Here is a 55,030-nt window from a genome sequence, read left to right on the forward strand (position 1 = left end):
GGCCAGGTCGCAGTTGTAAATGAGAACTTGTTCTCAACTAGCCTACCTGGTTAAATAAAGGTGAAATAAAAATAAAAAGTCTGATATTGCACATACAGCACAGAGCAGGTTTGGTCCTGCATGTGACCACAAGTAGTCTCTCATTGGCAGCCTTACCTGGCCGGGAGTTGCTCAAGGAGATTAGGTTCTGGGTGCTACACACAACTCATGTTGACTAAACATCTCCTTTGTTTCTAAGGTTTCTAACTGGTTGGTTGTTCAGTGTTGGTTGTTTAACCCTATCCAAAAGGGCAAACACATGCAGGCATGCAAGTTGTCTGAACACTGTGTCTGAAATGATTTTTCAAACAATAAAATAAAAAAAGGCATCACTGTTTTCCTAAACTTTACTGTTTTACTACTTAAACATGTGCCCATGAATTCCAAATTAATAGTTTTTGTCATAGAATTCCAGTTCATTTGGGTGTTCGTTTGATGATGAGAAAAGTCTACCCTAACCAGAAACCGTGGATCGATGGTTGCATTCACGCAAAACTGAAAGTGTGAACCACCGCATTTAACCATGGTAAGGTGACTGGTAATATGGCAGAAAATAAACAGTATAGTTATTCACTCTGCAAGGCAATCAAACAAGCTAAACGTCAGTATAGAGATAAAGTGGAGTCGCAATTCCACGGCTCAGACACGAGACGTATGTGGCAGGGACTACAGACAATCACAGACTACAAAAGGAAAACCAGCCATGTCGCCGAGACCGACGTCTTGCTTCCCGAACAGGCTAAACAAATTCTTCGCACGCTTTGAGGATAACACAGTGCCACCGACGCGGCCCACTACCAAGGACTGTGGGCTCTCGCTCTCCTTCTCCGGGGATAACGTGAGTAAAACATTTAAACGTGTTAACCCTCGCAAGACTGCCAGGCCCAGACGGCATCCCTAGTAATGTCCTCAGAGCATGTTTACGGGCATATTCAATCTCTCCCTATCCCAGTCTGCTGTCCCCACATGCTTCAAGATGGCCACCATTGTTCCTGTACCCAAGAAGGCAAAGGTAACTGAACTTAATGACTATGGCCCCATAGCACTCACCTCTGTCATCATGAAGTGCTTTGAGAGACTAGTCAAGGATCATATCACCTCTACCTTACCTGCCACCCTAGACCCACTTCAATTTGCTTACCGCCCCAATAGATCCACAGACGATGCAATCTCCATCACTCTCCACAATGGCCTATCCCATCTGGACAAGAGGAATACCTGCGTAAGAATGCTGTTCATTGACTACAGCTCAGCATTCAACACCATAGTACCCTCCAAGTTCATCATTAAGCTCGAGGCCCTGGGCTCCTCTGCAACTGGGTCCTGGACTTCCTGATGGGCCGTCCCCAGGTGGTGAAGGTAGGAAACATCTCCTCCACTCCACAGATCCTCAACACTGGGGCCCCACAAGGGTGCGTGCTCAGCCCCCCGTACCCCCTGTTCACCCATGCCTGCATGGCCAAGCACGCCTCCAACTCAATCATCAAGTTTGCAGACAACACAACAGTAGTATGCTTGATTACCAACAATGACGAGACAGCCTACAGGGAGGAGGTGAGGGCTCTGGGAGTGTGGTGCCTGGAAAACAACCTCTCACTCAACGTCAACAAAACAAAGGAGATGATCGTGGACTTCAGGAAACAGCACAGGGTGCACCCCCCTATACACATCAATGGGACCGCAGTGGAGAAAGTGGAATGCTTCAAGTTCCTTGGTGTACACATCACTGACAAACTGAAATAGACCACCAACACGGACAGTGTTGTGAAGAAGGCGCAACAGAGCCTTTTCCACCTCAGGAAGCTAAAGAAATCTGGCTTGTCACCTAAAACCCTCACAAATTTTTACAGATGCCCAATTGAAAGCATCCTGTTGGGCTGTATCACCGCCTGGTACAGCAACTGCACCACCCGCAACGGCAAGGTCTCTAGAGGGTGGTGCATTCTTCCCAACGCATTACTGGGGGAAAACTACCCGCCCTCCAGGACACCTACAGCACCCGATGTCACAGGAAGGCCAAAAAGATCATCAAGGACATCAACTACCCGAGCCACTGCCTGTTCACCACGCTATCATCCAGAAGGCGAGGTCAGTACAGGTGCATCAAAGCTGGGACCGAGAGACTGAAAAACAGCTTCTATCTCAAGGCCATCAGACTGTTAAACAACCATCACTAGCACATTAGAGGCTGCTGCCTATAGGCATAGACTAGGAATCACTGGCCACTTTAAGGAATGGAATACTAGTCACTTTAATAATGTTTACATATCTGGCATTACTCACCTCATATGTATATACTGTATTCTATGCTATCTTAGTCACTTAATGTTTACATATCTGGCATTACTCATCTCATGTGTATATACTGTTTTCTATACTATTCTACAGTATCTTAGTCCATTCCGCTCTGACATCGCTAGTCCATATGTATATAGTCTTAATTCATTCCTACTTAGATGTGTATGTTCGGGTATATGTTGTGTAATTTGTTAGATATTACTTGTTAGATATTACTGTACTATCAGAGCTAGAAGCACAAGCATTTCGCTACACGTGCAATAACATCTGCTAATCACGTGTGTAACATATAAAATGTGATTTGATTTGATTCGAGAAGGCATCTGTTTGTTTACTGTCAGTGAAGAGAGACATCTAGTGGCATATTGTATCTCTGCAGGCTGTTGTGAACCTCTATGAATGTACTTCTGCTTTCTAACCAGCAAGGGGAGCTCAAACCAAAGAAAAAGACTCCAAAGTTAGACAAGAAAACCTGAGAGTTGCTTATCGTTTGATACGAAAACAGCATGATTTCGCAGGGGGGAAAAAACAACAGAACAACACTAAAACAGCACCCCCAAATAAGTAAAATTTTCTGTGTCAGATTTTTTTTAAAGGAGGGGGACAAAGATTGGCTTGTAACACCATAGTGCTCTCAAAGCTCATCACTAAGCTAAGGACCCTGGGACTAAACACCTCCCTCTGCAACTAGATCCAGGACTTCCTGACGGGCCGCCCCCAGGTGGTAAGGGTAGGTAACAACACATCCGCCACGCTGATCCTCAACACGGGGGCCCCTCAGGGGTGCGTGCTCAGTCCCCTCCTGTACTTCCTGTTCACTCAAACATTAAGTTTGCCGATGACACAACAGTGGTAGGCCTGATCACCGACAATGACGAGACCGCCTATAGGGAGGTGGTGCCAGGATAACAACCTCTCCCTCAACGTGATCAAGACAAAGGAGATCATTGTGGACTACAGGAAAAGGAGGACTGAGCACGCCCCCATTCTCATCAACGGGGCTGTAGTCGAGCAGGTTGAGAGCTTCAAGTTCCTTGGCGTCTACATCACCAACAAACTAACATGATCCAAGCACACCAAGACAGTCGTGAAGAGGGCACGACAAAACCTTTCCCCCTCAGAAGACTGAAAAGATTTGGCATGGGTTCTCAGATCCTCAAAAGGTTCTACAGCTGCACCATCGAGAGCATCCTGACGGGTTGCATCACTGCCTGGTATGGCAACTGCTCGGCCTCTGACCGCAAGGCACTACAGAGGGTAGTGCGTACGGCCCAGTACATCACCGGGTCCAAGCTTCTTGCAATCCAGGACCTCTATACCAGGCAGTGTCAGGCAGTGTCAGAGGAAGGCCCTAAAAATTGTCAAAGACTCCAGCTACTGCTACCACACAGCAATCGGTACCAGAGCGCCAAGTCTAGGTCCAAGAGGCTTTTAAACAGCTTTTACCCCTAAACCATAAAACTTCTGAACATCTAATCAAATGGCTACCCAGATTATTTGCATTGCCCCCCCCCACCCCCACCCCTTTTACACTGCTGCTACTCTCTGTTATGATCTATGCATAGTCACTTTAATAACTCAACCTACATGTACATATTACCTCAATTATCTCGACTAACCGGTGCCCCCACATATTGACTCTGTACCGGTACCCCCTGTATATAGCCTCTCTATTGTTATTTTATTGCTGCTCTTTAATTATTTGTTACTTTTATTTGTTACTTTTTTCGGTATTTTTCTTAAAACTGCATTGTTGGTTAAGGGCTTGTAAGTAAGCATTTCACTGTAAGGTCTACACCTGTTGTATTCGGCGCATGTGACAAATAAAATTTGATTTGAACTTATTCAGACTAGCCTACTCAATGGACGATTGCTCCATTCTACCTAGTTACTCAAGCCTCAGTGTAAAATACAGGTTATGTCTTATCTTATTGTCTTCAGGTTATAACTGAGACAGACTGACTCTTTCTAGAACCAGCTTCCTGCAATCATGTAACACCGCATGAAAAGGCACACTTATGTGTCGAACACTCCAGTGCGCGAGTCCGAAAATGTACAATTTCTGAAAATGTCTAGCAGTGTTCGGCAATGCACACGTCCCGTAAATTTCAGACAATGGACCACTTTAGTGCACGGACGTGTATATGGCCGGCAATAGTCCAGTAAATCCCCAGTAAATGACCACACCATGTCCACCCACTTACCAGGACACAATACAATACTGCAATACATCTCTGTCCGCATCTGCCAACGACTCTCCAATAAATGTCAGTGTGAATGAATTACAGTGAGTTCTGAATTAATGGATGAATACATGTGTTAACGTTATTAATATCACACATTGGGGTTCCTACACCTTTTCAGAAATAAAATTCAAGCACCACTATCAAGGTTTTTCCAGCACCTCATGACATCGCTATACTTAAACAATTCTTAGTTCCTTGAATAAAACACAGAAATTCACTTCTTGAAGGATGACAATTCATGTCAGTAGAGCAGGAGAAAGTAAGTAATAGTATCTGCAATTAGGCTAAGCGGGGTCTGAAACTGAAGTAAGCCCGATGGAGGCCAGCCCTGGGCCAAACTGGATGACTACTGCCTGTACTCTGCTTTATTCTTCTGAAAACCCTTTCATTAACCTTCGAATTTCAAATGTGGTGTTTACCTGCTTACATGGGTTAAAGGGGGGAGGGGGGGTATACCTCAATATGAATGAGCCTATTCAAAATTCAAAGATCAACAAAAGTGTTAAAAATAATCAAGCACAGTACTGACAGGAGTCATCCAGCTTGGCTTAGGGCTAGCCTCCATTGGGTTACTGTGGTGAGGGTTGAGGGGTCCATGGATCTAGGTTTGCAGGCCACCCTCCTCATCACTCATCAGGTCCGCATTAACTCTTGTGCAAATGTCTCTCTCATCCTCTGCACGCACGCTCGACCGTTCATCTAGATGTAGAAAAACAAAGAAAACATCAGAACCCAGTAAACAAATGCAGTCATGCATATTCATATAATTAATATAAAGTCTGAACTTTACTTTAAAGCGGCAATCAGCAATAGAAACAACAAAGTGCACTCCCCGACCATTTCAGTAAAAAGCTGATGGTGCTGGAGAAATGTAACCACTCTCAAATTCATAGACAGAGCTATGGATACAAGGACTGACCATCCATGATAATAGAAGTATAGTTTTAACCATGTTGTGTGGCTATATAATGTGCATTGTTTACAAACATTGGAGTAAAACAAGCTTATATTTAGGGTTCTGATGGGGTACGACAGTTGAACTAAGCTCATGAGGCATTTATAAGTTATATTTTTAAAGAACCAGTGGATACATATAATTCATTTAGAAGTCTAAAATGGATGTAGCAACTGCTGATTGCCCCTTTAAAGCCATATAAAATACAGATTGAGAGATATTAAACTGCTGATTCCCCCTTCAAAGCCATATAAAATACAGATTGAGAGATATTAAACTGCTAATTCCCCCTTCAAAGCCATATAAAATACAGATTGAGAGATATTAAACTGCTGATTCTCCCTTCAAAGCCATATAAAATACAGATTGAGAGATGTCAAACTGCTGATTCCCCCTTCAAAGCCATATAAAATACAGATTGAGAGATATTAAACTGCTAATTCCCCCTTCAAAGCCATATAAAATACAGATTGAGAGATATTAAACTGCTAATTCCCCCTTCAAAGCCATATAAAATACAGATTGAGAGATATTAAACTGCTGATTCTCCCTTCAAAGCCATATAAAATACAGATTGAGAGATATCAAACTGCTGATTCCCCCTTCAAAGCCATATAAAATACAGATTGAGAGATATCAAACTGCTGATTCCCCCTTCAAAGCCATATAAAATACAGATTGAGAGATATTAAACTGCTGATTCCCCCTTCAAAGCCATATAAAATACAGATTGAGAGATATTAAACTGCTGATTCCCCCTTCAAAGCCATATAAAATACAGATTGAGAGATATTAAACTGCTGATTCTCCCTTCAAAGCCATATAAAATACAGATTGAGAGATATTAAACTGCTAATTCCCCCTTCAAAGCCATATAAAATACAGATTGAGAGATATTAAACTGCTGATTCTCCCTTCAAAGCCATATAAAATACAGATTGAGAGATATCAAACTGCTGATTCCCCCTTCAAAGCCATATAAAATACAGATTGAGAGATATTAAACTGCTGATTCCCCCTTCAAAGCCATATAAAATACAGATTGAGAGATATTAAAGGAGAATTCCAACCTTTGACAGTTATCACTCTTAACGTGATTTTAGTTCCCCCAAACAGTTTTTGATATCTTGTGAAATTACTCAGATCATCAGTATCATTGGACTATTGTTAAAAGAATTATTGCATTCCATCCACCTAAAAACAATAAAACGTTTAATTATTGTTTTTTTATCAGGAGGCGCTGCAACACCCTCAGCATCTCTACTTCCCGTGGCTATGACCAAAGATCATTATAATCAAACGAGATATACTACAAGTTTTGAATGTGATACTGTCAGTGCACAGAGCTACAGGCATGTGGACTAGAGTAGGAAACATACATTTTGCCAAAACGTGAACCTAGCTCATGATTACTGTTATTTTCAGTAAAACAGTCAATGGAGTTCTGATACAGAGGCAATTAGTATTGCAACAAAGTATAGCAATCAGTGATTAATGGAACAAATGGGGCTATAGCAGACACTCTAGACCAGGTGATTAATGGAACTAATGGGGCTATAGCAGACACTCTAGACCAGGTGATTAATGGAACTAAGGGGGCTATAGCAGACACTCTAGACCAGGTGATTAATGGAACTAATGGGGCTATAGCAGCCACTCTAGACCAGGTGATTAATGGAACTAATGGGGCTATAGCAGCCACTCTAGACCAGGTGATTAATGGAACTAATGCGGCTATAGCAGACACTCTAGACCAGGTGATTAATGGAACTAATGGGGCTATAGCAGACACTCTAGACCAGGTGATTAATGGAACTAAGGGGGCTATAGCAGACACTCTAGACCAGGTGATTAATGGAACTAATGGGGCTATAGCAGACACTCTAGACCAGGTGATTAATGGAACTAATGGGGCTATAGCAGACACTCTAGACCAGGTGATGAATGGAACTAATGCGGCTATAGCAGCCACTCTAGACCAGGTGATGAATGGAACTAATGGGGCTATAGCAGCCACTCTAGACCAGGTGATTAATGGAACTAATGGGGCTATAGCAGCCACTCTAGACCAGGTGATTAATGGAACTAATGGGGCTATAGCAGACACTCTAGACCAGGTGATTAATGGAACTAATGGGGCTATAGCAGACACTCTAGACCAGGTGATTAATGGAACTAATGGGGCTATAGCAGCCACTCTAGACCAGGTGATTAATGGAACTAATGGGGCTATAGCAGACACTCTAGACCAGGTGATTAATGGAACTAATGGGGCTATAGCAGACACTCTAGACCAGGTGATTAATGGAACTAATGGGGCTATAGCAGCCACTCTAGACCAGGTGATTAATGGAACTAATGGGGCTATAGCAGCCACTCTAGACCAGGTGATTAATGGAACTAATGGGGCTATAGCAGACACTCTAGACCAGGTGATTAATGGAACTAATGGGGCTATAGCAGACACTCTAGACCAGGTGATTAATGGAACTAATGGGGCTATAGCAGACACTCTAGACCAGGTGATTAATGGAACTAATGGGGCTATAGCAGACACTCTAGACCAGGTGATTAATGGAACTAATGGGGCTATAGCAGACACTCTAGACCAGGTGATGAATGGAACTAATGGGGCTATAGCAGCCACTCTAGACCAGGTGATGAATGGAACTAATGGGGCTATAGCAGACACTCTAGACCAGGTGATTAATGGAACTAATGGGGCTATAGCAGCCACTCTAGACCAGGTGATTAATGGAACTAATGGGGCTATAGCAGCCACTCTAGACCAGGTGATTAATGGAACTAATGGGGCTATAGCAGCCACTCTAGACCAGGTGATTAATGGAACTAATGGGGCTATAGCAGCCACTCTAGACCAGGTGATTAATGGAACTAAGGGGGCTATAGCAGACACTCTAGACCAGGTGATTAATGGAACTAATGGGGCTATAGCAGACACTCTAGACCAGGTGATTAATGGAACTAATGGGGCTATAGCAGCCACTCTAGACCAGGTGATTAATGGAACTAATGGGGCTATAGCAGACACTCTAGACCAGGTGATTAATGGAACTAATGGGGCTATAGCAGACACTCTAGACCAGGTGATTAATGGAACTAATGGGGCTATAGCAGCCACTCTAGACCAGGTGATTAATGGAACTAATGGGGCTATAGCAGACACTCTAGACCAGGTGATTAATGGAACTAATGGGGCTATAGCAGCCACTCTAGACCAGGTGATTAATGGAACTAATGGGGCTATAGCAGACACTCTAGACCAGGTGATTAATGGAACTAATGGGGCTATAGCAGACACTCTAGACCAGGTGATTAATGGAACTAATGGGGCTATAGCAGACACTCTAGACCAGGTGATTAATGGAACTAATGCGGCTATAGCAGACACTCTAGACCAGGTGATTAATGGAACTAATGGGGCTATAGCAGCCACTCTAGACCAGGTGATTAATGGATCTAATGGGGCTATAGCAGCCACTCTAGACCAGGTGATTAATGGAACTAATGGGGCTATAGCAGCCACTCTAGACCAGGTGATTAATGGATCTAATGGGGCTATAGCAGCCACTCTAGACCAGGTGGGTGGAATTCAATGTCTGTTTTATTCTACTCTTCTAGACTCAAATATATAACTTCAAACATGTAATAGAGCCATGCATGCACTTTGTATTCCAAGGACCAGAACTAATACAGGAGTAATTAACCTATTGTTACACAGAAACAACTTTTACAAAAAGGCTTAACCGCTTTCTCATCTGGCGACCCTTCTTCGCATGTTGCTCCAAGATTGTGTCCACTATGTTCTCAGGTAACCCTGAGAGATATGCCCGCCTTCAGTGGCGTGTATTCATGGTTGCCAAGGGAGAAAGACTTCCCCCAAAAAATTTAACAAGAACAAAATATTCATATTTAGTCTCTCTGTGTTTCAGAATTTTCCTTCAATTCGCAAGAGGCTGAATATATCTCACCAGAGAAAGAATTTGCGCCAGCGAAACAGCGCCCCTCTGTCTGTATGTGTAGGCCATTAATCTGATGCTGTCTGTTCCAAAAGAGTATGACATTGTTGCCACCCATAGAATTGAATGCAAGGGAAGCCAGAGAGCATTTGGCCTCCATTGATTAAAAAAAAGTATAAAATAATAGCCAATCAGCGTTGAGCTAAACTGAGTGAGCAGAAGCCAGTTTGGATTTGGCATCACTCCTATCAAATCGCATTGAAAGCATATGTCATTGACAGAAACAACTTGAATTGTTGCTTCTCCTTGTGTTGTTGTCCTCCGGTGGCTAGCTAGCTAGCTAGCTAAAATTGTCCCTTTCCTAAATTATCCATGGATGGAGATGGGATTTGGGTTTTACTTAATTCTCCATACTGGCCAATGATTATAATAGTGATTCTGATGCAACCATTAATTCATACATTGTGCCCCTGGCCTGAGAGGATAGATGCTCAATATTTAGATTGATGTAGCAGGCGATTATTAACTAGCTAACGTTGCCCATGAAAGGAAGTTTGGCTAGCGAGCAAGCATTGTAGCCAGGTAGCCTAGGACAACAAAAAATAAAAGTGTGTACTGTATGACAGAGAGTTAGACTGTTTCGATAACATGAGAGAGAGGAGGATGGCATTATCTACAAGTAGGGTGAGTCAACATGTTTTTTCTGCACACACACACACACGCACACAGAAATCAGAACCATGGACATCCACATCATATTTAGCTTAAATTGATTCTACTAAATTGCTGTTGGTATCTTTAGTTGTCACTGTATTAGGCTAAGCAGAGGTGATTGATGATGTTGAAATGTTGAAGTTGAAATGGTGCTGAAATAGTGGAGGTAGCTCCTGCTTTCTTTGCGACCTGCGGTAACCCTCTGTGGTTCTAAATCAATAGCTGTTTAGTAGTCTGAAAATGTCAGAGTCATTAACTTGCTTGAGCCTGCTGTAGGTCATGTAACTGTTTGTTACATGCAATATGTTTTGTGGACAGAGGTTGCTCTCCAGTTTTGTGATGAAACAAAGGCATGGTTGAATTTATTCTGCCACTGTGTTTTCTTATAGTCTTGGCCTTTAGGCCTATATATATATCACAGTCGCAAGGCATATGAACTAACAGGTTATAAAGAAAACAACGCAATTATATCACAACACATAGGTTGTAATATTGTTTTTTTTCTGGCTTGCCCAGTGATTTTACCCACACACCGCTACTTCCCACCTCACAGTCTCGTAATAGGTGGCACAGGAACCTGCAATGGATATAAGCACATTTTACATTTTATGTTGTTTTGGTGGCCAGGCCACCATTACAGCACATTGCTATGGCTTGATCCCGTTAGCGGGATCGATATGACGACAGCCAGTGAAAGTGCAGGGCGGCAAATTCAAAACAATAAAAATCTCATAATTAAAATTTCTCAAACATACAAGTATTATAGACCATTTTAAAGATAAGATTCTCCTTAATCCAACCACAGTGTCCGATTTCAAAAAGGCTTTACGGCGAAAGCATAACATTAGATTATGTTAGGACAGCGCCTAAACAAGAAAAAACACACAGCCATTTTCCAAGCAAGGAGAGGTGTCACAAAAAACAGAAATACAGCTAAAATTAATCACTAATCTTTGATGATCTTCATCAGATGACACTCCCAGGACTCAATGTTACAAAATACATGTATGTTTTGTTCGATAAAGTTCATATTTATATCCATAAACCCCATTTTACATTGGCGCATGATGTTCAGAAAATGTATTCCCTCCAAAACTTCCGGTGAATGAGCACATGAATTTACAAAAATACTCATCATAAACGTTGATGAAATTTACAACAGTTATTAAAAGAATTATAGATACACTTCTCCTTAATGCAACCGCTGTGTCAGATTTTAAAATAGCTTTACGGCGAAAGCACATTTTTCAATATTCTGAGTACAGAGCTCAGCCATCAAAGCAAGCTATACAGTTACCCGCCAAGTTCTGGAGTCAACTAAACTCAGAATTAGTATTAAAATCTTTACTTATCTTTGCTGATCTTCGTCGGAATGCACTCCCAGGACTCCCACTTCCACAAGAAATGTTCTTTTTGTTCGAAAAACTCCATATTTATGTCCAAATACCTCCGTTTTGTTTGCGCGTTCAGATCACCAATCCAAAAGCATAACGCGCGAGCGTAAAACCAGAGACAAAAAGTCAAATAGTTCCATTACCGTTCGTAGAAACATGTCAAACAATGTTTACAATCAATCCTTAGGGTCTTTTTAACATAAATCTTCGATAATATTCCAACCGGACAATAGCGTATTCATTACAGAGGAAAAAGGTGGAGCGGGGCGCCTTCGTGAGCGCGCAGTAAACAACTCACTGGTCTACCGGTTTAGACAGCTCCTATTCTCTGCCCAGCAACAGTAGAAGCATAAAACAAGGTTCTAAAGACTGTTGACATCTAGTGGAAGCCTTAGGAAGTGCAATATGACCCCACAGAAAAACGAAAACAAGCTTTTCTTATTGGACCAATTCAAGTAGGTTCCTAGTGAATATGTAAAGTTGATCAAAATGCCTAAATCTGCACATTTATATTCAGCTGACATCTGGTTGGTGTTTCGCCTAAAGCAGACAATTTAAGGTCCACTTCTGCTACAAGAATCTACTATTACTCTGAGCATGAAGGACTGAACAAAATGTGGACCCTTACCTGAGTTTTTCCTCGTCAGGTCACGTGGTCAGGAAAAACTCAGGGCCAAACCTATCAACCATAAATTGTATATATTGTTTTAGACATGGCTGTAAATGATTTCTTGTAAAAACACTTGAAATGAAAGACATATTTGATCATGCCGTAGGAGAACAAGAACCCTTAGGTAACTGTCTCCAGCTGATGTCATCATGGGTTAATGATAGTGACGGATATACAGTAAGGAGTTTGTGAGATATGAAATGATACCCCACACTACTATACTTAAACTGCCAGTAAATATTTAGTTAGCCATTTGGTATGCCTTCCAAATATTCAGGAAATCGAATCAAGCTAACCATAATATTATCTTTATTTCACGTCTTAATGAAAGATCCTAGTATGGAATTTTCAATCAAGCATGATATGCTCTGACACCCGTCTCCATTCAAAATATGAGGGACAAGGTCAAAATTGGATGCTGACAACTGTTGCAGGTTACATATGAAAAATGTGAGAGCCTGGTTTCTTGCCAAATGTTGCATTCAACTAAATAGAAAGTGTTACAATCATTATCACATTTCCATTTGATGCCAAATCTGATAGACGAAAACAAAGAGGGAATAGAGAGCCAAACATTATATGGTCAAACATCACTTAAAAATACACATTTTTCCACATGTCTTGGAGGAAGAGACACTTCCAATGGAATAGGGTCAGAACTGTTTTCTCTAATGCTTGGCCTCAGGAGAGCTCATACAAAATGTTGTATCCTATCTGAGTGGCCTGTGTTAGGATCATTTAGGCAGCAGCTCATTCCCCCTGCTGGCCCTCTGGGCTCTCAGCCACTGACTGGAGCATGTGTTATCTGTTCCTTATGAGACACAATGAGGACTTGGATTTTCTCTTATGCCAACACAATGCTGAAATCTTATATTGAATTCAACCTGAACTGAGATGAAAAGAGGTCACATCACTGGCTGTATTCCAAACGGAACCCTATTTTCTACATAGTGCACTATATAGGAATAGGGTGCCATTTGGGACGGGAACCATGTTTCATCTAACCCTATCCCTCCGTTTCCATCCCAAAGTCGAGATTTATCCTTATATCCTAAAGTTATTCCAAATGACACGGAGTGACAGAGGCATGAGTATAGTCAATGCTAAACCCAGTGGGGTTTTCTCCCACCCTTGAGGATTATTTTAGCTGTAGCCTATATCTGAGTTCTAAATGAGACCCTATTCTCTATAGGCACTGGTCAAAAGTAGTGCAGGAAATAGGGATTCCAATTGGGATACAGGTCATAGCTCAAGCATGTGCATGCCTCTAGATATTGCCAAGAGAAAACATTTGAAAAAGGGCTGCATGAGATGGTTCTCAAGATCACATTAGGAGTTAAGGTTCTGTGAGTGGTAAACAGATGTTTACAAAATGGAGGGATGCACAAACATAACAGCAGGTTGATCCACTGAATGGTAACAGTTACATTGCTGGAATTTCCATTTTTTTTCTTCATTTTGAATCAAAACAGTTTATGTGTTCAAGTGTTGTAATCGGCATTGGAATCGTAGATAAAGGAGGAGGTTACAGTATCAAACTGATCCCCCCCGAGGAGGCTTATAGTTGAAATCAACCCCACCTTAGAAATACAAGGACCCAAACAACCTGAACCTGCATCTCTCCTCTCCATACAGCTGGAACTGAAACAAATATGACAGCCACAATTAGCAAGATATTGATATGGTATTGTTACATCCCTGTGTACAACGTGTGCCATAATTTGGAATCATAATTGGAATATTATTTATGATAATGATCATTCTGAGGACAATACTGGTATGTGACTGGCAGGGATTAAACACCTGTTAATTAAAAGTAAAGTTGAAATGGTATTTATTGGGAGGATTATGCAAAATAGGTATTATGATACAAATAACCTGAGTTTGTGGATTGCGTGAACTGCCTTCTAACATGCGTCCACTGAAAAGCCATTGCTTCAGCAACCTTCATGGATGTGGGTTTCAAAGCTGCGGATAATGATAGCAGGTAAATGTTCTACCATTAGGATAATGACTGTTTGGAATGCATGATCATTCAGGCAGAAAAGCAAATATGATTGCCATATGAGTTTCCATATAAAGGAGGGGCTATAAACGCTGAAACACTAGGCTACTACTAATGAAAACAGTTGCCTTCTTACATTTCATGAGTTAATTGAATAGATGGATGGTCACTTGATTGTAGTGAGAGAAATAAATCAGTCTTGACTCTTTTGACATTTCAGGCAAATAAAGACAATAGGCTACATTTGCGCTCCCCGGAAGACATGCACAATTGCGCACATTCCATTCCCAAAGACAGCATACACGTGTTGCCTTCTTGTGCGTAAAAGTATTTGTTGTCTGTTGGTGTCTTTGCATGTTGTTGGTTTTCAATCGGGGAAGAAAGCATGCATCACTTTGCAGAAGAGCAACATACAGCGGTTAGCCCCCGTGGGGCGTGTGGTGGTTCTCCTGTCCAGTCTAAATGATGTCACTTTCTAAAAAGGCTGTCAGCAAGAATGTAGGTGGCACCCAGACACAGCAGCAGGGAGATTCCCGCAGTAAACCTCACACACGGTCACCAAGGCGCTCCAGTGAAATAGTCCTGCACTTTACTTGGATAGTCTCTGCTTCTCAGTTCACCAGTTATCAACCAGGGGAAGGCATTCCAGGAAGACTGTAGGAGTCTCTTCGTGTGCCTCATGGCTGCGGTACTTGGAAACAGCACCCGAACTATGGGAACTTCAGATTGTGAGCTGAGAAGCCACTTCAAAAGAAGAAAGAGGAGGAGGTCGACAAGAAAAGGTCAGTAGACAACTTGTTGTGGTCAAATGACGAGTTGTCGCAGTGTGTTAAATGTGGACAGAAGATCACAGAATGTACCCTTCATTGAGATGATAAAGTTTCCCTTGAGGGTTCCTTTGTAAGATAAAATCACAAAGCCTGAAATAAACGCAGGAATACTTTGTCACTGCATCGTTATTGGAAAATATCTTTACTTTATGCTGGAGGTGTAAGGTTTGCCAGTGGTCATAAAATGTAGCCTACATTATTATAAATAGGATCACACCACACTGTAAAACCAAGTACCTGTGCAGCACATGCTCAACTCATTTCTACAAGGAGTGAAGTGATAGAATTGTTTATTAATTGATCTCATATTGGAGGCAACAGAGAAAATGCACTGTGTGTTGAATTTTGATTATCATATTATTGATCTGTAAGTGCCTTTGGTCCTGAATTGATTAGTAAGGACATTATAAAATAGGCTTACTCCAATCAATGGAATGCTTTGACCAATAATTTAAATGGGTTTTGATTGTTCTCCCCCTCTATCTCCTGTTATTTAAATTCACTCTCATTATCATGAAAGCCCTGACAATAATTTCTATTGTCCTCTTGGCAACAGGTCAACATTTTAGGATTACACTGCACTGCCATTGTTCTTGACACACTAATCCTCAGAAAATGCTGCAGATTATTTCATGAGGGGCTTTGTATTAAAACCTATGCTTATTCAAAGTGCCTAAACCTTTTCCATTCTATGTATGACCTATTGGCCTTTTGCTGCTCAATGTGAGTGTATAACGATACCTGGAGTGAATGCATTGCATGCACCCCAAATGCTAGCCGATTCCGATTAGTGCACTACGTTTAGTGCAGACTTGGTTTCAAAATAATCAGTGGCCTTCTATTGAGGAAGTTTGTTGTAATGATTTAACTAAAAGGTTATTTTGAATTGATATAATGACAGAAGAGTTGTATAATTCTCTTCTGAATGTGGGATGTGGTAAACATTTGAGTAGGCTATATAAACATTCAAATGATGAGACAAATAAATGACCTGGAACAAGTCTTGGATATCATGAAAGTTTTCTTTAAAGACAATAATGTTTGGTAAATTACTGAACATTTTCATGGGAAATGTGTTATTTTCTCATATACAGTACCAGTCAAAGGTTCAAGGTTTTTTCTTTATTTTTACTATTTTTTACATTGTAGAATAATAGTTAAGACCTCAAAACTATGAAATAACACATATGGAATCATGTAGTAACCAAAAAAGTGTTAAACAAATATATTTTAGATTTGAGATTCTTCAAAGTAGCCACCCTTTGCCTCGATGACATCTTTGCACACTCTTGGCATTCTTCAACCAGCTTCATGAGGAATGCTTTTCCAACAGTCTTGAAGAAGTTCCCACATATGCTGAGAAATTGTTGGCTGCTTTTCCTTCACTCTGCGGTCCAACTCATCCCAAACCATCACAATTGGGTTGATTGTGGCGGCCAGGTCATCTGATGCAGCACTCCATCACTATCCTTCTTGGTCAAATAGCCCTTACACAGCCTGGAGGTGCGTTTTGGGTCATTGTCCTGTTGAAAAACAAATGATAGTTCCACTAAATGTAAACCAGATGGGATGGCATATTGGTGCAGAATGCTGTGGTAGCCATGCTGGTTAAGTGTGCCTTGAATTCTAAATAAATCACAGACAGTGTCACCAGCAAAGCACCGCCACACCATCACACCCCCTCCTCCATGCTTAACGGTGGGAACCACACATGCAGAGATTATCTCAAATCAAATCAAACTTTATTTGTCACATGCGCCGAATACAAGTGTAGACCTTAACCAACAGCCCTTAACCAACAGTGCAGTTAAAGAAGAGTTAAGAATATATTTACCAAATAAACCAAAGTAAAAAAAAAGTAAAAAGTAACACAATAACATAACAATAACGAGGCTATATACAGGGGGTACCGGTACCGAGTCAGTGTGCGGGGGTACAGGTTAGAGGTAATTTGTACATGTAGGTAGGGGTGAAGTGACTATGGATAGATAATAAACAGCGAGTAACAGCAGTGTACAAAACACATGGGGGGGGTAATGTAATATTCAGGTGGCCATTTGATGAATTGTTCAGCAGTCTTATGGCTTGGGGGTAGAAGCTGTTAAAGGGCCTTTTGGACCTAGACTTGTCGTTCCGGTACCTCTTGCCGTGCGGTAGCAGAGAAAACAGTCTATGACTTGGGTGACTGGAGTCTCTGACAATTTTATGGGCTTTCCTCTGACACTGCCTATTATATAGGTCCTGGATTACAGGAAGGTTGGCCCCAGTGATGTACTGGGCCGTACGCACTACCCTCTGTAGCGCCTTACGGTCAGATGCCGAGCAGTTGCCAAACCAGGTGGTGATGCAACCCGTCAGGATGCTCTCGATGGTGCAGCTGTATAACTTTTTGAGGATCTGGGGACCCATGCCAAATCTTTTCAGTCTCCTGACGGGGAAAGGTTTTGTCATGCCCTCCTCACGACTGTCTTGGTGTGTTTGGACCATGATAGATCGTTGGTGATGTGGACACCAAGGAACTTGAAACTCTCGGCCCGCTCCACTACAGCCCCATTGATGTTAATGGGGGGGCCTGTTTGGCTGCCTTTTCCTGTAGTCCACGATCAGCTCCTTTGTCTTGCTCACATTGAGAGAAAGGTTGTTGTCCTGGCACCACACTGCCAGTTCTCTCCCTATAGGCTGTCTCATCGTTGTCGGTGATCAGTCCTACCACTGTTGTGTCATCAGCAAACTTAATAATGGTGTTGGAGTCGTGTTTGGCCACGCAGTCGTGGGTGAACAGGGAGTACAGGAGGGGACTAAGTACACACCCCTGGGGGGCCCCAGTGTTGAGGATCAGCGTGGCAGACGTGTTGTTGCCTACCCTTACCACCTGGGGGCGGCCCGTCAGGAAGTCCAGGATCCAGTTGCAGAGGGAGATGTTTAGTCCCAGGGTCCTTAGCTCAATGATGAGCTTCGTGGGCACTATGGTGTTGAACGCTGAGCTGTAGTCAGTGAACAGCATACTCACATAGGTGTTCCTTTTGTCCAAGTGGGAAAGGGCAGTGTGGAGGGCGATTGAGATTGCATCATCTGTGGATCTGTTGGGGTGGTATGCGAATTGGAGTGGGTATCCGGGAGGATGCAGTTGATGTGAGCCATGACCACCTTTTCAAAGCACTTCATGGCTACCGACGTGAGTGTTACAGGGCGGTAATCATTTAAGCAGGTTACCTTCGCTTCCTTGGGCACAGGGACTATGATGGTCTGCTTGAAACATGTAGGTATTACAGACTCAGTCAGGGAGAGGTTGAAAATGTTGGTGAAGACACTTGTCAATGGTCCACGCATGCTTTGAGTACACATCCTGGTAATCCATCTGGCCCCGCGGTTTTGTGAATATTGACCTGTTTAAAGGTCTTGCTCATGCTTCAGTGTTGCTTGCCTTGAAGCGAGCATAAAAGGCATTTAGCACGTTGGTAGGCTCACGTCACTGGGCAGCTCGCGTCTGGGTTTCCCTTTGTAGTCCGTAATAGTTTTCAAGGCCTGCCACATCCGATGAGTGTCAGAGCCGGTGTAGCAGGATTCAATCTTAATCCTGTATTGACGCTTTGCTTGTTTGATGGTTCGTCTGAGGGCATAGCGGGATTTCTTATAGGCATCCGGATTAGTGTCCCGCTCCTTGAAAGCGGCAGCTCTAGGCTTTAGCTTGATACGGATGTTGCCTGTAATCCATGGCTTCTGGTTGGGATATGTACATACGGTCCCTGTAGGGATGACGTTGTTGATGCACTTATTAATGAAGCCGGTGACTGAGGTGGTACACTCATCAATGCCATTGGATGAATCCTGGAACATATTCCAGTCTGTGCTAGCAAAACAGTCCTGTAGCGTATCATCCGCGCCATCTGACCACTTCCGTATTGAGCGAGTCACTGGTACTTCCTGCTTTAGTTTTGCTTGTAAGCAGAATTCAGGTACTACTCTGTGTTTCACAAAGACACGGCCGTTGGAACCAAAAATCTCATCAGACCAAAGTACAGATTTCCACAAGTCATACAGTTGAAGTCGGAAGTTTACATACAGTTAGGTTGGAGTCATTAAACTCGTTTTTCAACCACTCCACAAATTTCTTGTTAACAAACTATAGTTTTGGCAAGTCGATTAGGACATCTACTTTGTGCATGATACAAGTAATTTTTCCAACAATTGTTTACAGACATATTATTTCACAATTCCAGTGGGTCAGAAGTTTACATACACTAAGTTGACTGTGCCTTTAAACAGCTTGGAAAATTCCAGAAAATGACGACATGGCATTAGAAGCTTCTGAAATGGCTAATTGACATAATTTGAGTCAATTGGAGGTGTACCTGTGGATGTATTTCAAGGCCTACCTTCAAACTCAGTGCCTCTTGCTTGACATCATGGGAAAATCAAAAGAAAATCAGCAAAGACCTCAGAAAAAGAATTGTAGACCCCCACAAGTCTGGTTCATCCTTGGGAGCAATTTCCAAACGCCTGAAGGTACCACGTTCATCTGTACAAACAATAGTACGCAAGTATAAATACCATGGGACCACACAGCCATCATACCACTCAAGAAGGAGACGCGTTCTGTCTCCTAGAGTTGAACATACTTTGGTGCGAAAAGTGCAAATCCCAGAACAACAGCAAAGGACCTTGTGAAGATTCTGGAGGAAACAGGTACAAAAGTATCTATATCCACAGTAAAATGAGTCCTATATCAACATAACCTGAAAGGCCACTCAGCAAGGAAGAAGCCACTGCTCCAAAACTGCCATAAAAAAAGACAGACTACGGTTTGCAACTGCACATGGGGCAAAGATCATACTTTTTGGAGAAATGTCCTCTGGTCTGATGAAACAAAAATAGAACTGTTTGTCCATAATGACCATCGTTATGTTTGGAGGAAAAAGGGGGAGGCTTGCAAGCCGAAGAACACCATCCCAACCGTGAAGCACAGGGGTGGCAGCATCATGTTGTGGGGGTGCTTTTCTGCAGGAGGGACTGGTGCACTTCACAAAATAGATGGCATTATGAGGGAGGGAAATGATGTGGATATATTGAAGCAGCATCGTCAGACATCAGTCAGGAAGTTAAAGCTTGGTCGCAAATGGGTCTTCCAAATGGACAATGACCCCAAGCATAGTTCCAAAGTTGTGGCAAAATGGCTTAAGGACAAAAAGCCCTGACCTCAGTCCCATTTAAAATTTGTGGGCAGAACTGAAAAAGCGTGTGCGAGCAAGGTGGCCTACCAACCTGACGCAGTTCCACCAGCTCTGTCAGGAGGAATGGGCCAAAATTCACCCATCTTATTGTGGGAAGCTTGTGGAAGGCTACCCGAAACGTTTGACCCAAGTTAAACAATTTAAAGGCAATGCTACCAAATACTAATTGAGTGTATGTAAACTTCTGACCCACTGGGAATGTTATGAAAGAAATAAAAGCTGAAATAAATAATTCTCTCTACTATTATTCTGACATTTCACATTCTTAAAATAAAGTGGTGATCCTATCTGACCTAGATAGGGAATTTATACTAGGATTAAATGTCAGGAATTGTGAAAAACTGACTTTAAATGTATTTGGCTAAGGTGTATGTAAACTTCTGACTTCAACTGTATGTCCATTGCTCGTGTTTCTTGGCCCAAGCAAGTATCTTATTTTTATTGGTGTCCTTTAGTAGTGGTTTCTTTGCAGGAATTCAACCATGAAGGCCTGATTCACGCAGTCTCCTCTGAACAGTTGATGTTTAGATGTGGCTGTTACTTGAAATCTGTGAAACATTTATTTGGGCTGCAATCTGAGGCTGGTAACTCTAATGAACTTATCCTCTGCAGCAGAGGTAACTCTGGGTCTTCCTTTCCTGTGGCAGTCCTCATGAGAGCCAGTTTCATCATAGCGCTTGATGGTTTTTGCGACTGCACTTGAAGAAACTTTCAAAGTTCTTAAAATGTTCCACGTTGACTGACCTTGATGTCTTAAAGTAATGATGGACTGTCGTTTCTCTTAACTTATTTGAGCTGTTCTTGCCATAATATGGACTTGGTCTTTTACCAAATAGGGCTCTTCTGTATACCTCCCCTATCTTGTCACAACTGATTTACCAACTGATTTACCAAACACAACTGATTGGCTCAAATGCATTAAGAAGGATAGAAATTCCAAAAATGAAGCTGGTTGAGAGAATGCCAAGAATGTGCAAAGCTGTCATCAAGGCAAAAAGTGGTTTCGTTGAAGAATCTCAAATATAAATTATATTTTTATTTGTTTTAACATCTTTGTGGTTGCTACATGATTCCATATGTGTTTTTCCATAGTTGTGATGTCTTCACTACTATTCTACAATGTAGAAAATAGTAAAAATAAAGAATAACCCTGGAATGAGTAGGTGTGTCCAAACTTTTGACTGGTACTTTACCTTGTGCAGAGACTAGGGGACTTTTCAGTACTGTATACTGTAATTGGTTATTTGGGAAAGTTGTGTAATATTGTCCTTTATTCAGGACAGATTAACATGATGAAACAACATGGAACAACAGCTGTTGTTGACTATTTCTGTCATCTGTTGTTTTCAACAAAACGTATTATGATGATTTGTATCCATATTTGTTGATTTGATTGCTATTTTGATATAAAGTTACATTACAGATGTAGGATCTTAATTTGACCTATAATGCAAAATAATCATGCAGCAACAGGATTTGAACGTTTAGTCCATATTGTTGCTCGATCAGTGGTTAGGCTATTAGCTGGCCAAAATGTAGGATATATGGAAAGGGCAATACTGTTAATATAACAATGTGTTAGTGTGGGTTTTCAGTAAGTGTATGTAAATTACAAAGCTCATCTGCATTTCCAACAGTGCAGGAGAATTCTCAGCAGCAAAAGAGTGATCATAATAAAGACCCTACAAGTGTATAATAAACATATAACCATTGCTAGAGCAAGTCAACGTGCAATTTTACTTCGGCATTATTCACAGATTTGTAGCATGTATAGTGAGTGCCTCATATTAATGCAGTGTAGAAACGTCAGGTCTGCATTTAGCTTTGTTGGTTGTTAAGTTGCATTGAAACCAGACATAACAGCAGTCAACTAGACTGCATTTTTTAAAAGACTGATGGCCAGACAGACAGACTGCCTGATCTGTCTATGAATCAGCATTAGGGAATGTTTTAATCTCATTTAATGCATCAGGGAAACTAGTCAACTTTAAATCCACATTGACACCAATATAATAAAGCTGCAATTATTATAGTCTACTGCACAGCAACACTGTCAAGAGACGATAACTGAAACTAACTATGACTCTTATTGTATTTAATGTTGTAGTATTCATGAACCATAAGCTGTAGTAAAGAAACCCAGAACAATATCTTCAATATGTTCAGTGAGTAGATCATTTGACAGAGTGCTATTGTTTTGCAAAAAGAAAAACGGTTCATTGATTCCACTGAAAAGCTGCCATTTGTCAGAAGACTCACTCTGCTACAAGGCAACATAGATTATAGGAAATATAGTATTTGGTTTGATGAAGAGGCAGACAAGCAGTCAATGGTGTTACTATTTGAAATGGGGACATTTTCACAGCTGTTGTATCATCGGAGAGCCACAGATTTGTGCCACAGTATGCCATTGTTATTATCCTCAATTGCAATTTATTTCACATCACCATATGTTTTAGGAAATATTTTCATCATTCAGTTCCAAGTATTTATTGTCAGCTTTGGGTTTAGTTTTTCAACAGCTTTAGTCTGTGTTTATTTGATTTGATGTACTGTATGAGTAATTTGATTAGATGTCTCTGCTAAAGGCTATCACCCAAGCTAAAGGGAGTTAAGTGGAAGGCTTCCACTTTCCTCCACAGTGGACAGGATGCGTGTGATCACAGTGGACAGGATGCGTGTGATCACAGTGGACAGGATGCGTGTGATCACAGTGGACAGGATGCGTGTGATCACAGTGGACAGGATGCGTGTGCTCAGATATCAGATATCTCACTGCTTGACTGGCTCTGAGCCTCTGGTTGAGTGGAGTTTATGAGATATTGTCATCTATAGTTCAAAGATATGACTGCAGATTAGATGGGTGGGCTGTTTTTAAGAAGATCCAGGGCCTTATGTATGAAGTGTCTCAGAGTAGGACTGCTGATTTGGGATCAGTTTAGCCTTTTAATAAGATTCATGGACAAGGAGGTACCTGATCCTAGATCAGCACTCCTACTCTGAGATACTTAATACATACAGCCCCTGATTTTTCTCTTAAGTACCCACTAAACTGGAAAGACATTTTTTTCTCTCTGAGGTTTTCAAGGTTCATTATGTTCATTGTGTAATGTCTGTTGCATAACAACCTGTTCAAACTGATTTAATAGAGTCCTTTGTTGATGTGTGTGGTAATATGGCTCCTCCTCTCTGAGAATATAATTATGAAGTTCTCTTCCTGTTTATCTGATCACTGCTGATGGGAACAACCTGCTTGTGAACTCCAAACATCACAACTACATGAATAGTTTGTAGTATATTATGTATTAGATATAAAATGAGTTTGGGAAAAGTGGCATCAAATGAAGCCCACAGACCTCCCTTTGGCTCCTAACCATGACAGGCTGTTTCCCCCCTGCTATCTTAATTTGATGTCACTCTCTCAGTAGAGATGCAGACTTTTGGCAGACAGAAGCCTAGCCAATTGTGTCCGTTTCATAGTTTCATCCTCGTTACATGGGTGTGCTGGTTTCCTCAGAGAGGCGGTTCACAGGTAAATTAAAAGATGATTGTTCCATCACCTCTCTCTGGTTCGATAGAGATAAAAATCTCAAACCCTCACTACAATGGGAAAAGACCAACTGGATTGAGAAAAACGTTCAAAATTGGTCCAAGTTGTTTTGAAGTTTGGTCGGGTACACCGGGCTCTATTTTTCTCAGCTGGCGATAAGCCAGTGCAATGATCACATGCTCGTTTGCAATTTTGTTTGCAGGGTTCTTAAGGATTGGACCCTTTTTTTCAATTTTCGCCTAAAATCACAAATCGAAATCTAACTGCCTGTAGATCAGGCCCTGAAGCAAGGATATGCATATTCTTGGTACCATTTGAAAGGAAACACTTTGAACTTTGTGGAAATGTGAAAATAATGTAGGAGAATATAACACATTAGATCTGGTAAAAGATAATACAAATCCAAAAACATTTTCATTTTTCTTTCATCATCTTTGAAATGCAAGAGAAAGGCCATACATTAACATAGGATTCTAGGTGCAATTTAGATTTTGTCCACAAGATGACAGCAGTGTGTGTGCAAAGTTTCAGACTGATCCAAAGAATTACCTCACTACACAATATTTTGAGCCAGACAGCAGTGGGGTCAAACTGTAGAACCCAGTTCCTACATTTGAATATAAAAATGTATTTTATCAAACAAAACTATGCTACATTTTATCTCTGGGAACCTCAGGATGACAAATCAGAGCAAGATTACTGAATGTAATTACTGAATGAATCAAACCAGTTGCTGTGATAAAAGTGTTTTGTTGTTGTGCACTATCCTCAAACAATAGCATGATATATTTTTTCTTCTGTATTAGCTACTGTAAATTGGATACTGCCGTTAGATTAACAAGAATGTAAGCTTTCTGCCCATATAAAACATGGCTATGTCCCAGAAAGTTGACTGTTGTATACAACATTTTCTAGTCACATTATCGTATATTGAGCAACAACCATTCCGGTTTAGGGACACCGATCCAGTAAAGGTTAGCGTGTTAAAGTCGGCACTCTCCTATTTTCAAACCCTAGCACCTGGATTTGTCATTTACCTGTCTTATATGAGCTCGCTTGCGCTGAGGTGGAAGGGGTGGCAATATCGGAGGTGTGTTCTTCCTTAAAAACGTTCGCCAAAGTGCCAATTTCAGGCAGCGTTGGTGCGGATATTTAAGACCATGGTAGCGAGGTTGGTTATGGAATTGATTTTGACAGGGGAAGGGCCGCCTATACAGCCTTGATGCACAAAAATATCAGGTTTGGGAGAATCCCCTTTTTATTTATGTAGGCTATTGTACATTATTTTAGCCAGCTCCTGTTATTATTTTGGAAGTGCGTAAAATGCCCGTCATGGAATAAGAGATGAGATGATCCAGTGACACTCGTATTTAAGAACATTTACATAATTGTTTGCTTTTTTCTCTGTTTAGTTTGATTAAAAAACAAGCCCTTATAGGCTACCCTTACCCTACTATAATGAAAGCTGGTTCAACAGCAATGTGTCTGTTTTGTCTTTCTTATCCTGACCATCCATTAGCCAAGTAGCCTATCCATTACAGGTTTCTAAATGGTCGCTCTTGCTTTTGCATTATTCAGAATTCACGTCGGCCTACCTGCAGTGCATAGGCTACTCCATTCAGCTGGTATCGTGCACCTCCAAACATATACAAATGATTCAGTCCTATAACGCCATATCAACGATATGTGTCTCACACAAGCAGCACAGGGACAGGAGCCTAGTTTATTATTTCAGGATAAGAGCCATGCATAAACGGGCCTTTACTCCTTGAAGCTGTGTCCAATTTTGACTTCAACACTCTAAACATATTGAGCACTGGATGTGTTTTTTTTTTTTAACGGCTGCTATTACTCATTACTGTAGCCTATGCTATTTAATAAACTGTATCAATCCACAATGGACTAGGAAGAGAATTGTGCCCCCAGCCGAATTGGAGAAGACAATGCAAAGGCCGTCAATAACCTACAGAACTTAAGATAACTGCATGCAGTATTAAGCCATGAAACGTGTTGATTGGACAGTGAGGGCCCTCCTCACATGTATAATTTATGTATTAATCAAAGCCCAGCCCTTTCGCGCCACCAACTGCTATTGCACTCATAATTCCCACAGTGAAAATAGCAAAAATATTTTGGGCACACTCCTGGACCTTTAGCCCTACTGCCAGTGCTATTTTCTGTGAAGTGCACAGCTCAAAATGGAAAGTCTAACGCCATCTTTGCAAACACTGTGGATATTTCCCCCTGGTGAACAGAATACACTGGTGTTGTTAGTAGTGACGGACGTTTTTCACCCACCAGGCCCTTTTGTTCACCATCCCCTCTTCATCCCCTTTGTGACCTGATCAAAGGTAGTGCACTGTATAGGGAATAGGGTACCATTTGGGATGCATCATGGTTTATTTCTCGCCTCATTTCCCCTTTCCCCAGCCAGACTCCAACCTGGCCTTGCTGAGCTGGCGGATTCTACAAATTATGACCAATTTGTTACCATTAAACGTGAGATGCTTATTTGATCCACTAAATGGATTGAATTGTGGAAATTGAATGTATGTATATTGAAACAATGTTTGCCTCATCATACTCATTTTGCGAAGATGACAACAATGCAAATATGCACATTTTAAACTGGAGAAAAATGTGTGGTCTTGATGTTTGTGCAAAATTAAGTAATGTGTCTGAACAGTGCATTGGGAAAGTATTCAGACCCCTTAACTTTTTCCACATTTTGTTATGTTACAGCCCTATTCTAAAATGCATTAAATTAAAATATTTCCTCATCAATCTACACACAATACCCCATAATGAAAAAGTGAAAACAGTTTTTTAGAAATGCTTACTAATTTATTAAAAATAAAAAACAGAAATACCTTATTTACATAAGTATTCAGACCCTTTGCTATGAGACTCAAAATTGAGCTCAGGTGCATCCTGTTCCATTGATCATCCTTGAGATGTTTCTACAACATGATTGGAGTCCACCTTTGGTAAATTCAATTGATTGGACATGATTTGGAAAGGCACACACCTGTCTATATAAGGTCCCACAAGAGCAAAAATCAAGCCATGAGGTCGAAGGAATTGTCCGTAGAGCTCCGAGACAGGATTGTGTCAAGGCACATATCTGGGGAAGTGTAACAAAGAAGGAAGCCACTCCTTAGTGGGCACATGACAGCCCGCTCTGAGTTTTCCAAAAGGCACCTAAAGGACTCTCAGACCATGAGAAACAAGATTCTCTGGTCTGATGAAACCAAGATTGAACTCTTTGGCCTGAATGCCAAGCGTCCCTTCTGGAGGAAGCATGACACCATCCCTATGGTGAAGCATGGTGGTGGCAGCACCAGACTGAGGTGAAGGTTCACCTTCCAACTGGACAATCACCCTAAGCACACAGCCAAGACAATGCAGGAGTGGCTTTGGGACAAGTTTCTGAATGTCCTGGAGTGGGCCAGCCAGAGCCTGGACTTGATCCCGATCAAACATCTCTGGAGAGACCTGAAAATAGCTGTGTAGCGACACACCCATCCAACTTTACAGAGCTTGAGAGGATCTGCAGAGAAGATTTGGAGAAACTCCCCAAATACAGGTGTGCGAAGCTTGTAGCGTCATACCCAGTAAGACTCAAGGCTGTAATCGCTGCCAATGGTGCTTCAGCAAAGTACTGAGTAACGGTTCTGAATACTTATGTAATTGTGATATTTTTTTATTTTTATGCATTGGCAAAATTTCTAAAAACCTGTTTTTGCTTTGTCATTATGAAACAACTGTTTCAATTATTTGCATTGCTTTGTAAGAAGTGAGGCAGAAAAGGGATAAAACACCCTGTGTACATATTTGTCTGTACTTCTACACTTTGTCAAACTGGCAATGAAGTGTGTATACACTGAAGTAGGTAATGATAGGAAGGTGCTTTCATAGTGTGGGTAGTAGCCTACTGTGCATAACATAAGACAGTGATGCAATCATACACTATTACATTCACCAGTACTATAGAGGGTTTTCCTTCAGACGGCAGGTAGCTTAGAGGTTTCCGTTTGGAAGAATCTGTTGGTGTGCCTTTGAGTAGGGCACTTTGCTCCAGTGGCGCCGTACCACTATGGCTGGACCTGTAAAACAACACATTTAACTGTACCTATCCGGTGTATGTGACAATAAAACATAAATATTTTATTCTTAAACTGAAATAGATTTTTATAAAATACTTTATTTTTGGACTATTGTCCATTATTCATCCAGGGTCCTATCCTCAGGAGATTCCCTGTAGTCCCACAGTGACGTTTAACACATTACTGGTGCAGCACTGTGTAATGTGCTTGGGTTTTGGCCCCTGAACCCAGAGACATCAATTTCACTGAGATGTATCTGCTGCCTCACCCCCACCGAGCAGCACTGGGAGTCTGGAGATGTGTCCCAAGTGGCACCCTATTCCCTATGTAGTGTACTAATATATAGGGTGCCATTCGTAACTTCACCATGCTTAAAGGGATATTAAATGTCAGATTTTTATTTTTTACCCATCTACCAATAGGTGACCCTCTTTACGAGGCATTGGAAAACCTCCCAGGTCTTTGTGGTTGAATCTGTGTTTGAAATTCACTGCTCGACTGAGGGACCTTACAGATAATTGTATGTGTGGGGTACAGAGATGAAGTAGTCATTCGAGAATGTTAAACACTATTATTTCACACAGAGTGAGTTCATGCAACTTATTATGTGACTTGTTAAGGACATTTTTACTCCTTAACATATTTAGGCTTGCCAGAACAAAGGGGTTGAATAAGACATTTCAGCTTTTCATTTTTAATGAATTCTAAACATTTCTAAAAACATAATTCCACTTTGACATTATGGGGTATTGTGTGTAGGCCAGGAACACAACATCTACATTTTATCCATTTTAAATGCAGGCTGTAACACAACAAAATGTGGAAAAAGTCAAGGGGTGTGAATACTTTCTGAAAGCACTGTACTTTACTGTGACTTTACACTTTGCAGTTCCCTTGGATATTTGAGTATATAAAATGCAGAAAGAATGAGATGGTAACCAAACGATGTAATTATAAGGCTTTTAAACTGGAACGGCACAGGAAGCTCTTTCCTGCTCTTTGCTGGCCCGCATTCTTCCAGCTAATGGTGCAATTTACTCTGGAAACGAAAACAAATGACTTTATTTTGTCACGCAGCTGCTTTTTTAAATTTGATTATTATGATATTTTTTAGGGGGTAGATTAGCTTTAATATTGCAGATAGATTGTGGGTTCTAACAATGTAATTGTTAGCATAATTTCCAATCCCCCATATATTTAAAAAGATCTTTATTATTTTCCCCGAACCCTACCACCCCGCCGTAGCTGCTTAGCTAGATTTAATATCTCTCTTTCTCTGAACTCCATAAGTATTAACTGACTTGATAGAAGAGAATGCTTACTCATAACAAGCCTCAGTTGATCAGTTTGAAAGCCAGAGATGCTAGATAGAACACTTGTGTATCTAAGGGTTAGTATTGAAGACTTGACAAGCAGGAATATTACAGGCCGACAGTTGCCTAGGTATTTAGTTCATCCCCATTCTGGGTGGATTACATGTGCATTAGCGAGATGTTCATTAGAATGGGCCTTTAGCTTTAATTCAGGTTAATCTGACTATACCCTCACAGGAAACAACTGTATAAGCTTTCTGTAAGAGTTTAAGCTTAATGCTGTTAAATACAGTCAAGTGAATGCAAGGCAAATACAGACATATTCAAATGAAACATTTCCTTTCTGTGTAATACAATACCTCTAAAGACACTGTATTCTGGAAGGTAAACAACGTCTCTCACCATCTTGAAGTAGAGACATATCAATTGATAATTGCAGCTTTCCTCCACCTGTCAAATACCACTACCTCAGATATCTTGAGACAGGATCCCCTATTACAGTGAGTCAGTCCCCTAGTTATAGTTAACTATTAGGCTGAGTTGACATACTTTCTCTCTCCCATGCATTGCCTTCTCAACCTAATGAAATGTCACTATTTTCTCTTATTGTAGTGCAATGTTGACACTTTTTATCATTTAATATCACACGATCACAGCTACCCCAAACCCAAGCCTATTAGACATGGAGAATCACATTATGTACATGACATGCTAAGGGTAAAATCTGATATCACATCATCATATTCCTGTGTGACTCTTTTAAAACTCCAGAGGCAAATTGGTTAATTCCGTCATTGTTAATGAAGCATGTTTAATAGAATAATGAAATTAGGCATGGCAAGGAAAGTGAAAAGCACCCGCTTCCCATCCAATGTGTGAGGCATGACAGCTATGCATAATCTCATTTGCTAAGCATAATTAATAAAAAGTGGTGTGATTTTTCTCTAATGCGTACTGTCTTTCTTCAAGGGCAAGAGCAATGCTGAACTACTTGGATAGTTTCTAGCTGACGGTAGTGACAATAGTCTCAACGCTATTCCTCTAGATCAGAAGCAGTTCAAATCATTTGAGAACATTCGGATTCATTATTATCCTACAGATCAATATATTACATGTACACTGTATATAATACATACATACAATGTATGCACAGTGGACCACGGTAACTAGCTAATGGTCCTCTTCTTTTTTACCTTCTGGTTTTAAGTGCAATGGAAGCATGAAAGTTAATTACTTTGAATTATTGGTCACTAAGGTGACTCGCAATTGCCATCAGCATGTTATTCTTCCTTCTATCTGGAAAAAATAACATCTGCTCAAAAGAAGTGTGAACTGATTGACAGCTCTTTGTCTATTAGCAGAAAATCATTGATAAAACAAAAGAACAAACTATCTGGCTGTCCATACAATCTGTAAACAACTAGGAGACAACTAGGTTACATAAAACTAGTCAGATTGGCAGATTTTTTTTAATGGATTCCATTAAAAGGATGCCGCCCCTGTGTAGAATATTCTGGTCTTATCAGCCACACCTTTCAATTACTCCAGTTTTCTAAGCATTCCCTCTCTGTGGTTGTTTTCTCTGCATCCCTTCAGCCAGCAGAAATGTAATCGACTTTCAGCTTTACTCATCAGATTTGCATTGTTACCATGAAAGTGTTTACTTCAGTCCATTTTTTTTTCTTTTCTGGAAGTAATAGTTGGGCTCGGAATATATAGAGTTGAATATAAATAATATACAGTACAGGTATTTCATACACTGAATAAAAATATAAACCCAACATGCAACAATTTCAAAGATGTTACAGTTCTGAAGTTACAGTTCATGTAAGGAAATCAGTCAATTTAAATAAATTCATAAGGCCCTAATCTATGGATTTCACGACTGGGAATGCAGATATAGTGCATTCGGAAAGTATTCAGACCCCTTGACTTTTTCCACATTTTATTACATTACAGCCTTATTATAAATTGATAAAATAGCTATTTTTCCCTCAGCAATCTACACTCAATACCCCATAATGACAAAGCAAAAACTAATTTTTGCAAATGTATATAAAAAAAATATATATCACATTTATATAAGTATTCAGACCCTTTACTCAGTACTTTGTTGAAGCACCTTTGGCAGCAAGTACAGCCTCAAGTCTTCTTTGGTATGACGCTACAAGTACAAGCTTGTACTTTGCACCATTCATCTTTCCCTCGATCGTGACTAGTCACCCAGTCCCTCCCGCTGAAAAACATCCCCACAGCATGATGCTGCCACCACGATGTTCATCGTAAGAATGATTCCAGGTAACCTCCAAACGTGACGCTTGGCATTCAGGCCAAAGAGTTCAATCTTGGTTTCATCAAACCAGTGGGCTGTCATGTGCCTTTTACTGAGGAGTGGCTTCCGTCTGGCCACTCTGCCATAAAGGCCTGATTGGTGGAGTGCTGCAGAGATGGTTGTCCTTCTGGAAGGTTCTCCCATCTCCACATAGGAACTCTGGAGCTCTGTCAGAGTGACCATCGGGTTCTTGGTCACCTCCCTGACCAAGGCCTTCTTGCCCGATTGCTCAGTTTGGCCAGGTGGCCAGCTCTAGGAAGAGTCTTGGTAGTTCCAAGCTTCTTCCATTTAAGATTGATGGAGGCCACTGTTTTTATAAATTTGCTCAAATTTAAAAAAAATCTGTTTTTGCGTTGTCATAATGGGTTTTGTGTGTAGATTTAATCCATTTTAGAATAAGGGTGTAACATAACAAAATGTGGAAAAAGTCAAGGGGTCTGAATACTTACCGAATGCACTGTATGTACATTATATGAATCTATATCCAACCTTCTTCCATCATGACAAAAACTATTATGAGATGACACAATGGTCGCGTAATATACTCTAATGTGGGTTAACACATTGCCACAGGATCCCCAGAGAGAGATGTTTTTAAAAATAGATAGATTTAAAGTTAGACAAACTTAGATTTTTTGGGAGGGACATATTCAGGATGCTACCCTAAACGACATAACCTTCCCTCCAAATCAAAACTCCAAAACTACAACCTGATTTTGGATGGAATTACTTGGAATGCTTCCTACACTCAAGGATTATTATTCCCAGACTATACATCAAATGCTCTGGCAAACAAGCAGAGACCTGAAAACCCCATCCAATCTGGAGTTGAGTGAGTAATGCTTAGTCTGAAGCATTTTTTTACTTTCAAAAGCCAAGAAGAAAAAATACATTACAATTATATATTTTACTTAATAAGGACTGAATGCTCAGGCTACCAAGCTATGCTAGGACAAAGAGATACAACTTCAATTAGCACTGACGTGTGAAGCGAGAAGTGTCGAAGCCTTTGAGCCCAACAAATGGCAGGCTACCCCACCCAGATCAAAAGGCCTTGACGCCCCCTCCTGCTGTTCAAAGACCATCCACTGGCATTTTCTACAAGAAATCTGCCTCCAGAAATAAAAGCTTCTCCCAAGTGGGTGAGACACCTACTCCCGTTGCCTGCTGCACTGCTGCTTGGATTCCACCTGGAGATCTGTTCACCGTCTGCCCTGGCCAGTCTCCCCCTGTCTGGTTGCCCCCCCCATGCACTGTTGGGGCGAGTGACTCTGAACTTACAATGGCTAGCACCAAGTCATTATATATTAGATTTTTTTCTTGTGCATTTTGCTATTTGCCTTCATGACTCCTGCATGCTTTGTTGACTACGAACTTTGTTTACCCAACCGTGGGACCAGGGGCGGAAATCCCAGGGGGGACGGGGGGGACACGACCCCCCCATCCTGGGAAAAATATGATTTGTCCCCCCCAATATATCACTGTAAACATAACTATGTAATTTAAATAATATTACTAATACGCAATGAAAGCAATTGTGCTGATTATAGACACTTAATAGCTCGTTTTTAAGTTTCAAAAGATTGCCTCACAATGGTTTGATCCACTGCCAGTTCCTTAGTTGGCAAGGTAACAGAGGGTTCGTATCTACTGTAAATTAGTGCTTCAAAGTCCCTGTGATAAGGTTAGTGATAAACTGAAGTCCAAACTGAACAGAACTACACTCTGTTCTACCATTGTCTTAAATATATTTAATGGTCTCGTTGCAAAAGCTAAATTGTCGGAAGGGAACTTTTATTTATTTATTTTATTTCACCTTTATTTAACCCGGGTAGCAAAGATTATAGCAAACACCACTGAAACGGAATTGGTGCTCGCTAGCTTTGCAAATTCAGCTATTGTTGGAAGCTAGCCAATATGAAACAAACGATTAAAATGACAAAAGGTTGCAGCATATGTTGTGTAAATGGTGAACTCATACAGCTGTCAACTCTTGTCACTGCAATCCGTTTCACATTTGCTAACTACCTTTTAGATCGAAGCCCATATAGAATGATAGAAGATGGTAGAAGCCCATCTCCTACTGTAAATAACCTGCACACTGTGTGTGTGTGTGTGTGTGTGTGTGTGTGTGTGTGTGTGTGTGTGTGTGTGTGTGTAGCCAGCCAGGTAGAAAATGGCAGAAAAAAGACGGACATCAGAGTATTTTTCAGTATACCAAAACGCAAAGTAAGAACCATAGTAGCCTAATATCTCAAAGACTAGTTGATAAAATGTTCATAAGAAAGAAGTGAAATACTAATGGAAATGTTTCACAATGATGTCATTAGGCAGAGCAGGCAACAGATGGCACACAGACAGCAGAGCTGGGGACAGATATGCAGGGACAGACTGGCAGAGACAGGGAGTCTCAGGTAAGTTTGTTGAGTCGTTGTTTGGCAACATTATGAAAGGTTCTCAATTTTTTTGACTCGTAAAATAGGAACATAATTGGAAAATGCCATGGATACCCCCACTCTCAACTTAAACTGGTGACTGAACTAAGATTTGTTAAAGGCAATGGTATTGCTGTTGTGATTAGTTGTGTAGTTTTGGGTACCGGTAGTTAGGAGTACGGCAAACACCTTATTTCTTTGGTTCCTCAATATACATTTACCATATTACAACGTAGGCTATGTGTTACAGCATTACTTTTGGTGTCCCCTTCAGGAATTGCTCTTGAGAAAATGTAATGTAATTGTCCCCTCCAAAGTTGATATCAGATTTTCGCCCCTGCGTGGGACAGACTATGTTTGTTCTCACACTCCGGACTCTGACTCTCTATTGGTTACACTGACTTTTGGCCTCCTATCCCATTCTAAAAACCTCTCGCCAGCTTTATATTCATGTTACCTGATGAAACTGCTCTACAATATGATCTTGTTGCCATCTGATGCACATTCAGTTGTCATAAATCAGCACTGCAGAGCTCTCCCTGTCCTCTGCCGTGCCTTAATTGTATTACTGTTGATGATATCTGGAAATGTGCATGTACACCCTGGCCCATCTACTGTTGCTAGCCCCAATTCTGACTTGTGCTCTGATATCTGCTTCACTGATTTCTGCTCTCGTAAAAGCCTGGGTTTTCTGCATGTTAACACTAGAAGCTTTTTGCCTAAAATGGATAAATTGAAAGTGTGGGTTCAGAGCTCCAATCCAGATGTGTTGGTCATTACTGAGATGTAGTTAAGAAAGAGTGTTTTGAATACTAATGTTAACCTATCTGGTTATAATCTTTTTCGGCAAAACAGATCTTCCAAAGGTGGGGGAGTGGCACTCTTTACCAAGGATCACCTTCAATGCTCAGTTGTCTCCACCAAGTCTGTCCCCAAACAATTTGATTTGCTGGTTTTAAGTATTAAACTTTCAAATAGCTCTTTGTTGACTGTTGCTGGGTGCTATCGTCCTCTATCAGCACTGGCCTGTACCCTACCTGCCCTAAGCTCTCTCCTGGCCCCTTATACCAAGTCTGAATTTGTCCTGCTAGGTGACCTAAACTGGGACATGCTTAAACCACCTGACCAAGTCCTAAAGCAATGGGACTCCCTAAATATTTCTCAGATTATTACCAATCCCACAAGGTATGACTCCAAACACCCAGAAAAGGCTACTCTCCTTGACATTATCCTCACAAATAATCCTAATAGCGATCAGTCTAGTGTTTTCTGTAATGACTTTAGTGATCACTGTTTTACAGCCTGTGTTCGAAATGGCTGCTCAGTGAAACGACCTGTCCTGATTTATCATAGACGCTTGCTAAAAAACTTTAATGAGCAAGCCTTCCTTCATGAACTGGCCTCTGTAAAATGGTATAGAATCAGCTTGATCCCCCTCTGTCGAAGACACTTGGACCTTCTTTTTTTATATTTTCAGTGGTGTTGTTAACAAATGCCCCCATAAAGAAAATGAGAATTAAAAACAGGTTCAGCCCCTGGTTCGACCGTGATCTTGCAGAGTTACTCCACCTCAAGAGTTGCATTTGGCGAAAGGCTCGACACACATACTCAGGCTGACTGGCTCTCGTTCAGGCAAATGAGAATTAAGTGCACTCAGGCTATCCGGAAGGCCAAAGTTAGTTACTTTAAGGAGCAGTTCTCTCTCTGTGGGTCTAACCCCAAGAAGTTCTGGAAAATGGGCTAAGACCTGGAGAATAAACCCTCCTCCTCACAGCTGCCCATGTCCCTTAAAGTTGATGATGTGGTTGTTACTGACAAGAAGCACATGGCTGAGCTCTTTAATCACCACTTCATTAAGTCAGGATTCCTATTTGACTCAGCCATGCCTCCTTGCCCGTCCAACATTTCCTCATCTCCCACCCCTTTTAATGTGACTATCCCCGATGCTTCTCCCTCTTTTTCCGCTACCCCGCTACAAAGGTTCTCCCTGCAGGCAGTCACTGAGTCAGAGGTGCTAGAGGAGCTCCTGAAACTTGACCCCAAAAAAAACATCTGGGTCAGATGGTTTAGACCCTTTCTTCTTTAAGGTTTCTGCCCCTATCTTCGCCAAGCCTATCTCCAACCTTTTTAACCTGTCTCTCCTCTCTGGGGAGATTCCCATTGCTTGGAAGGCAGCCACGGTTCGTCCTTTATTTAAAGGGGGAGATCAAGCTGATCCTAACTGTTATAGGCTTATTTCTATGTTGCCTTGTTAATAAAAAGTGTTGGAAAAACTTGTCAATAATCAACTGACTGGATTTCTTGATGTCTATTATATTCTCTCTGGTATGCAATCTGGTTTCCGCTCAGGTTATGGATGTGTCACTGCAACCTTAAAGGTCCTCAATGATGTCACCATTGCCCTTGATTCCTAAGCAATGTTGTGCCGCTATTTTTATTGACTTGGCCAAAGCTTTTGATACGGTAGACCATTCCATTCTTGTGGGCCGGCGAAGGAATATTGGTGTCTCTAAGGGGTCTTTGGCCTGGTTTGCTAACTACCTCTCTCAAAGAGTGCAGTGAATAAAGTCAGAAAATCTGCTGTCTCAGCCACTGCCTGTCACCAAGGGAGTACCCCAAGGCTCAATCCTAGGCCCCACGCTCTTCTCAATTTACATCAACAACATAGCTCAGGCAGTAGGAAGCTCTCTCATCCATTTATATGCAGATGATACAGTCTTATACTCATCTGGCCCCTCCCCGGATGTTGTGTTAAATGCTCTACAACAAAGCTTTCTTAGTGTCCAACAAGCTTTCTCTACCCTTAACCTTGTTCTGAACACCTTCAAAACAAAGGTCATGTGGTTTGGTAAGAAGAATGCCCCTTTCCCCACAGGTGGGATTACTACCGCTGAGGGTTTAGAGCTTGATGTAGTCACCTCATACAAGTATGGCTAGACAGTACACTAGATGGTACACTGTCCTTCTCTCAGCACATATCAAAGCTGCAGGCTAAAGTTAAATCTAGAGTTGGTTTCCTCTATTGTAATCGCTCCTCTTTCACCCCAGCTGCCAAACTAACCCTGATTCAGATGACCATACTACCCATGCTAGGTTACGGAGACATAATTTATAGATCGGCAGGTAAGGGTGCTCTCGAGCGATGTTCTTTACCATTCGGCCATCAGATTTGCCACCAATGCTCCTCATAGGACACATCACTGCACTCTATACACCTCTGTAAACTGGTCATCTCAGTATACCCGTCGCAAGACCCACTGGTTGATGCTTATTTATAAAACCCTCTTAGGCCTCACTCCCCCCTATCTTAGATATCTACTGCAGCCCTCATCATCCACATACAACACCCGTTCTGCCAATCACATTCTGTTAAAGGTCCCCAAAGCACACACATCCCTGGGTCGCTCGTCTTTTCAGTTCGCTGCAGCTTGCGACTGGAACGAGCGGCAACAAAACACTCAAACTGGACAGTTTTATCTCAATCTCTTCATTCAAAGACTCAATATTGGACACTCTTACTGACAGTTGTGGCTGCTTTGCGTGATGTATTGTTGTCTCTACCTTCTTGCCCTTTGTGCTGTTGTCTGTGCCAATACTGTTTGTACCATGTTATGTGCTGCTACCATGTTGTGCTGCTACCATGTTGTTGTCATGTTGTGTTCCTACCATGCTGTCTTGTCATGTGTTGCTGCCTTGCTATGTTGTTGTCTTAGGTCTCTTTATGTAGTGTTGTGTTGTCTCTCTTGTTGTGATGTGTGTTTTGTCCTCTGTTTATATGTTATTTATGTATTTGTATTATTTAAAAATAATTATATATTTTTATATATATACACATTTTTATCTTTTATTTTTTATATTTAAAATGTATTTGTATTTTTTTTTATCCCAGCTCCCGTCCCCGTAGGAGGTCTTTTGCCTTTTGGTAGGCCGTCAATGTAAATGAGAATTTGTTCTTAAATGACTTGCCTAGTTAAATAAAGGTTAAATAAATAAAATAAATGAATAAAAGATTAAACATGTCTGGGGTTTCGCCTGGGGTTTTGTAATGTTTTATGTGGATTCCCCAGTAACTGTCTGTCTCTGTTGTTGTGTTTCAGAGAGAACCAGTATGCTGTCATCCTTCATCAGCCCTATGAAGATTAGAGATACTGTGACAACAACATCAAAAGACGATGGAGACACTTCAAGTAATTGATTCATGTATTTCCCTTTCCATTCTATTCACTCACACCACATTTCAATCAGAGTAGCACACCAGCAATGTATCAGTTTATACTTTCAATTTACACCTTTTGCTAAGCTTTCCCATTTCGATAGTTTGGCCTTTTCTTAAAAATCTCATCAACATAATGTGAAACGTAATAGCGGTTTCCTCAACTATGTTTGTTCTTGTCTTAATTGGGGAACAGATAGCAGCAGCGCTGAGGTGAAGGAGAATCGTCATAGCAGAAACCAAGTGGACTATTCCACCATACGACAACCTGCACATCATCAATCAACTCTTTACACTGACATCTCCAGAGGGCTCTCCAGGACCACTGCTCTACAGAGGAAGCAGCCATTGGTGGAAGGAAAAGACAGTCTTCTCTATGAACTCCAGTTGATCTGTAAGAGGACGGCCCATTGTCTCACGTCAGATAGCGCCACGACTCCATCTGCACTGTCGGTTGAGGGAGGAGCATCACGTGGGAGTGACTCAACCTGCCGGAAGACAATGAAGACGTCCTGGTCTGTCACAAAGAAGAACGCCCTGGTGCAGTTGAACGAGCTGAGACCAGGTCTACAGTATGAGATAGCATCCTGGACAGGGCCAGTTCACGCCCCTGTGTTCGCTGTAGGAGTAGAGGTGAACGGTCTCAGGTTCGAGGGTCGAGGCCCCACCAAGAAGAAGGCTAAGATGAGGGCAGCAGAGATGGCTCTTAGGTCCTTCATCCAGTTCCCCAACGCCCCTCAGGCTCACATCACCATGGGAAACCTCAATTTTATCAACACCACAGCACCAACAGACTTCACCTCAGACCAGGCCGTTCTCGTCCCTGACACGCTCTTCAAGGAGTTTGAGCCAGAAGCAAATGAAGACCAATTCCTTTACCACAGGACAGACGGAAAGGAGTTGCCGTTTGAGGAGCCACCAGCGCAGGGAGATACACAACTCCTGTACCACAGCCACAGGACAGAGGGAAAGGGACAGGAGTTGCTCTCCAGCATTTGTAACCATGGGAGACTAGTATGCCTGACCCTTGGCCTGATGTCCTCAGCCAATCAGAAGAGGCAGAGGATCGGTTCCTCCATTGTTGAGGAGCTGAGGCCTGTGGCTCTGCTCAATGAGTTAAGGCCAGGCCTGAGGTACGTCTGCCTGATGGAGAGAGTGCGGGGCAGGCCGATCAGGAGCTTTGTGATGGCAGTGAGGGTGGATGGGAGGATATTTGAGGGCTGTGGGCGCAGTAAGAGACTGGCTCAAGCCCAGGTAGCAGCCTCAGCCCTACAGGACCTGTTTAACATCAGTCTGGGGCCTGAGACTAGCATCAGCCATACTGCCAGCTGGGCCAAGAGCTCTCAGCTACCTCAGGTGGGTACCTTACCTTCACTGACTTACTGTATGAGTTCTGAGTTTAACCATAATCCTAACTGTTTTGTCTAGCTATAGGGGAGAATTCTTCAATCTCAGTTCATGTTGCAATCAGTACCAAGCCTTGCTTGCTGTTCAATGTCTTTTTTAAAACAATGACAATGTTGAGATGCAGTGTTTCAATTTGCTGTAATTTGGATATAAAATCACAGTGCATCAAGTTTTTGATTCCTCCATTTCATTCACATCCTCATTGAAGTGCCCAGGTTGAACAGGGTTATTGAACATGGCCTGTCCATTGCCTCCATAGCTGCAGCATTGCCATCCATACCATCTTCTAAATGGTCATACTGAATATATCTAAGAGGTGCTCAGACTGCCACCAAATGGAGTGTATCGTATCAATATGCATTTCATGTCCAGGAGCCTCGGGACTAAACACTATCCTGGCTTGCATGCCCAACCACAGCATCTTCACAACCCTGTTATGTCTGGGCTGCATCTTTTGCCATGCCCAACCACAGCAGCTTCACAACCCTGTTATGTCTGGGCTGCTCTTCTTGTCATATTTTGCCATGCTTTAAAACAGTAGGTTTCAGACTTTTTTAGTGGGTCCCAAATATTTTTTACCTGAAGTTCTGAGGACCAAATCTTTTTGCCAAGAATTTCTTGTGACCCCACCCCACACCAAACCTTAAAATCGGTAAATTGCAACAAATAACCTTCAATTCATTGCATTTTATCCCTTATAAAATTGAAAAGAAACCAATGAATACATTTACTTAACAAACATTTATTCTTTTCAAATGAGCTTTTTCAACAAAAAAAAATATATTCATCCATAGAATAATCTGTACTCTTCTTTTTTTCCCTCCAAAATATATATATATATACTGCTCCAAAAAATAAAGGGAACACTTAAACAACACATCCTAGATCTGAATGAAAGAAATAATCTTATTAAATACTTTTTCTTTACATAGTTGAATGTGCTGACAACAAAATCACACAAAAATAATCAATGGAAATCCAATTTATCAACCCATGGAGGTCTGGATTTGGAGTCACACTCAAAATTAAAGTGGAAAACCACACTACAGGCTGATCCAACTTTGATGTAATGTCCTTAAAACAAGTCAAAATGAGGCTCAGTAGTGTGTGTGGCCTCCACGTGCCTGTATGACCTCCCTACAATGCCTGGGCATGCTCCTGATGAGGTGGCGGATGGTCTCCTGAGGGATCTCCTCCAAGATCTGGACTAAAGCATCCGCCAACTCCTGGACAGTCTGTGGTGCAACGTGGCATTGGTGGATGGAGCGAGACATGATGTCCCAGATGTGCTCAATTGGATTCAGGTCTGGGGAACGGGCGGGCCAGTCCATAGCATCAATGCCTTCCTCTTGCAGGAACTGCTGACACACTCCAGCCACATGAGGTCTAGCATTGTCTTGCATTAGGAGGAACCCAGGGCCAACCGCACCAGCATATGGTCTCACAAGGGGTCTGAGGATCTCATCTCGCTACCTAATGGCAGTCAGGCTACCTCTGGCGAGCACATGGAGGGCTGTGCGGCCCCCCAAAGAAATGCCACCCCACACCATGACTGACCCACCACCAAACCGGTCATGCTGGAGGATGTTGCAGGCAGCAGAACGTTCTCCACGGCGTCTCCAGACTCTGTCACGTCTGTCACGTGCTCAGTGTGAACCTGCTTTCATCTGTGAAGAGCACAGGGCGCCAGTGGCGAATTTGCCAATCTTGGTGTTCTTTGGCAAATGCCAAACGTCCTGCACTGTGATGGGCTGTAAACACAACCCCCACCTGTGGACGTCGGGCCCTCATACCACCCTCATGGAGTCTGTTTCTGACCGTTTGAGCAGACACATGCACATTTGTGGCCTGCTGGAGGTCATTTTGCAGGGCTCTGGCAGTGCTTCTCCTGCTCCTCCTTGCACAAAGGCAGAGGTAGCGGTCCTGCTGCTGGGTTGTTGCCCTCCTATGGCCTCCTCCACGTCTCCTGATGTACTGGCCTGTCTCCTGGTCGCGCCTCCATGCTCTGGACACTACGCTGACAGACACAGCAAACCTTCTTGCCACAGCTCGCATTGATGTGCCATCCTTGATGAGCTGCACTACCTGAGCCACTTGTGTGGGTTGTAGACTCTGTCTCATGCTACCACTAGAGTGAAAGCACCGCCAGCATTCAAAAGTGACCAAAACATCAGCCAGGAAGCATAGGAACTGAGAAGTGGTCTGTGGTCCCCACCTGCAGAACCACTCCTTTATTGAGGGTGTCTTGCTAATTGCCTATAATTTCCACCTGTTGTCTATTCCATTTCCACAACAGCATGTGAAATTTATTGTCAATCAGTGTTGCTTCCTAAGTGGACAGTTTGATTTCACAGAAGTGTGATTGACTTGGAGTTACATTGTGTTGTTTAAGTGTTCCCTTTATTTTTTTGAGCAGTGTATTTTTTTATATCTGCTTGCTCTGCCCTCATATGTAGTCTCACATTGAAGCGTTTTACCATTTTATTTTCAGGACAACCAGGGCTACAAGAAGGCAGTTGGACATTAACAGCTTTATTCATGAGTTGTATTGACAAGTGGCAATTAAAAAAAGGTCTGCCAAGCAAAAACCTGATAAAAAAATATTTATAAGGAGGCCATAAGTACATAAATTGTTTGCTCTGTGACAGCTGTGTGGATTTGGAGTTTGTTACAGCAACTGTGTGAACTTATTACATTATTATTGTCACACCCTGGCCATAGAGAGGGTTTTATTCTCTATTTTGGTTAGGCCAGGGTGTGACTAGGGTGGGCATTCTATGTCAATTTTTCTATGTTTTGTATTTCTTTGTTTTGTCCGGGTATGGCTCTCAATCAGGGACAGCTGTATATCGTTGTCTCTGGTTGGGAGCCATACTTAGGCAGCCTGTTTTCCTTTGGGTTTTGTGGGTGGTTAATTTCTGTTTAGTGTTGCTAACCTGACAGAACTGTTTGGCTGTTGGGTTTTGTTTCTTTGTTTATGTGTTCTCAGTACAATAAATACATGATGAGCACTCAACATGCTGCGCCTTGGTCTACTCCCTGCAACAGCCGTTACAATTATAGACACAAATCCTGGGATTTCCTATGACCTTCTATGTAGAAGAACCCCTTACCTTCTACATGTTACATTTTAGTCATTTAGCAGACATTCTTATCTAGAGCGAATTACAATTAGTGCATTCTTGTTAAGATAGCTAGGTGAGACAACAACATATCTCAATCGTATCAAGTACATTTTCCCTCAACAAAGTATTTATCAGCAAAATATGTGCTTGTCGGGGGCGCCAGGAGATATATTTAAGATAGTCTTCAAAGAGTACCTTCTATTGACTCTTGTGTGGCTTGTGATAGTGCAAAGCAGGATACATGTGTCTCCGTGAGAGATGGATTACAATAGTTTGTAGCTCAAACAGTTCGGACTTTCTACACATTTTTGTAAGAAGAACCGTTTACGGGATCCGCTATTGTCTCACAAACAACACTCTGGCTCAGCCCCTGTTAAACACACAGATGAATGGTTGGTATCAGCGTATGCAGAATAAATTGGTGAATCCAATGCAACAACCCATGAGAAAAACACACAATGTTTCAAAGGGATTATAAGTCTAAAATGCGCCGGTGTCACAGTGAGACTGTAGGATGAACATTATCATCACAGCCTATTGGGGATCAAGGAGGAGTCCCAGACTGAAGGAGACTGAAATTAAGAGGAGGTGTGAAGAGCATATTAATAACTATTTAATACGCTAATTACGCATCATTGCGCATGACCTTGTCCCATCGTCATTTAGACAATATAATTTCCCCTTTCTAGTCATCTCTCCAAGCTTGATATCAGGGCACGGGTTGGATGATAATATATATGATACATGATCATTGAAGTTATGTAAATTAAGTGGATGAGTTAGCCTTTTTTTTTTTTATTAACTACTAAATATTGTCAATATAGTCTCATCATTCCCAGATATACTCTCAATATAATGCTAATCTAATACTGTATGTCTCAGGGAGAGTTGACAGAGAAGAAACCTCTGTCAGAGTCATTGAAAGAACTGCCACAGTGTGCGTCCCAAATGACACCCTATTTCCTATATAATGCACTACTTTTGACCAAAGCCCATATGGGACGCATGCTTGCGGCACATCCACCACACCTGATGATGCATGACAACTATTATCTGGTTGTTTTGGTGACTGTGATATTGACTTAGCAACTAACGGGCAAACTTTTGTTTGCTCTACTGTCTGTTTATGTAGATGTGAATACAGCTGTTATCTTGACCATTGCCTGTTTGATTTGGAAGTAATCCGTTAACGTATGTGATTGCAGTCCTTCGCAGAGTCAATCTTCCACTTGGTGAGAGAGAAACACAGTCAGCTAGCTGACTGTTACTGCCCTGCCTCCCACAGCCGTCACAAAGTACTGGCAGGCATCGTAATGACCAGAGGTAGGCTATGGACGCCGTCCAAACGGAACCCTATTCCCTACACGTATGTTAGTACTCTACTTTTAACCAGCTCGGGTCAAGTATTGCATTATGTAGGGTACAGGGTGCCGTTTGGAAGGCAACCATAATTACACTTTTAATACCACATTTAAATATTTTACAAGTCAAAATTAAAGAGAAATGGTGCATCTCTCTTTAATACAACTGTAGATACCAGCATCAAAATGTATGATAAGTCGTAAATTATTCAAATGCCTTTGAATATAGGCCTTTATATGCCTGTGTGTGACATTCCCACATCAACAGTCTGCCAGTCAACTGGGAGTGTATATTAGTAACTTCGGTTGAAGCCAGCATGGTTTGGTTCTTCGCAAACCTGAACATCTTGGAAACTCTCAGACAGTAGAGCCCCTTGGATCTTATAGAATACCTAAGATGAGAGAGTGGGCAAAACCATAGAATTACAATGAATTCTATTCATATGGGCACAGCGCTTCACAGGTATTGCCGTCCCCAAAGGCAGTGAATCCAATAGGAATCCCTCCCAGACTTTCATTCATATAGAACACCTCACAAGAAAATAAGCAGTTGCTCAGCAACACAAGATGCAACTTTACACCATCACCATTGATGAGATAAGACAGTCAATACCGTCTTTGCAAATATTTCATGAGGTGCTGTGGTAAGACATCAACATAGCTGTTGGGTCTTACCTGGTTAAATAAAGGTTAAATAAATAAATTAGTAGGACACTGGTGTGTTATATTCTGTCCCGTTAGTCATTTCTTACTCAGAATCATTTATTTAGCCATCTTAGTCTAGTACAGTGATATTTTAATTTTGGGCTCCCGAGGGGCACAGCGGTCTAAGGCACTGCATCTCAGTGCTAGAGGTGTCACTACAGACCCTGGTTCGATCCCGGGCTGTATCACATCCAGCCGTGATCGGGAGTCCCATAGGGCGGCGCACAATTGGCCCACTGTCGGGTTAGGGGAAGGTTTGGTCGGGGTAGGACATCATTGTAAATAAGAATTTGTTCTTAACTGACTTGCCTAGTTAAATAAAGGTTAAATAAAAAATACAAAATTAATTAGATGAAGTTGTTTGTAAGGACATTTCCTGTCTGAGGCCAAATTACTGTAACTGATATCCAAAAAGACAATGCACCCTATTCTATTCCCGATGTAGTGCACTACTTTTGGCCAGGACCCATGGGCTCCAAAGAAGTAAAAAAAAAAAAGGGGGAAAAAAGCATTATATAGGGAATAGGGTGCCATTTGGGACACGGACAACACTCTCAAATCTGTTGTATAAGTGTACTGTGCAGTTTTGTTTGATGTTGGTTAGTAAGAAACGTGTATTGTTCCCTGCCCAGGTTTTGACGTTAGACGAGGCCAGGTGGTGTCTCTGGGGACAGGGACCAAGTGTTTCAGTGGAGTGTGTGTCAGTGACCAGGGACGGACGGTTAATGACTGCCATGCTGAGGTCATCACCAGGAGGGCTTTCCTCCGCTTCCTCTACAGCCAACTAGAGCTCTTCCTCTGGTAATATACTGTATATTATAAACTGGGTGGTTTATGCCCTGGATGCTGATTGGATGACAGCCATGGCATATCAGACCATAAACCACGGGTATGACAAAACAGTTCTATTTACTGCTCTAATTACATTGGTAACCAGTTTATAATAGCAATAAGGCGCCTCGGGGGTTTGTGATATATGGCCAATATACCACGGCTAAGGGCTTCATCCAGACACTCCGTGTTGCGTCATATGTAAGAACAGCCCTTAGCCGTTGTATATTGGCCACATACCACACTCCTCAGCCCTTATTGCTTAATTATATACTATATACTGTACTGTAATATACTGTATATATACTGTATCTTTACACAAGGAAATGCATCCCAAATGGCACCCGATTCTTTACATAGTGCACTACTTTTGAACAGGGTTCTGGGCTCTGGTAAAAAATAGTGCACTATAAAGGGAATAGGGTGTCATTTGGGACATAGCCAAGGCCTCAACCCTGAGGACGAAGTTGAAGAATCTTTGCTTGTATACTTTTACATTGAAGTTGCAAGTGAAACATTTTATATCAGCTATTACCTATCTGCACTGATGTTTTGGTGCCATTTTAAAAAGAGCCAATTGTAAATGTTATTTTATGCCCGTGCCCCATCACTCAAGAATCAATTTTGATTCTTGATTAACACATTGTACTAAAAGCCCTGAGTAACTAAACGTGTTCCCATCAACGTCAGTGCACGAGGATGATTGAAGTAGAGAAATGTTTATCATAAAACACCCTTTTCATCTCAAAATACACTACATGACCAAAAGCATGTGGACACCTGCTCGTCGAACATCTCATTCCAAAATCATGGGCGTTAATATACAGTTGGTCCCCCCTTCATTGCTATAACAGCCTCCACTCTTCTGGTAAGGCTTTCCACTAGATGTTGGAACATTGCTGCAGGGACTTGAGTCCTTTCAGCCACAAGAGCATTAGTGAGGTCGGCACTGATGTTGGACAAATAGGCCTGGTTCGCAGTCGGCGTTCCAATTCATCCCAAAGGTGTTCGATGGGGTTGAGGTCAGGGCTCTATGCAGGCCAGTCAAGTTCTTCAACACCGATATCGACAAACCATTTTTGTATTAACCTTGCTTGGGCACAGGGGCATTGTCATGCTGAAACAGGAAAGGCCTTCCCCAAACTGTTGCCACAAAGTTGGAAGCACAGAATGGTGTAGAATGTCATTGTATGCTGTAGTGTTAAGATTTCCCTTCACTGGAACTAAGGAGCCTTGCCCAAACCATGAAAAACAACCTCAGACCATTATTCCTCCTCCACAAAACTTTACAGTTGGCACTATGAATCGAGGCAGGTAGCGTTCTCCTGGCATCCACCAAACCCAGATTTGTCCGTCGGAATGCCAGATGGTGAAGCGTGATTCATCACTCCAAAGAACACACTTCCACAAACCCATTTCATGAAGCTCCCGACAAACATTGCTGACGTTACTTCCAGAGGTAGTTTGGAACTTGGTAGTGAGTGTTGCAACCGAGGACCGATGATTTTTACGAGCTAGGCGCTTCAGCACTCAGTGGTCCTGTTCTGTGAGCTTGTATGGCCTACCACTTCGCGGCTGAGCCGTTGTTGCTCCTAGACGTTTCCACTTCACAATAACAGCACTTACAGTTGACCGGAGCAGCTCTAGCAGGGTGGAAATTTGACGAACTGACTTGTTGGAAAGGTGACATCCTATGACTGTGCCACGTTGAAAGTCACTGAGCTCTTCAGTAAGGCCATTCTACTGCCAATGTTTGTCTATGGAGATTGCATGGTTGTTTTTGATTTTATACACCTGTCAGCAACGGAAGTGGCTGAAATAGACGAATCCACTAATTTGAAGGGGTGTCCGCAAACTTTTGTGTATATAGTGTAGATGTATCTGGGTGATTAGGCTACACGTGACAATGTATTTGAAAGTTCATACTCAGAATGATCAGAACAACATCATTTCCTTGTTTAGTAACCGGCCAGACAGTTCGGAGCAGTCAATCTTTGTGCGAGACAAAGAGTCTGGGTACACACTGAGAGATGGTATTCTGTTCCATATGTATGTGAGCTCATCGCCCTGTGGGGACGCACGCCTCAATTGCCCCTACGAGGTAACAGCTACATGTAAGAAATGTCAACATTTTTATTTCAATTTATTTCCTTCATACTCGCAGTCGACAAGACTGAATTAAGTAGAATCTACAGTTACATGTAAACAATGCTTTAAAACGCTCTACTTTAAAATTATCTGCCTGTATTGTGGTTTGTAGAGCAGGTTTGCATTTTTTGGTGCTACATCAGTTGTCTACTCCCTCAGACCACAGCTGGCACAGATTTGTAAGGAAGTTACGCTGCCATCTGAGGATGAAGATGGAAGGCGGTGAGGGTACACTTCCTGTCAGTGTACGGAGAGCCAATCAGAAATGGGACAGGGGGTTGCCGAGGGAACCTCCCGTCACCATGTCCTGCACTGATAAAATGGCCAGGTGAGCACCAGCTAGACAGTGACGACTTTCACTGAGTCACAAACGTATAACATACTGAACAAAGGGGGCTTGTCTCTCTCCCTTTGTTCTAATTGTAATGTTCCAGGCTTGTGTCTCAAATGGCACCCTTTTCCCTATATAGTGCACAGATCACTGCACCTGTACATAGCCCATCTGTAAACAGCCTATCTACCTACCTCATCCCCATACTGTATTTATTTATCTTGTTCCTTTGCACCCCAGTATCTCTACTTGCACATTCATCTTCTGCACATCTACCATTCCAGTGTTTAATTGCTATATTGTAATTACTTCGCCACCATGGCCTATTTATTGCCTTAACTTACCTCATTTGCACTCACTGTATATAGACTTTTTGTTTTCTTTTGTTCTACTGTATTATTGACTGTATGTATTGTTTATTCCATGTGTAGCTCTGTGTTGTTGTATGTGTCGAATTGCTATGCTTTATCTTGGCCAAGTCGCAGTTGCAAATTAGAACTTGTTCTCAACTAGCCTACCTGGTTAAATAAAGGTGAAATTAAAATAAAATAAACGTTTGACCAGGACCCAGTGGCTCTGGTCAAAAGTAGTGCACTATATAGGGAACAGGCTGCCATTTGGGACGCAGCTCCTAGTCCTGCTTGATCTCTAGCCTTATTGCTTGTATCTCCAGGTGGAATGTTCTAGGTCTCCAGGGCTCTCTCCTGTCTCACCTGGTGGAGCCAGTGTACCTCCACAGCCTCACTGTGGGCAGCCTGTGCCACACGGGTCACCTGGGAAGGACCATGGCACGACGCATGGGGCACATCGCCCCCATGTCCTCCTCCTATAGACACAACAGGCTACTCCTCGGCTGTAAGTCACCCAGATCTAAGAGATGATAACATGATATGGTTACTTCAGATACAGTATTTAGGTTCACATTACTTGTCCAGGAGTCATTTGGCAGTAAGAGAAATGTTAGAAGGAAAGGAAAGGAAAGGTCATGAGGTCATTCTGTTACCTTGTCTGGTGGAGAGGTTCCCTACGGTGAGGACCACCTGAGCGTGACTCTGTTCCAGGACAAACACCTTGTTCTTCCAGATGGTCTTCATGGTCCTGTCTCTTCCACTATGCCTCTGTGCTGGCTCATGATGTGGTATCTGAAGAGTGCACGTTAAGTACGTACCTGTACCTCTCTGCTCTCCTTCCTGACCCCAGTCTCGTCTCTGTGTGGTCTCCAGGCCTCAGCAGCACTGAGGGTCGGCAGCCAGGGAAGTCCCCCAGGTTCAGTGTGAACTGGAGTGCTGGAGACGGGGAGCTGGAGGTGCTGGATACCTCTACAGGCAGGAGGAAAGACTCAGGAACACCATCCAGACTCTGCAAGAGATCCCTCTTCACTCGTTGGGAGAGACTACACCACCAGGTTAGTCATGAACAGGGGAGCTATTCAGTATACTTTACCCAGAACCAGTGGAGGCTGGTGAGAGGAGTACGGCTCATAGTAATAGGTGGAATGGCATAAATCGAAGGGTATCAAACAGGATGCCGTCCCATTAATTCCGTTCCAGATATTACTATGAGACTGTCCTCTGAGCCACCAGCCACCACTGCCTGAAACCCACACTGGCAACCCTGAGTCCACACTTTGATACTTATGTTTTACAATGCCATCCATTGATAGTTCCATTATGCTGTAAGCAGAATCTCTAATGTATGTATTGGAACTAAGGCATGTGATCTTTTGTATTACTGCAGTGAGGAGAGAGGTATTAACAAACTATTTGCCTACTGCTGATAGTGGAAAAGGCCATACTTACAATGGAGATGCCATCCATCTTTGTTCAATTGCACTCTGCTGGCTCACCAAGCATTTCTGTCTCCATTTAACACTCCTCATTATGAATATGTTTTTAAAGTACAGTTTCATTTCCAATGTGAAATTAAATATGTATGCCGGTGCGTTCCATTGTTCCAAATGTCAGTGGTTCCATTTTGATGACAGTAGAGAGTCATAATTATTTAGAAAAGCATTTGAATAGCTTCCCACAGAAAAGGCTTCCTGCACTCAGTATCACATGCAAGAATAAACAGTCATCTACTAATACAGCCTGGCTGTACTCCATTAAATATGTGTGAGACAGACAGAGGCAGAGAGACAGACAGAGGCAGAGACAGAGAGACAGAGAGACAGAGAGAGAGAGGCAGAGACAGAGAGGCAGAGACAGAGAGAGAGAGAGACAGGGACAGAGAGAGGCAGAGACAGAGAGACAGGGACAGAGAGAGAGAGACAGAGAGAGGCAGAGATAGAGAGACAGCGACAGGGACAGAGAGAGAAAGAGAGGAGAGAGGCAGAGACAGAGAGAGAGACAGAGAGAGAGAGGCAGAGACAAAGAGACAGACAGAGAGAGAGAGACAGGGACAGAGAGAGAGAGAGAGAGGACAGAGAGAGAGAGGCAGAGACAGAGAGAGACAGGGACAAAGAGAGAAACAGAGAGAGAGAGACAGAGAGAGAGGCAGAGACAGAGAGAGACAGAGAGACAGGGACAGAGAGAGAAAGAGAGAAGGAGAGAGGCAGAGAGAGACAGAGAGACAGAGAGAGAGGCAGAGACAGAGAGAGACAGGGACAGAGAGAACGAGAGAGAGGCAGAGACAGAGAGAGAAACAGAGAGAGAGAGACAGAGAGAAAGAAAATAAAGCAAAGCCCGTGGAATGTTAATTTGTTTGGTGAAATGTAAGTGGGGGAAGATAGCCCAGCTGTTGAAGTTTGCAGTTTGGGTTGGCTCATTAGTTTTTATTCTGTCTGGGTGGTGTTTTATTAACCCAAGCCTTTCCTATTGTTGCTGTCTCTCTCCTCAGCTGAGCAGGCCAGGACAAGTGTTGGGTGACGAGAAGGCCATAAAGACGTACTGTGGAGCCAAGATGACAGCAGGGGCCTACCAGAGAGCCAAGCAGAAGTTTGTCCTCTCTCTGCAGGAGGCAGGCCTGGGCATCTGGAACAGGAAACCACCAGAACAGGAGCACTTCCAGAGCAGCGTGTAAGGGGTTCTTATTAGAAGAAGCAATTCCCTCAAACACACACTCACATGCGCTCTTCCTATCGTGGTCACTAAGACCATAGAGGTCCTATAACACAATGTTACCATAATAGGAACAGCACATGTACAGGTAACCCGCCAAAATAATGGAAACATTTGAGTAAATGAAGGATACAAAGTATATTGAAAGCTGAGTTAATTAAGCAGTTAATATTCTATAATGCTTAGGGTCATGTATAGAAATGCTGGAGGAGGAAAGCAGGGATTATCAACTAGATTTAGCCGCGGACGGAACATAATCAAATCAAATGTATTTATATAGCCCTTCTTACATCAGCTGTTATCTCAAAGTGCTGTACAGAAACCCAGCCTAAAACCCCAAACAGCAAGCAATGCAGGTGTAGAAGCACAATTACAGATCATTTCTAGGCAAATTGACCACAAGAAGCCCAAACAGATACACTGCTCAAAAAAATAAAGGGAACACTTAAACAACACAATGTAACTCCAAGTCAATCACACTTCTGTGAAATCAAACTGTCCACTTAGGAAGCAACACTGATTGACAATAAATTTCACATGCTGTTGTGCAAATGGAATAGACAACAGGTGGAAATTATAGGCAATTAGCAAGACACCCCCAATAAAGGAGTGGTTCTGCAGGTGGGGACCACAGACCACTCCTCAGTTCCTATGCTTCCTGGCTGATGTTTTGGTCACTTTTGAATGCTGGCGGTGCTTTCACTCTAGTGGTAGCATGTGACGGAGTCTACAACCCACACAAGTGGCTCAGGTAGTGCAGCTCATCCAGGATGGCACATCAATGCAAGCTCTGGCAAGAAGGTTTGCTGTGTCTGTCAGCGTAGTGTCCAGAGCATGGAGGCGCTACCAGGATACAGGCCAGTACATCAGGAGACGTGGAGGAGGCCGTAGGGGGGCAACAACCCAGCAGCAGGACCGCTACCTCCGCCTTTGTGCAAGGAGGAGCAGGAGGAGCACTGCCAGAGCCCTGCAAAATTTACATTTTACATTTACATTTAAGTCATTTAGCAGACGCTCTTATCCAGAGCGACTTACAAAATGGTGCATTCACCTTATGATATCCAGTGGAACAACCACTTTACAATAGTGCATCTAAATCTTTTAAGGGGGGGTTTAGAAGGATTACTTTATCCTATCCTAGGTATTCCTTAAAGAGGTGGGGTTTCAGGTGTCTCCGGAAGGTGGTGATTGACTCCGCTGTCCTGGCGTCGTGAGGGAGCTTGTTCCACCATTGGGGTGCCAGAGCAGCGAACAGTTTTGACTGGGCTGAGCGGGAACTGTGCTTCCTCAGAGGTAGGGGGGCCAGCAGGCCAGTGGTGGATGAACGCAGTGCCCTTGTTTGGGTGTAGGGCCTGATCAGAGCCTGAAGGTATGGAGGTGCCGTTCCCTTCACAGCTCCGTAGGCAATCACCATGGTCTTGTAGCGGATGCGAGCTTCAACTGGAAGCCAGTGGAGAGAGCAGAGGAGCGGGGTGACGTGAGAGAACTTGGGAAGGTTGAACACCAGACGGGCTGCGGCGTTCTGGATGAGTTGTAGGGGTTTAATGGCACAGGCAGGGAGCCCAGCCAACAGCGAGTTGCAGTAATCCAGACGGGAGATGACAAGTGCCTGGATTAGGACCTGCGCCGCTTCCTGTGTGAGGCAGGGTCGTACTCTGCGAATGTTGTAGAGCATGAACCTACAGGATCGGGTCACCGCCTTGATGTTAGTGGAGAACGACAGGGTGTTGTCCAGGATCACGCCAAGGTTCTTAGCACTCTGGGAGGAGGACACAAGGGAGTTGTCAACCGTGATGGCGAGATCATGGAACGGGCAGTCCTTCCCCGGGAGGAAGAGCAGCTCCGTCTTGCCGAGGTTCAGCTTGAGCTGGTGATCCGTCATCCACACTGATATGTCTGACAGACATGCAGAGATGCGATTCGCCGCCTGGTTATCAGAAGGGGGGAAAGGAGAAGATTAATTGTGTGTCGTCTACATAGCAATGATAGGAGAGACCATGTGAGGATATGACAGAGCCAAGTGACTTGGTGTATAGCGAGAATAGGAGAGGGCCTAGAACAGAGCCCTGGGGGACACCAGTGGTGAGAGCGCATGGTGCGGAGACAGATTCTCGCCACGCCACCTGGTAGGAGCGACCTGTCAGGTAGGACGCAATCCAAGCGTGGGCCGCGCCGGAGATGCCCAACTCGGAGAGGGTGGAGAGGAGGATCTGATGGTTCACAGTATCAAAGGCAGCAGATAGGTCTAGAAGGATGAGAGCAGAGGAGAGAGAGTTAGCTTTAGCAGTGCGGAGAGCCTCCGTGACACAGAGAAGAGCAGTCTCAGTTGAATGCCCAGTCTTGAAACCTGACTGATTAGGATCAAGAAGGTCATTCTGAGAGAGATAGCAGGAGAGCTGGCCAAGGACGGCACGTTCAAGAGTTTTGGAGAGAAAAGAAAGAAGGGATACTGGTCTGTAGTTGTTGACATCGGAGGGATCGAGTGTAGGTTTTTTCAGAAGGGGTGCAACTCTCGCTCTCTTGAAGACGGAAGGGACGTAGCCAGCGGTCAAGGATGAGTTGATGAGCGAGGTGAGGAAGGGGAGAAGGTCTCCGGAAATGGTCTGGAGAAGAGAGGAGGGGATAGGGTCAAGTGGGCAGGTTGTTGGGCGGCCGGCCGTCACAAGACGGGAGATTTCATCTGGAGAGAGAGGGGAGAAAGAGGTCAAAGCACAGGGTAGGGCAGTGTGAGCAGGACCAGCGGTGTCGTTTGACTTAGCAAACGAGGATCGGATATCGTCAACCTTCTTTTCAAAATGGTTGACGAAGTCATCCGCAGAGAGGGAGGAGGGGGGGAGGAGGATTCAGGAGGGAGGAGAAGGTAGCAAAGAGCTTCCTAGGGTTAGAGGCAGATGCTTGGAATTTAGAGTGGTAGAAAGTGGCTTTAGCAGCAGAGACAGAAGAGGAGAATGTAGAGAGGAGTGAGTGAAAGGATGCCAGGTCCGCAGGGGAGGCGAGTTTTCCTCCATTTCCGCTCGGCTGCCCGGAGCCTTGTTCTGTGAGCTCGTAGTGAGTCGTCGAGCCACGGAGCAGGAGGGGAGGACCGAGCCGGCCTGGAGGATAGGGGACAGAGAAAATCAAAGGATGCAGAAAGGGAGGAGAGGAGGGTTGAGGAGGCAGAATCAGGAGATAGGTTGGAGAAGGTTTGAGCAGAGGGAAGAGATGATAGGATGGAAGAGGAGAGAGTAGCGGGAGAGAGAGAGCGAAGGTTGGGTCGGCGCAATACCATCCGAGTAGGGGCAGAGTGAGAAGTGTTGGATGAGAGCAAGAGGGAAAAGGATACAAGGTAGTGGTCGGAGATTTGGAGGGGAGTTGCAATGAGATCAGTGGAAGAACAGCATCTAGTAAAGATGAGGTCAAGCGTATTGCCTGCCTTGTGAGTAGGGGGGGGAAGGTGAGAGGGTGAGGTCAAAAGAGGAGAGGAGTGGAAAGAAGGAGGCAGAGAGGAATGAGTCAAAGGTAGACGTGGGGAGGTTAAAGTCACCCAGAACTGTGAGAGGTGAGCCATCCTCAGGAAAGGAACTTATCAAGGCGTCAAGCTCATTGATGAACTCTCCAAGGGAACCTGGAGGGCGATAAATGATAAGGATGTTAAGCTTGAAAGGGCTGGTAACTGTGACAGCATGGAATTCAAATGAGGAGATAGACAGATGGGTCAGGGGAGAAAGAGAGAATGTCCACTTGGGAGAGATGAGGATTCCAGTGCCACCACC

General features: G+C 42.8%; 1 protein-coding gene across 1 annotated transcript; it reads left to right on the plus strand.

Annotated features, from left to right (window-relative positions):
* The first annotated feature begins 14,624 nt into the window (after nt 1-14,624).
* On the plus strand, nt 14,625-51,632 carry LOC106568829 (double-stranded RNA-specific editase B2). The gene is made up of 10 exons (XM_014139530.2): nt 14,625-15,083; nt 38,196-38,285; nt 38,508-39,667; nt 44,049-44,166; nt 45,542-45,710; nt 47,703-47,854; nt 48,048-48,216; nt 48,893-49,074; nt 49,443-49,624; nt 51,058-51,632. Exons 1-10 carry the CDS (start codon nt 14,981-14,983, stop codon nt 51,238-51,240), a joined length of 2,508 nt encoding a protein of 835 aa, XP_013995005.2. The 5' UTR covers nt 14,625-14,980; the 3' UTR covers nt 51,241-51,632.
* Nucleotides 51,633-55,030: the final 3,398 nt, after the last annotated feature.

This window comes from Salmo salar, chromosome ssa14, assembly GCF_905237065.1.
Source record: "Salmo salar chromosome ssa14, Ssal_v3.1, whole genome shotgun sequence".
Taxonomy (NCBI): Eukaryota; Metazoa; Chordata; class Actinopteri; order Salmoniformes; family Salmonidae; genus Salmo; species Salmo salar.

Bases quoted from the DNA above. Each gene is read 5' to 3' on its own strand.
- LOC106568829 (XM_014139530.2), top strand. From the start codon at position 14,981: ATGGCTGCGGTACTTGGAAACAGCACCCGAACTATGGGAACTTCAGAT. The intron at 39,668-44,048 runs GTGGGTACCTTA...ATGTGATTGCAG, and splicing joins AGAGCTCTCAGCTACCTCAG to TCCTTCGCAGAGTCAATCTT. The intron at 44,167-45,541 runs GTAGGCTATGGA...TTCCCTGCCCAG, and splicing joins AGGCATCGTAATGACCAGAG to GTTTTGACGTTAGACGAGGC.